This window comes from Strigops habroptila, chromosome Z (genome assembly GCF_004027225.2).
Source record: "Strigops habroptila isolate Jane chromosome Z, bStrHab1.2.pri, whole genome shotgun sequence".
NCBI classification, from domain to species: domain Eukaryota; kingdom Metazoa; phylum Chordata; class Aves; order Psittaciformes; family Psittacidae; genus Strigops; species Strigops habroptila.
In genome coordinates, this window is record NC_044302.2 from 83,825,041 (window position 1) to 83,897,129 (window position 72,089).

General features: G+C 37.3%; 1 protein-coding gene across 2 annotated transcripts; it reads right to left on the reverse strand.

The window, feature by feature from the left end:
- Positions 1-1,979: 1,979 nt before the first annotated feature.
- On the reverse strand, positions 1,980-51,093 carry NDUFS4 (NADH:ubiquinone oxidoreductase subunit S4). Of its 2 annotated transcripts, XM_030511776.1 has the most exons (6): positions 50,146-51,093; positions 28,947-29,025; positions 10,341-10,513; positions 6,582-6,655; positions 5,477-5,545; positions 1,980-2,188 (listed from the first exon to the last, which is right to left on the reverse strand). In XM_030511776.1, exons 1-5 carry the CDS (start codon positions 50,646-50,648, stop codon positions 5,517-5,519), a joined length of 858 nt encoding a protein of 285 aa, XP_030367636.1. In that variant the 5' UTR covers positions 50,649-51,093; the 3' UTR covers positions 1,980-2,188; positions 5,477-5,516. The 2 variants fall into 2 exon arrangements, with proteins under 2 accessions (XP_030367636.1, XP_030367635.1); XM_030511775.1 differs by lacking the exon at positions 5,477-5,545.
- Positions 51,094-72,089: the final 20,996 nt, after the last annotated feature.

Genomic DNA, 72,089 nt, shown 5'->3' on the forward strand with positions numbered 1-72,089 from the left:
TAGTATCTAGTATTTTGTCTATAAAATAATTCATACTGGTAATGGTCCTCTGCAAGCTCTTGCACTCAACTTCACTTCTAGGGTTTGAAGACAACAGTGATGATAATCAACACTCTTCCAGTGTCAGCATGCTCATTCATAAGAAGCCATCCAACAGGTGAAAAAAATCCAAGTTCTAGGAAAGCGAAAGAAGGAAAAGAAGGTCTGGGTTCAAACGCTACTTCAAGGTGGGCTGCACAGTGCAGAACCATAATGAACACAGGCATTTTAAAAAAGCGAAAAAAAAGCTTTCTTCCTCAGAGAGGGGACTTACGGAATTCTCCTTTGAATATTCCCATTATCTTAATAACAGAAAAAAATTAAAAGAAACTGTGCTCTAGAACTGATTCTAGTTAAGAGAAGTATAGATTAACATACATCAATTTCATATATTTGGTGTCCAATGATAATGCTATGCATCAGTTTCCCTGGACTACGTAATTTCAAAAACGAAGCTCTGCATCTTTTGCATTAGAAATCCAAACACTTTTAAATTTTAATGTTGACAATCTTATAAAGCTTGAAGACCTTTAAATTAAGATCTTGCTACTTGTAAAAGAAGAAGAAAAAACCCAAACCAATGAATGGCTTTTTTTATTACTGTCTTTTTCATAAGATCAGAATATTGAGCTTAGCTGGAATACAAAGACGCATCAGATTCTGGACTGTTACAATTCCAGTTTGGTGCACTTTGGCATTCTTGGAGGACTTTAGGCTTCACTGCACAATGTATCATTCAAAATTCAATAGGAAGATGAATTGGAATAACAGTTCTTGTCTGTGATACAAAAATAGTGACATCAGCCAAGTGGCTGATTACACTGAAACTGGGTCAAAACCAACGATTTCAACAAATGTTAGCTGGCATATAGGGCAGCTATATTTATATGGAACAAGAGTATAATAAAATCTGGACAATACAAGGTAGTTGCATGCTTTCTTTCAGCTAGAATTAGTGCACAGCACTTACACTATTCTTTAGATCTATGTAGAGAGAGCTGTCTCAACTGCTTCTTTTGTAACAGTTGGAATAAAACTCTTGGTTGCATACAGAAAAGGTGTATCCTCCCTCAGTTCGTAATAGATTTCACTGATCATGCGTTGATATCTCTACTTGTTAAGTCAAAGTGAAAAGTGAATAAATCAAAAGCCAAAGATATGTAACCAAGAATTCCAAACATTGTATTTTGCCTTATTAAAATTAATGATTTGCAAATCATTAATTGAGTTTAGGCTATTAACTGAGTTTAGGCTATATATTTGATGTGAAGGCTGAGATGCTATCACGACATCTCTTGTTAGTCAACAGGAAACCTCAACACAGATAAACGTGTAACTAGCATTAAAAAAACAGAACTATAATTATATAATTAGTATATGCTGATGCTGTGTGAGGCACTCGACACTCTTCTGACTTAATCTGTGAATATTTAACTGTCTGAGTTTCACTTCAGAAGAACATCAAAGATAAAACCTTGCAATCTAAATCTTTTGGACTAAATCTCACCTATATCCAACATAAACCCCAGTGTTCTCTATTTCAGTAACGAATGCTTCTGGAATATTAATCTGGGCAGAGAGGAGGTTATAAAATATACACTTATACATAATAGTCCAAGTTATACTCAAATGTTAAGTTTTATATATCATACTTTGCTCTTCAATTGACAAACATCTCTTGTATAGAAAGAAAAAAAAACAGCTTCTATTGAGAGAATTCATATATGCAAAGCTGGTAAATTCAAGCAAGACAGAATATAAAATTATCATCAAAGATCAACCATAATCTTTAAAGTTGCAGCTGATTTTAAACATTCCTTTTGCTAGATTCCTAGTACAGCAATTTTTTAGAAGTATGAAATCTCTATTTATAGGGAAGTTTGTAACAGGTTCAAGTGGACACATCAAAAACATTTTAAATAGACATCACAAGATGCATCTGTAGTTTAAAGGTCAAATTTATTAGGAGATTAAGAGATGTGTTATACATGGACTATAAATATAGCACAGCTGACTTCATTCACAGTCAGATAGCCAATGCCAACCTATTTTGTAGACACCCTTGTTCTTTTGTTCCAAGAAAAGTTTGCACCATAAGACTTGGATTTAGGTTTTGGAATCTTCTTTTCTTCAACATCATAGCTCCAGCCTGGAGGTTACATGGGAAGGGGGGGGGGGGGGGCGGGGAAGAGAAGAAACAAAGAGAATTCTAAATACTTTTAGCATACAATATATAACGAATACAGTGTAAACCTTTTAACTTTAATCTTTTTCTCCATGTTGGCATTCACTACTTTATTCCTTTCTAGCTGGCAGCAGAGAATACTGAAATGCCATAGATGTAACATATGCCCGTTCTCTCAGTTGATGAGAGTTCACCATACTACATACTTCCATGTTCTTTACTCCTGCAAAAAACTTGACAGTCATCAGTGAAAAGCTCAAGAGCGAACACTGACTGTCCTGCCAGTTCATGGTTCCACAAGTCCATAGCATCATGGAGGCACTAAAGCTCTGTGTATGCTTGGACAGGAAATGAAAATAAAGACAAGGAAACATGGAAAAAACATAGAATCATAGAATGGTTTGGGTTGGAAAGAACCTTAAGATCATCTAGTTCCAAACCCCTGCCATTGGCAGGGATGCCTCATACTAGACAATGTCATCCAAGGCTCTGTCCAGCCTGGCCTTGAACACTGCCAGGGATGGAGCATTTACCACTTCTTTGGGCAACCTGTGCCAGCACCTCACCATCCTCACCGTAAGGCTGGGAGAGAATGGAGACCTTGGAAAGCTAGAGAAAATATAAGGGTGGGAGGACCAAAGAAAGGAAGTGCAAATTAAAAACTTCAGCATTAGAAAGGAGTTTAATACTTAACATTTTTATAAGAACATGAAAGATTAGGAGTAAAAGGAAAGAGAATGAAGTGATAGAAGACAAGTAAATTACGTGATAGTTAAGCAAGAGAAATGCTAAAAAATGTCAGAAAGGAGGAGGTGGAGACATTAGTGTTTATGTAAATCAAAATGCAAATTGGTTGCAGCCTCCAGGTGCCTGGAAAGGTGCCAGGGCAGCACTCAGTATTCCAAAGTTTGGTCTCTTTAGCTGCAACATTTCACTCAAAGTTGAGATACTTGAGTTGAAGCTAGAAGTGGTTAAGTATGCAGTTTTAACTGGTACTGATGATACTTTTCTTCCCTAGTTTTAAAACAAGAACTTGGTAAGTCCTAAACGGTTTAACACATATCTGAATTTTTACATTTAAAATGTTCACAGAAAATACTCAAGATACAGCTACACCTTAAAACATGTTTCGTAAGATACACAATTTTGTGCCACAATTTTGTGTATTCACATGTCACACAAACATCATGTTTATTAGGCTGAACCAACATTAATTTACAAGTTAACTATTGTCCGTAAAAAATACTGGAACAGAGGTTTTAAAAACATATTCTTTCCATCTGTGAGAGCACTGGCTTTTGCCTCCTGTTCTGATTAAAAATGTAAGCTTGAGTAAACAGCCAGAACTAGATCCTGGGACAGACTTTGGTATTGCAACATTCAGTATTATAACACCTAACACCGAGGCGTTTGGCTGCTGGAATGGAATCTACAGCCCCAAGTTATTGCTTCATCTTTTTATATACTAGATCAAGAGGAGCTGAGTGCCTCCAAAAGAGATTCACAACTGCCAGCACAATGACTTGGGCTGCAATACCTATCCAAAATCCACAAAGTTAGTTACATCTAACTTTGTACTGCAAGAGGTCACCATATGTGACAGGAACAGTCTACTACAGTGAGGCACCTTAGCTTGTTCATGACAGAGAGCAGAGGTCACTTTTATAAAAATACGACAACAGTGAGGGAGGTTATTCTTGCCAGAACCCTGTCATACAAACCAAGTACATAGAAAGCAGATTTCATCGTCTCTGGAAGAACAACCTCATCACCAGACTGAAAGGCAAGTATTAAACCTCTCCATCCTTGTTACTAAAGCAGCATGTTTTTAAAAACTGCCTTAGTGATATCAGACAGCGCAAAAAAGAATTTAGGTTGACAGGCTCTCAAGTTCATCCAGTTACAAGAGCTTCCTCCTTGCCTTGACTTCAGGCCATCCTCAGCTGTCATATTTTGGACAGAGATCTCTCCCTTTACAGTATTCAGTGCTGTTAACCCAACATTTGAAAACACATCAGATGGGGCAGGCAGAAAGATAGCTTGCCTCAGGTTCCTGAAATTCTTACGCGAGAAAGAAGCCTTGGGTTTTCCAATCGTAGCAGAACACTTGCAATATCTGGGATTTGCAGAAACTAAATTTCAGGTTCTCAAAGAATTTTGTAATGGAAAACTTAGGTGATTCATATGGGAAGGACTGAGAGGCAAGAATTTGTGTTCCTAGACTTAGACATGTTTCAGTAACACCTCAGTTTAGAAGTTCCAATGTAAATGTGTAGCTAACCTTCTCATTCCTCTCTAACTGCAGAGCTAAATATTGAGAAATTGTATTTCCAGCTACATCTGATCCTGAAGCTTTTACTACAGAAAATACTATGCACATATCATACACATAAAACCACGCCACCTTAAATAAAATAGAATAATAAGCCTTAAGTTCAGATGGTAGAATTTCTTTGTAGTTTTCCTGCTCAATGGAGATTCATTACTACCTAAACTTTCCACACTGAACAAATCAAGTATTTTACTTGAATCTTCATTTCAAAAGGACAAAATACAACATGTTCAAAGAGATGACGTAACTAGCTCGTTAATATAGTGCTATATAAGCCAGGATTCAGGTTTTTTCCCCTTTTAGGCTGAATTTCCCAAGAAAAGTAAAGCAACATTAGATTCTTCTAAATTTCGTATCTGTTTGTAAAACATTACAGACTACTAGTAAAATTGCACAGTAATTGGTGCAATTTTGTTATTAATCAAATATCAATCATATATGCATTAATATCAATGCATATATGATGATTCTATTAATTTACAAAATTGAATACAATTTATTTTTCAATAAAATTAAGATTATAAAATTAAAAAAAGATCCAAAGAGGAATAGAGGAATTCAATTCTAGCCTTTACCATTAAAAAGTGCACATAAATTGCACATTAAATGGTTTAGCTTCTTATTTGTATAAGTTAATGGACTCCCCCTGTTTTTTGAGTGTACAACATAAGCCATATAAGAACTTTACACAATTTGGTCTGATCAGGAATCTACTATCTAGCAGTTGAAAGCTGCAGACCACAGGGAAGGCTTCTGAAGAAGCTTACATTCCATGTGCATTATTTCTGGCTTTAACTCAGTGCAATTAATCTTCCTCACATCCACAAGCACTAAACATCAGGCCTAGGCCTTTAAGGAAAATATTACTGATTTAAAAAAACCCAAAACAAAACCCCAAAAATGCAGAGAAAAATTCATACCGTCACATAAAAGGACTGATGAATATTCAAAAGGCTGAAATTATGGATACTGCTTGTGGTACCATAATTCTGTGAGAAAATACAAGTCTAAATAACCAAACATGTTTACAGATAAAGTTCTAATACATCATTAGCATTAAAGATATTAAGTAATTACACTGGCCACCTTTTTCTACCACCTTTTTCTCAAATATGAACGACCATCAAGTGTAAGTGCTTAGACTTTAGTAATGTACGTGGGAAGAGTTAGATATAACTTCCTCAATCTACAGCTTCTGCAAGGGGGCATTGGAGGAGGAAGTGCTGATCTTCTCCTTCTGGTGACCAGTGGCAGGACACAAGGAAGTGGAATGAAGCTGCATCAGAGGAAGTTCAGACTGGATATTTGGAAAAGTTTCTTCACTGAGAGGGTGGTCGGTCCCTGGAAAAGGCTCCCCAGGGAAGCAGCCACAGCACCAACACTATCAGAGTTCAAGAAGTGTCTGGATGATGCTCTTAGTCATACAATTTAGTTTTAGGTAGTCCTAAGCACTGCAAGCAGCAGTGAGTTGGACTTGATGGTCCTTATGGGCCCCTTCCAACCTGAAGTCCAACTAAAACTGAAGTCCAACATGCTTACTTGGTAGTCACCTAATTTTACTTTTTCTGATTATCACTCATTAGTATTCACAAGGGTTCTGACAGTCTTTCCTTAACTAGAATCCAGATGCTCATGTTAAGCCTTCAGACAGAAATCCCTCTGGCATGTAGCCAGGACCCCTAGCCTAGGATACTCCTAAAAATACAGGATTAATATCAATTTTTCTCCAAGACCTGAGCAGGCTCAGTTCTCATTCAAATCACAGATACTGGCAAAAGCATCGCAACAGGAATGCCAAGAAGCTGGAACATTTTTCCAGAAAGTAGAAAGCCTAGACTCAATGCCTTTAGCACCCAAGGAAACATCCTCCTCACCCTTACTTTTCCACCTCTTCAAGCAGAGCACTAATGGTCTGCCAATATTGTGGATAGAGGAAAGCTGCCTTATTCTGTACTTCTTCTGTTGTTAGATAAAGATTGTCTACAGAAAGATGAATACCTCATACCCAATATGTACAATACGTACCATTTTTTTCAGCAAAGGCAATGGCATCTTCTTTAGTAGAGAAAGTAAGAACCATGTTGGATAAAGGATCAGCTCTGTAAGAAATCGGATGACAAATTTTAAGCACATCTGAAATAAAAAATAATTATATCTGTATCTCAAAAGCTAGTCAAATGCTTTATTACACCACTTTTTGTAATACACCACCTCACAAGCCATTCATTATTTCCAGGATTAACACTTACACTCTGCAGAGTACTGTTTCAGTCTTTCAGTCTGTTAAACTTTTCTCCCAGTTCCTTGCAGAAATTAATGTTTTAAGTTTTTTATTAGACAAACATGTCTAACCACCTGCTAAGGTTATTGTAAGTGCTCTGCAATAATTTTTTTATTTTAAAGTTGTCTCTTTTTGGAAGACCAGGAGGCTTAAGGTAATTTTGAAGATTTCAAGGAGACCTGGAGTCTGTAGAGCCGCTAGGGGAAGAACAGTCTTAAACAGAAAAGACCAGAATATCCAAGTGATCAGAGCAGGAATTAATCAGAGACTGAAAAGTACATAAAAAGCCTCAAGAGTCCAGCTTTGTCTGAGGTCACATGACCTCCACAGATCATTCCAGTACAGCAAGCAGATCGAAGGCCACTACTGAAAATGAAGCTCAGAAATGAAAACTGCTAACTAACTACATACACAGTGGTCAGTTTTAGATGATTAGTTATTCCTCAACTGCATTTTGAATGGAATCAAAGAACTCTGTGGGGAAAAAAAAATAAATTAAAATCTCAGTTAAAAAAACAAACTGCTGTTTTTGCTGCTATAAAGGCTCAATTTAAGAACAATGACAAAGGATGGAAAAAAAAGGGTTTCTAAAAATTAATCTACAAAACTTTCAGAGAAATAAAGATACTGGTTGTAGCAGCACAATGATTAGGTAATGCTTTCCTGAGATAACACTGCACATGAGTCTCGGAGACAACCAGGATGACAAGACCAAATTGCAACAAACTATTGAAGGAGCTGCCTCTCAACTGTTCTCTCTTTGAAGCTAGAAGGGTAAATGAAGAGAAAAAGCAACCAAAGATACACTGAACTCTCTACAATAAAGGACAAAGCTTGTGGCTGGCGAAGGGGGAGGGGAAGAGGGGGAATCTAGCTTCCAGCAAAGACAATGTAATTTTGTCTGACGTACAATGGAAAAATGGAGTTTGCTCTATATCCAATATATTCCCCAACAAACCAGAAAAATAACAAAAGGATAAAGGCAGAAATTACACTTTCACAAGCCACTAAGATGTCTCATAGACATTTAAAGATCTCTCTTATAAAGGCAGTAAGGAGAATTAGAAACTAAGAATTACTCCATGATGCAATCATTGGAGAAGCAAGTGACCCAAATATATTGCAATACTGTGACAACTTTTGCTTCTCATTCTTCTCTTTCATGATTGGGGTTGGAAAAATCTTTTCAACACTACTAAGAGGGAACTAAGAAGTTTAAGTCTGAAGTGTACTGAGGGATGAGTGCCTGTTCAGTACTGCAAGTTTGGCGAAAACTTCCCAGGACAGAGGCAGTCTGGAAACGAGGACTGTGCAGAAATTATTTGTTCTGCTTTCATGTGGGATCATCTCTCATGCAATCTAAATGCAGCTTTCTTTTTGTTTTTTTAATTTCTTCCCATAAATGAGCTATCCATGTGTTTAAATTTGTGATAATCTGTGAGCAGACTTGAGCTCAGGATGGGCAGCATGATGTCCCAATAGTGTCAGCAATAGCAGTGCTGCAGGATTTCCTATGCCTGCCCTAAACTTTCTCAGTCACTACAAACTCGGATTCCCCATTTTGTTCTCTTATGAGATCTTGTACAATGGAAACCATGCATTTCCCATGTTTCTTTGTTCACAGCTTTATAGTAAAAGACGTGCTCAAGAACTATCCATAGGCATTCCTGTAATGAAACTTCCACATTACAAAAAAAAAACAAAACAACCCAGCAAACCAAACCAAAACCAAACAAACCACAGGTCCATTTTATTTAGATCTTCAACTGAATAATTTTCACTGGGAAAAAAATATATACAAGAAACAGCAAATGCAAAAGAACAAAAAAAAAAAAAGTCAAGAAGACTCTAAAATGACAGAAATATAGCAAAGACCTAGAGGTAAATAAGTATATTGAGTTCAGAGGAAAAGAACTCTAATCCCTAGACTCTAAAGGGCTCTAATCCACTAATCCCATTACATTATTCAAAAGTAAATGGGAAAACTTCTAAGTTAGAATTGTTCTTTGCAGAAATTAATTCTGAAAAGAAGAAACTCTTCTTAGGCATTTCTGGATGTTGAATGAGAATTTGAAATTACCAGAATGTACACTAATAGTTTTTGTGAGAATTCCTCAAAAAATGAACAAACTAGTTTACAAAACCCTTTACCTAGCAGTGTCAATTTTCAACACAGCACTTGCTTTTGGCCTACCTGGAGCTTGCTTACACAGGAAATATCCTTTTTCCACCCCAAAATAAAAACACATGCGGAGATGGAGTCATTCAAAACAGCTATTCATTTTTAAATTCCCACAGTAAACTCACTCCGGGACAATTTAACATACAGGTAAGCCCTTAATACCATGGTTCATTTTTCTGGATGGTTTATTTAGCACAAATGGTTTTAACTGTTAGAAAGGTTAAAAGCCATTGTTTTGATTGAGATAATGCAAAATCCCACCCAGAAAGTAATTTGTCTGGGGAGGTTAAAGTCAGCTAAAAAGGAAAGCGGGATTAGAAAAAATGTTAAATTCAACCTGGACTAAAGCAGGTGTTACCAGCACCTGCTACACTGTGATAATCTGTGCAGAGGTATAAACAGATTTCAGTGACTAGACACTTGGGGGGCACACAAGACAGGAGGGAAAGGTGTATTGCTGGTCAACAGTCTATCACTTAATTAATCTAGGTGCTGTGAAACAACCTCATTATTACTTGCTAAATAGAGTAGCTGCTTGCAGTAGGTGAGTCATCCAAGGCATACATTTATTAAGTCACTGACATCTTACTCTCTCAACAAGAATTTAAATATGCTTAAGATGAAATGGTGAAAAACTGCAGGATATGCTTAAGATGAGGCCATTGTTATACACAGGCTTAAGATTTTAAAACAGCTATTTTAACATACTATTTTAGTAAAATTAGTACTTTAATTCATATTTAATACTTTTTCTCATCTAATGATAGTTGAGCTTGGCTTCTCTAATGCTTTGCAATACCAATACAACCGAGATGTTATAGGTGGTGAGCCTCCTCAACTTTTATGGGAAACCAAGACATAGGAAGACACGATTTCAGAGTTATTCTGAATTAGTACTTCTGGATACACGTATTTTATAAATCAAAAAAAATAAAAAAGTCCAGAAGCTAAGTATTGTTGTATTATGCTTAACCAAATTTAAAAGATGCAACTTACACCCGAGCAGCATTTACTGCTTCAGGTAACTAACAACCTTCTTTCCCTGATGCTGCCATACAATAACATCACCACAAATGTAATCCTTGAAATTTGTGGTTGTTAATGCTTTTTTCAAACTCTTCCAGATGATGTTGTGAACTAAAATCTGCTTTTAAATGTAACAAATCATTAATCATATGACTAACAAACTCAACCATTTACTGTAAGTACTGTTTAAACACAGTAGGTTTACGGTAAAAAGGATATTTCAAACTTAAAATTTACATGATTAGTAAGAGCCAAATACAGAAGAAAAATATTTCCAAATTCAGTAACTACTCACGTAGATGCCCAGCCCATTAAAGGGTTCTCCCAGCGCTCCCTGTTATCAAATTCCATCTTCCATTTCTTTGTATTGTTAACTCCTGACTGCATTGCATTACGTGCTGGAACAAAAATGTGCACTTTCCTGGTTTTGATATGCTCATCTGGAACACCAGTTAAAGCAGTGATATCCTGTGAAAAACACAGTGGAACTTGTTAAAAAAGAGTTTACATAAAAGGCTTGTAAAATAATATTGCTTATGTATTTTTACATAATTTCATGCTTTATTTTTACTTTTTAAGCAAAAAAGATAAAGAAAAAGAAAAAGAAAAAGAGAAAGAGAAAGAGAAAGAGAAAGAGAAAGAGAAAGAGAAAGAGAAAGAGAAAGAGAGAAAGAGAAAGAGAAAGAGAAAAGAGAAAGAGAAAGAGAAAGAGAAAGAGAAAGACAAAAAAAGAGAAAGAGAAAGAGAAAAAGAGAAAGAGAAAGAGAAAGAGAAAAGAGAAAAGAGAAAAGAGAAAAGAGAAAAGAGAAAGAAAAGGAAAAGGAAAAGGAAAAGGAAAAGGAAAAGGAAAAGGAAAAGGAAAAGGAAAAGGAAAAGGAAAAGGAAAAAGAAAAAGAAAAAGAAAAAGAAAAGGAAAAAGAAAAAGAAAAGGAAAAAGAAAAAGAAAAAGAAAAAGAAAAAGAAAAAGGAAAAAGGAAAAAAAAGCAGAAAAATACGTTATGAGTCCAGTTATATAAAAGTGAAGCTGATACATGCTGGGGCTGCTGTCATCCTGCCTTCCCTGGCTGAAGTAGGTTTTGCATAGATCATTTACCTGAACTTGCTCATCTCCAGGCTACACAACTTGCTAGTGCCAGAGGACAGACAGGACATTCCCTCCCATCCTCTCACTCCAGCTGCAAAGACAAGACTGCTCCAACCTGCACCAGCTAAAGAAAATGTGGAAATATATATACTCTTCTTTCTCCCTTAAAGAAAATATTAGAGCATGAAATATCACCAAATCGCCAATTTTTTATTTTACCATTAGCAATCTAAACTTTATACGAACAGGTCTATTCACCAAGCTCTTAGCCAGCCAACTATGTGCTGCAGTGTAAGGGCTTTCACTTGGGCTTAAGTCTGTAGATAATTAAGAGGCACCAACATCCACACTGACGCAAGAAACTATGCTTAGCATGAAGGAAGAGGCAATAGGTTATCTTTCACACAATGTTCTAATAAGAGTGCAGAGCAGGTGCTAGAAATCAGCTTTCTTATTTCTCTGTTAGTACATAAAATTGACCCCCTCGTGTTTCAAGCTACGAATATCGGTTTTTGAGAGTAAATTTTTCTGATGTTCAAGAGAGGAACATTTGGTACTGGTAACATTCTTCAGTATTTCTGTGAAGGACAAAAGGACTCAGGAGATCTCAAACTTCAAAGGAAAAAAAAAAACCAAACCCAAAACAAAAAACACAGGCATTGTAACATTGTATACAGTCAGTAGTAGGATGCCCTCCTCTACTAAGGTTTGGCTTGTGAGTCCTCACAAATAAACCTAACAAAGATAAAAACTGAAGGATCACAAAACCAGCCTAAAAATATTAACTCACTTTAACAAAGAATAAGATAGGGAAAAAACCTCACAAGAATTGCTGTGAAAAATTACCCTGAGCAGCATCTGATATAATCAAGGTGAACTTTCTCGCTAAAAACTAAACAGTAATTACATAAAATTAACCTGTCAGTTCACCCTAGGAAAGAGTGAAATCAAACATCAAATCCATCTCTAAGGATGCTAAACTACTCCTGTTCCTTTCACACTTAAAAGGCCAGTGGGAGCTCCTTGGTCTCCCTCCTTGCCTCCCCACTCCTTCACTCCACTCTCCAGGAACAAATAGTAAACTGGTAAAAGTCCAAAAAAGTGCAGCAAAACTTTGGGCATATTGAACTCATCTCACCAGTACTGCCATGACTTGAATTAAAAGGCAAACAAGTTTAAATAAAACACTGTGGCTTTGCATGTCTGTAGCTACTAACTTCATGGGATTTTGTTTTGTGGCAAACTTAAAAGCTCTTGGTGCTGTCACCAGATTATCTTTCAAAATGAGGCAAGTCTCATTTTTCATTTTACTTCAAAAAATAAATTTTGGGAGGTCAGTCCCTCAAAACTACACAAGGAAGCAAGTTTAAAGCATTTGACTTGTATTCGCAATTAGAACAGCAGGGGAAACAAACAAGCATGCACACTAATTTTCCAACTTCTGACACTTCTACCCAGACTACCAAAAGAAACTGTCAAAATATCTTAACAGTTCCATTATAAATGCTTTCATCAGGACCAAGTAATGTTTATTTTTAATATGAGTCTAGCAGTGCTATGAAAAAGAACCACTACCAGCCACTGGAACGTTGCAACATGTATGTAAAATACGTCCTGCCAGACTGGCATTTCTGAACTGCTGAAGCTTAAACCACAGTGTTAGAAGGCAATAGCTTAAAGTTTTTTTACTTGAATTGTCAAAGTGCTTTGTTTAACGAAAAGATTTTTACCTGCAGTAAAGTTTGGTGCAGCTTCAATGTTTCAGCTTGCCTGTTAATATGAACAGGCTATTACATTAGCCTTTACTTCTGTATTTAATAAACATGCTTATTTCGAAAATGTAAGCACATTCACAAAAAATTATTTTTCCCCTTTGAAATTATTTGCTACATGCAAAAATTCTGTACTTGTTATCATCAAATACCTCAAAATATGCAGGCTTCAAAATAGCTCAAAATTATGATTTTTTTTTTTATTATTATTACTATTCCCAGTAACTTGTACATTCATTACGAATTTTAGGCTTCAGATTTAGAGGGTTTTTAATTGTTCCAGAATTACTCGTAATTATTAAAATAAGATACTATGTTAAATACCATATGGACATATACAGTTTCCTCTTTGGAAGTCTCCACATCAGAGAACCATAAAAATACTACACACCAGTACACACGGAACACAATCTAAAAACCAGCAAATACTCTACTTATGAAGTAACTGTAGTAAAGAAATGCCTAGACTTGTTCATCTGGATGAAAATACAACCAAAACTGCAGACAAACCGTAAGTCCCTTCAAGCCATGGTTTTTTGGGCACTCAGTTGGCTCCAAATCAAAGTTATTTCACTAATAACGTAAGATTCATCCTATAAAAATCTTTTCAGTGTGAAAACTAAAACCTGCCTACTTTCTAAAACTCAAATATCTACATGGTGTTGCTAGCTCTTCATACTTTGATTCATTATAGCTAAAGTTTCCGTGCCTTCTGGGAATCTAGCAATCATTTATTGATATCTTCCCCATTTTGAGTCTGGCAATTGAACAGACAGTTGTTAGGACAATGAGTTTCTGGTTTCTGAAGCCCAAGTTGTCCTGACATAAAATCACTGGTTTTGCTTGCTGTACACATGTAAGATACTGTAGCATAGCTGAGCTGTTGCCAAAGATATGGAATAAAAAGGCTTGGCATTTATCACATACTTGACACCTAAAGAGCACAGAAGCTCTAAAATTCCTATTCCCTGTAGGCGCACTCTTAGTCTAGACAAACTGATTTCTCACACTTTTAAAATGCATTACAACACTCTATTGTGATCATTTCATCCACACAGCTCCAGCTAGTGACAGAAGAACCTGTCCTTTAAGCGACATTTCAATGGGCTAAAGCTCCCGCTCTAAGATGCCATTAAAACAATATAATACTTGAAAAGAACTATGCTGCACTGGGTTGAACTCTTTACTGGGTCTTCAGTTCTTTGTTCTGAGTTCAAGTTCTCATTGAAACTACCTGTGAACCAACTTTCCAAAACAAAGATGTTTTTGACAGCTAGTTTCACATTACTATCTCTTTTTTTCAAGTGTTCCATACTTGAATTTTGCAATATTAGCATATTAAAATATTAGTGAAGTGTTCAGCATTCACAAGTCTAAATAATAAGGTGACATTATGAAAGGCTGGAGATTTGAACTGTATAGGTTTGCTTTACTAGAAATTAACAACCTGCTTCACATTTTTAACACAAGCTATCATCTAAAAGCTGCATTTTGACATTCCGTTTTTCTTAATATACAGAAGGGGGGATATTTTAACAGCAGTCTCTTATTTTTATTTTTAATTAAAATACTTATTTTGAGGCACTTTGACTCTTCTTGGAATAAGCTAAGAGGGTCAAACCACTTATTTTTTAAGTAGCAGAAATCACATCAAATTGCTTACAAAAGAAGAGGAGGTTTTGTCTTTATTATAACTTACACTATTTAAGAACACTTGTCATAGTAGAAAGCTTTGTAAAGCTGTTCTGGAAAGAGTAATACGATGCACGTGCTATCCAGCAGGGAAAAAACTGGTTCATAGAGGCCGTGTCAATGAAAGCATGACTTTTAAAGGAATCAAGAATTTCCTTCTTTTAAGTACTCCACTAACAGCCCAAATTCCAAATGGGACAAGAAATGGAACTCTGTAATTCAAGCGAAAAGACAAACTAATGAAAGTATCTCTGAAAATAAGTGTTTTTGAATAGATTGGTCAGGTGCGCATAAAGGACTCATATTTCTCCTATGACATTTCTTTCCATGCATAGACTAAAACTGTATATAACCACTATCAACTATCTACTGTTAAGCACCCCCCACCCCTTTTTTTTTTTTTAATAAAGGAAACAGGGAACAAGCAATGGGAAGTTGATGTCAAAACACAGAAAAACCTCCCAGCAAGCTTCCAGCAACCACCCAGGATTTAGAGTCTTGCTAGCCGCTCTCTTTTCAATACCAGAATTTCACACATTTCAATGACCATTATGACTTCAAAGAATCAAATTTTCATCATTGTCCGTCATCTGCCGGTTGATTTGTATAAAGGAGTTCTTCTGCATGCACTCCAGACAAAGGGCTCCTTACTTTCGTGGCTATATATCAAGTTTAAAAGTTCTGTTTGTGACAGTTGTGTCTGTGGTAAATTAGGGTAACACTGAAGGAGTGCAGCTGCTGTGCAGGAACCTCCTTTTTGGCATCATTTCACTTAAATAAAAACTGAATAATTAGCCTCTGCCTTTATTAAACCGCAAAAATGCCACTGGCCTTAGTAATTACTTCCGGTTGCCCCACCTACTTAACCTCAATAGTTTACACTTGTTAGAAAGGAGGGAAAGCAGAAGTTTTCTGTACTTTATAGGAGTTTCCAACAGCTTGCTGTCTTCCCCACCCCCAGCATGTTTTACCAGACTAAGTGCATAAAGTTTTGGTATAAATTCATGTTGCAATACACTTTCTTTAGGAGCTGTTATATCAAAGCACAGAACATCTTGCATAATACCCACAAAAGAGCTGCTGTGAAAGGAGTTTTTTACTTAGTGTGCTCAGCTGCTTAGGCTGAAACTCAGGATGAGAACATTTACGTTTCTACACTTCAATACGGTATTTTTGAAACAACAAATGTAAGAGAACAGAATCTACTATGCAAATTTAAAGTGGAAAAATGGAGCAGAATGAACTAAACATGGTCAGGCAACATTTATCTAACAGCTACAGACAACGAGGAGAAAAAAGCATATCTGCCCTTAGGAAACTCTCTATCATACAGAACACCGTTTTCTTTCAGGCTTCATAATAACCTTGCATTACCACAGTAATCTGTGAACAACATGGTGTTAACGCATAATGTGTTCTCCTATCTAACCATTCTGCAGAACTATTAATAAAGTTGAGAAAAGGAGAGAAAGAACCGTACTTTAAAGAAGCAGCAAACATTGTAAACAGGAAACAGGATATAATAATAATAATGGCTGCATGAAACCGTCTATTTAAAAAAAAAATCTCTTTTCATAGGAAGTTTAATGGAAAACACTAAAAAAAAAACTAGTCATGAAGAAAAGTATACAAAGTGGGTCTAACTGCAGCAGAAATTGTCACATTACTGGAATCAACCTAAGTCCATTATAATACTTTTTATACTGACTGGCATTATGCAAAGGAAGACTCAGCATCCAAAACAGTCCAACATACACAAATGCTGTTGGCTTCAGCAAACTCTTTTCACCAGTTTGTATTTCACTGCTGAGGTGATACTACTTGTAACAGCCACAATGGCTAAGTATTCACTGTTCTCACAAAACCTTGAGAACTTCCATGTCGTCATGTCTTTTGCTTCCACACACACAAGTGGCTGGGTTTTTAATTACCTGTGAGGCACTTAAAAATACAGTTTTCTACAGCATACAACTTTCAAGCATTCTGCAAGAACCTCACAATCCTCAGGGTAAAAAAAGTGCAAAAAAACCCAATTAGCTAAGAATAAGACTACAGCAAAGTTTTTAGACCATAAACTTTCAAATAAAATGAAAGTCTTAGTTTACCTGTATTTAGAAAAACGATGATAGCTGAACAATTGAAATAACCTGATTCCTCTTAGAATAATTTACAGTTATGGCAATACTCTACTACTTCACTACCATAAGCAACTGTGTCTTAATTGGAAAACACAAAAAAAAAAACAAACCACAGGCAGAAAGTTTTAAAGAAGATGGAAGTAACAGCAGCTAGAGCTCACCTGCAATAGAAGAATAGAAAGTTTTGTATTGAATCCCCTGATTAGTTCAATTTTGTATATACTGTTAAATAAAAGTATACTGTAGTTCACTTGTAGTTCAGTGATCGTATATTCTTTCAAACAAAATGGATTCAGTTTGCAGTTCTGACTATTTATGCTAAAATTTCTAGCGTAAGTCACAATAAGCAGATTGACTTGTAAAGCTAAACATAATACTTCAAGAATATCCTGATGAATTATTCACTAAAGATAACTCTTGAACTTACAGTCTATAAAATGTAGTTTTGATCATGGACATGCAAAACCCCAACCAACAGCTCAGGGTGGTGTCTTTCATATCTTAAGTGAGAGCCAAAATCAAGGCTACTCCTGCACACTGGAAATAATTTCTATATTTTTTGTGCGTTTCTGATGCCACTTTTAGTTAAGTCCTTATTTTTAACATTCATTAAACTTACCTGTATTTATAAAATAAATCGTAAGCATATGAGTTAAGTGAATTTCATAAGTTACTGTTTTTTCAGGAATTCTGTCAGAAAGAAGAAAATTAACAGTTCTGACCATCTTTATGCCCATCTGCAAACCTTACAAAGCTTCATTTAAATTACCCATTAAGAAATTTTCCAAATAAGGTCCAGGTAGAGTTCCCAAATATAAGCACCACTTAATTCATCATCTTTACAGTCCAATCTGTGTTAAATATGTGGCTGGGTTGAGTTTTGTAGAAAGGTCTCTTACCAGTTCAAGCTGCAAAAGATCAAGGGAGCAGGATGTCCAGAGCCTAGCAGTGAACTGGGACACTACTTACACATAAGCAGTGCAACTGCTGCTGTGAAGCAGTTACACCCTGGCCAATTCATACTCTAATCTGTGGACAGCCAATATCCTAAAGTCTGAGTTGTTGAGTTCAAATTTGGATGTTCAGCAAAGTCTAAAGACTTGATAACTCTAGTAAGATTTCCTATGATGAAGTCATGAGAGATTATCACTACACTATACGAAGCATCCATTTTCAACTCACTTTTAACTAGCTAACATTATCCCTGGGCCAGCAGCTAGAGTAAAGAATACTAACTTTTTTTTTTTTTTTTTTTTTTATTTCATTATTGTGCATTTGGGTGTTCCTTTCCTCTCACCTCCCAACCACCTATTAACTCCCTATTTCATAGTAGCCATGGAACACCATTTAAGGGTTAAAATTTAACAAATTATTTAGTCTTTATTGAAAAAAAAATACAGTCATCAAAGGTGGGGGTGAAAAAAAGGCAAAAAGTAGTGTTTTAAAGACTAATTTCACAATACTGTCACACTAGTGCATGGTCTGCTACTAAGAACAATATTGAGAAATCCTGAGTTCATGTGAATCAATGCCTGCCTTCACTGTGATGCATGTATCTATTCTTTACATCTCCTTTATAAAGAAAGTGATTTCTTATAAAGAAAGATCTTTGCCACATAGTAACACGTGGTGTGAGACATAAGGGAGAAAATCAGAAGCAAATCCCCAATCAAGAAATGCAAATTTAGAGCAAAATCCCTGTTGGTACATGCTTTTTAGAAGAAAAGTTGCATTTAAGAAATTACAAAGAAGCCAGACCTGTTAAAAGCTGTTCCTTACCCTAATGCAAGATGTAATGCTTCTATGTAATATGCATGGACTTTAAAAATGGAAAGCAAGTGCTAAATAGTGTACATAATTTCCATACACAGCAGGTAGTGAAGCAAGAAAAGAACTGACACAGTTACCCTCGCTAAAGAGATGAACAATAGAGAACTGTTATGCAGTGTTAGCATACTGAAGGTCTATGCATCAGGGATGTTGCGGCTATTAAAAGCTTAAATGTTCACTGTATTTTCTCAATTAGTGCATACAGCTTTTAAGCCTTAAATGTGTTTTAGAAGGTTCTTTTCTAACAGTAACACAGTCATTATTTCCTGGTGGGGATGCGAAGAGTTGATTAGGTTTCAACTGTTTCAACATCATCAATAACATACACAGCTTAATACCAGACAAAACCAGTTTCTTTTAAAATTTTTCTATACTGTTAGTTAAAATGAAGCTTTCTAAAATCTCTAAAAAGCTGAATCATAACTAGAATATATTAATGTTACTTCACAAACTGTTTTTAGCTTGTTCTATCTAAAGGTCTGTCCCTGTAATTTGTGCTTTGGCCTTTATATGCTTGGCCTTTAAGGTTATTTATAGGACAAATAATGCTCTTACACTTCCTGATGCAACAGAGAAGAACCCATCACCAACAAAATTCAGCAATTCAACTTGATACACTACATCTTTCAGTTGGATATTACTGTGTGGAAAAAAAATAATCAAAGGAGAGTACAAGATATAATTGTGTTTACTAAATGGTGATAAAAAGGTAAGAATTTGTATTGGAAACAGACTTTACAGAAAAAGATACTCAGCTTCCAACTTAGAGAACCAGAATCAATTGACCCAAGAATGCTTTCAAATGGAGCAGACATGGCAACAAAAATGTGGTCCTAAGAAAATGCACGTTAAAAAAATACAAACCAGAAGAGTAAGAATAAAACACTAGTGCAAACTACAATTTTAATCTTAAAATAAGCTTCTGCCTGGTTAAGATACTACTCAGTGAAAACTTTAAAAGATATGATGCACGACAATGATGTTGGCCTATACAGAAAAATACTGCCCTTTACTTTTATGAATGTATGTGCACATCTACAAAATCACTCTGTAAGGGAAAACTATCCAGTTATTCAGATGTTTGTAATCAGAATTACATACCATAGTCTTAATTTTTTAAAACATCTGCCACAGAATTATGACATCGCCAGCATTTTGTAGAAATTCCTAATAGTTATAGCTCAGCTGCTTCTCATTTGTTAACTCAGTTTTCACACTAACAGGTAATAGGATAAAATTTATTTCCTCATCAAGCAAAGATTTTCTTTTGCACTAAACATAAGCCAATTGGCTTTATAGGCTGAATAGAACAGAGTATGGCAAAAAGATACTTAAGAGTTTCAGCAATTTTCCTAGAATGGATGCTTTACAATCCAAGAACTAAAGTGTGTATTACAACTCTGTATCTGAATATCAGATGCTCTTTCCACGGTTCATGTCCCAAATTAACACAGGTTAATGTTTCTAATTTGAGAAAGCAGCCATGAAAGTAGTTCAAAGATACCTCATAAACAAGACACCACAAACTAGAAGAGTATCTGGTTCCATTTCATCATCGATCTTCTAAGTGGAAAGAGGCAGTACTGAAAAAGCACCAAGCTCTCCTGCAGCATGATCGAGATGTTAAAGTATTTCCACAGGATTACTGGCCTTCCAGACAAGGAAAACTTTTCCTTTCTGACTTGATAAAATGATTCGGCTAGAACTTCATGACTAGAAACAACTTTCCAGTCTGTATGTAGAACTTGGTTAGATATGGTAAGATTTGTGTCTTAAATCTGTAATAGATACATTACAAAAATGCTGAAAGACACATTTGACTGAACAGAAAAGCAAGCACTCTACAATGATTTTTTTTATTCACTTTCCAGACAGGACAAGAAGAATTCATTTCATCTACAGATATATTTCATAAGGGGGGATACTAACTTAGGTGTTACAGGAAAGGTTCAGATAATGTACTGTTTTATGAGAACATGAAAATACTCACTATCTAGTCTTTAAAAAGCACAACTACCGAATAAACAGCTCCAAAAATAAAGTTCTTGCTCCTGTTGACTGATATACTGTATTTTTAATTTTTTTCTAGCTGATTAGAAACATTGCTTGCACATTTAGACTTACAAAACCAAACAAGTATTTGCATGTTGAATAACCCTTTGGAAGCCAGACAAACTAAACACAGCACAATGATACTGCTTTAATTTGTTCTGAGCAGCCATCGTAGCAAGCTCTTCAAAACAGTATTCTCTGACAGAAAACTAAATACTATGTAATGGGAAAAAAAAAAAAATCGTCTGCATACCCTTCAAAGAAACATATTCTTTGACTCAGTGCTCCAGACTAAAGCCTTGAAATTTTTGCACAAGAATGCTGCATGAAGGAAGCCCAGACAAAAGAGACACTCGAGATGTTGGAAGGTTGTGTAACCCCAATCTCAGACACTCCTTCCAATACTCAGCAAGATAGAACTACCACGCACCAAAAGAAAAGGCTCTCAGACAAAGAAATACAAATCCTTTACCCATTTCTAAAACCAAAATAAACTTACATGGGGATGAGAGTGCAACTGCTCTCATTGATAAAACTGTGTATCATTTTATATGGGGTTCTGGTCTATTTGCAAAATGCGTAGTTTTCTAAACAAAACCAAAATTAACTCAAGCTGAAGTTTAGTAATATAGCAATATTTATTGCTCTTAAAAGACAGCTAAAGGTGATGGCAATTTCTTTTACTTGCACCATGAGAGCTGTAGGAAACTTCTTTATCATGGGGAGAAACTTGTTGCCTGCAGACATTCTTAAAGAAAGCTCTTTATCAGTATCCAGCCAACCGGGTTTTCTAAACCACTGCAAGCTTCATCAAACTACAATTGCTTACAAAAACAAGTTGCAGCAAGCAGTATAGGCTAAACTGAGGTAAAATATTCCAAGTGAAGAGGGATTTAATTGCTAAACAGCATAATATAGTGAATTTGCTGTACTGAAAATGTGTACATAGCTAGATAAGCTGGAAAAAACACAAACACACCTTCACCTGAGCTTGTACTGTATTGAAGACCATATGCAATTGTCAGAAGAAACTGTAAAGAAGAAACTGCCAAATTATTTCAATAAAAAACAAAATAATCACTGTTTAGAAATTAATATATGCTTTGGCAGACTACTGGTGTACATAAAGTGAAAGGGATTATTGCTATCCCCAAAATCATCAAAACCTTTCAATATCAAATTTCACATCAGCTACTTGACAAAATTATCCAAGACAGTCTTCCATCCCTAGAGCAGTATTTCTTAGTCTTCACTGGGGGAGAGGTAGGGAGGAGGGAGAAAACAAAACAACAACAACAACAAAACCCCAGCCTTTTTAATAATTGTTTAGCAGCAAAAATGCATATTCACAAATAAACTATCAGTGACCACAAAAAATAAAGGCCTTTAAGTATTTAACTCTATGCAAGTATACTCTTAGACATTTTTATTAAAGTAGATATACATGTATTGTTACTTGTAAAAAGTTTTCTCTTTTGAATATTTCTCCTTTAATGACAGAATGCCTTTAATTTTGAAATAATTCTAGAATGGGGTTTTAAACTTTAAACACCGTCTATAGTAGAAACTATCACTCAACTGTCAAACATTACAAACGCAGGTGACCAAATGCAAACCAAACACTAAGTATTGCATATGAAGTGAAAGGAGAGGACAAGACACTGTATTAGATATTTTATAAACCACCAGCAAACTACTTTCATTTTATCTTGAACTCCAAGTACAACACAGTTCAAACAAACTGCTCATCTCCTTACTTGGCACAACTGTGATGGAGGAAAGTGCTTCTCCAAAACACAGACTTCATATACAAGGCCATTCTGGCCAAAGCTGAAAACTGTTTCTTAAAACATATCTGCAAAGTAAAGGGTTGAAAAAATACTTAACCTTATTTTACATTAATATGTTTATTAACCGTTATTCAGTTTTCATCATTCTGAAGGAAAATACAAGCTGCTGATCTAATTGGGGGAAGGAGGGGGGGGGAGAGAAGAAATACAACCTTATATATAACCCCCAATATTTGAGACTGTAGGGTAGAATGGGTAACTGTCTGAAGCCCCACACAGACTTCCATCTTGGTACGCTGTACCCTTTGAATATGATGACTCCCTGCCACAGAGCCATACATACAAGGCACACAAAAATTTGTAAGTTACATTCCTCATCTGAAGAAGAATGCTGTCCTGAACTGAATCCTTTATCATAACCACTTGAATAAATACTGCAACTAGAGTGGATTAAACGAAGAAAAGATTATTCTAAATTTTTTTATCCCATTTAGTTACTTAAGGAACATCTTGAACTCACCCTCAAGGAATAACCCACAAGGGGTTAACAGCATTTTGACAAACCAGAACACAGAACATCCACTATATCCTTATTATCTAACACAGTGGTAATGCTTGGAGAATTCTTGGCTGTATAGTAGTTTCAAGAAAAGGAAATCTAGTAAGCCTGTCTTTAATAAATGCATTCTTTGCCAAGTGTTTCTCTTCACCAAATTACAAAAACAGCTCCTATACACAGTCTTTAAAATGCAATGTCACACTGTCTCACACGTAATTTTGTGACACATTACTGCTTTGGTTTTCAGAGTAAAAGTAAATTACATACTCTCAGTTCTTGGGAAAGGCCATTAGGAATGATGACACTTTAAAAAACATGTTAAAACTTCATTTGTGATGTCCTTTGTTTCAGAGCACTGTAGACTATCAGATAGAGATTTGAGGAAGTTTCATCATTCCAGGCTATTTTTCACTTGTTTGTGTATTTTATTTTGAGCTGCAGTATTATCACTGTTTATTATAGTAAAGTTTATGCTTCTCTAATCAAACAAAGATTATACAATTTCACTGATTTCTAAGCCTAGCCAAAGTTGAGATTTGGATAGTGAACAAATTATGACTCAATCCTGAAAACACCGTGTGATGTTTGCTAATAATGCAGTCTTCTAGAAAAAATGGACTGGAATGTTTCTGCAACCTTTTTGCTGGAGGTTCACATTCTGAGAATCCTAATACACACTGATATTCCTGAATTATCTAGTAATAAATACAACAGACATTAACTACTACTTCTGAAGAGCCAAGAGGAAGCTGCTAAGATTCCAATACCAATTTCGCAGTAGTTGTAAGAATCACAGAATCATTTCGGTTGGAAAAGACCTTTAACATCAAGTCTACCTTTAACATCATTGAGTCTACCTAGCACTTCCAAGTCCACCACTAAATCATGTTCCTAAGCGTTATGTCTACACATCTTTTAAATACTTCCGGAGATGGCGACTTCCCTGGGCAGCCTGGTCCAATTCTTGACAACCTTTCCGGTGAAAATTTTTTCCTAATATGCAACCCATTTCCTTTCACCCTATCACTTGTTACTTGGGTGAAGAGTCCGACACCCATCTTGCTACAACCTCCTTCCAGATAGAGAGCAAAAAGTTCCCCCCTCAGCCTCCTTTTTGCCAGACTGAACAACCCCAGGTCCCTCAGCCGTTCCTCATCACAGTTGTGCTCGAGACCCCTCACCAGCTCCATTGCCCTTCTCTGGCCCTGCTCCAGCACCTCAATGTCTCTCCTGTAGTGAGGGGCCCAGAACTGAACACAGGATTCGAGGTGCGGCCTCACCAGTGCCCAGTACAGGGGGATGATCACTGCCCTGGCCCTGCTGCCACACTATTGCTGATACAGGCGAGGATGCTGTTGGCCTTCTTGGTTGCCTGCTCATGTTCAGCTCCATCAATCAGCACCCCCCGGTCCTTTTCTGCTGAGCAACTTTCCAGCCACTCTGCCCCAAGCCTGTAGCGCTGCATGGGGTTGTTATGGCCCAAGTACAGGACCCAGCACTTTGTCTTGTTGAACCTCATGCAACTGGCCACAGCCCATCGATCCAGCCTGTCCAGATCCCTCTGCAGAGCCTTCCTACCCTCCAGCACATCAGTGCTACCACCCAACTTTGCATCATCTGCAAACTTACAGAGGGTTCACTTGATTCCCTCATCCAAGTCATTGATAAAGACACTAAACAGAAGTGGCCCAATAATGAGCCCTGGGGAAGACCACTTGTGACCAGCTGCCAACTGGATTTAACTCCATTCACCAGAACTCTTTGGGCCTGCCCATTCACCCAGGTTTTTACCCAGCAAATAGTGACACCCATGGAGGCCAACTGGCTGCCGCCAGTTTCTCCAGGAGAATGCTGTAAGAAATGGTATCAAAGGCTTTACTACAGTTAAGGTAAACAACATCCACAGCCTTTCTCACAACCACTCAGTCCACTTATTCTGCTTTGGCCTAGTCTGCTGCAGTATACAGTATTTATTCCTCCTCTTGAACATTATCTGAAAAGTATGAGCTGCTCATCCTCAAAAAGGGGTTCAGATCTCGTGCGCTCAGTCTGGTCTATGCCAGTTACCTTTATTGAGTTATACAGAGCTTGTCTACAATCAGAAGGAAACTGGCCCTCTGCTGAGGTTCAGTATAGGGACTTCTGAACCATTACTGAAAAAAAAAGAGGGTTAATTAACAGTATAGACAAAACAGTTTCAGGACAGGCGCTGAAATGTCAATAGCATCTTTGTAGTTAGTCTGTCATGCCTGTAATAAGAGTCCATCCACACATGTTCTCATAATGCTGCAAAAACTACTTTAATACTATTTCAATTGCACTTGATAGCGCTGCTCTTAAATGCATAATTCTGTGTAGCAACTTACCCTATTTTATCTTGGCCTGACACAGAATAAAAACATCTGTGAGATGGCTGCAACTAATAGCTGATCCTTAACCACAGTTCCACAATGTTTCTAGCATCTCCCCAGTGACCAAACCCTACGACGACTCTTGCAATAATTTTTGCTTTGAGCTACAGCATATACATTATCAGTGGAATATTCTGCTTTAGAGATACAAAGGCTATTTTCTGGCAGTTATTTTAATTTTGAAACACGCTACCATTTAATCACTACAAAAGCCCTTTTACTGGCAAATTCTTGGAGGTACCTTCCAACTGCAGACAGCAACTTTCACAAAAGCACCTAGCCAGTAGGAACTCCAGGCTAGACACCCACAATGTAGTGTCACCAGCACTGTCCGGGAAGCCTGCTTAAAGCAGACATGCTGAACTGGACAACTTTTAGCTACAACAAACAGTATTGATGCAGCCTACTTAAAAAAAACGAAACAAATCGCAGTCGTTTAAGACAGTTCAAAGCCCATTTTAGGCAAAGACACTAAAGCTTTATATAATGATGATGGAAGATATGTTATTCAACACACACAAACAGTTAAATAATTTGGAACATTACCTGAGGGAGATTTGCTGCCGACAACCTTTGTCCTCTATAGCCCAAATTTCCTAATGCAACCAGAGTCTTGAGAGACTACTTTTCACACAGCTATTTGTCCAGACTCTTGGAATATGACCTAATTGGTGGCCAGAGATTCAAAATGTGATGCAAGAACTAAATTTCTGTTCAGCTTTGTTCATTTTGTATGTTATTTTCTTCTTAACTGTTTCTTAAAAGTTGTTTTATTCATTATTCACTGAAAACAGCTAGTAACTGAGGCAAAGATAATTTACTGGATGTGCTCTATAGAAGCTGAGCATTTAACTCCTTTTACATTTAAGAGTCCCACTTTTTTCTAATATGAAAAATGAATGTAGTCTAAACTACCGTATTTTCTACTATTTCTTTAGAACTCATTTTTCTGTGGTATTCAACACATGCTGGCCTGCAGTAAGAAGGTGACCCGACTACTGCTTAATAATTCACTGGCAGGATGCTTTTCCCTCTTCTATTTCATCTGTGTTTTCCAAGACCAGGAACAATTCAGTACTTACAGAATCAAATGGGATTCCAAATAATTCCAAGGAATCCCTGTTGATCAACTTCTAGCATATGCAAGTACACACAGGAATACAAGGTCAACAAAAGCACTGGAAATGGACAGATTAATTTGACTACAGTATACAGTTAAAAGTTTTCAAGAACCACAGTGGTACTCTACTAGCCTTGTAGACTACATCAACTCACAAGAATTCAAATTCAAAGTAAGTTAAATGAGGAGTAAGGCAAACAAAAATAACCACATCCCATTTTCCGCCCGTTCTTGATTCTTTCTCACAGGCACGTAAAAACTATCAAGCTTTTCAACTAAAAAAACAAAAAACAAAAACAAGACAAAAAAAAAAGTATGATAAAACCAACAAATACATCAAAATACGATTTAAAGATTTCTAACAATAATATGTATATATTTGGCGGTAACATGAGAGGAGGGGTCTTTTTTAATGAAAAGCATCAACTTCTGGAATACAGTTTGAATAAAATTTGCATGGAAATAATAATTTCATTATGCTTAGCAAAATTATTTAAAACCCAGAAGATTCGTGTAATGTGTTAAGTTAGTTTTAATGGGTTGTACATAATCCTACTTAAAATTAGGAAATATACTGCAATAATCTACAATAAATTAATACAGTACCCTACTTTTCCATGAGGTTTAACAGGTGTCTAGAGAACTTCTTCTGACCCTGAAAGAGTTGACAACCACATCAGATCCCTTTGTGAAGGTTTTCCTTGGTAATGCAATAGAAATTTTTGTCCATTAGAACATTTTGTCCAACAGAACATCAATTACTGGATATTTTACGGCATTATGGAAACTTCTCCTAAAACTTAAATAAATCTACAAAAGAAAATTTAAAAAAAATATTCTATTTTTTCATAATTTTGTTTCAGGCCCTACAACAATCTTGAAAAAAAAGAAAAAAAAATGTGCATCTAGAATGTACACCTACAACGCAATATCACAGGAAAATACTTTTCAGTCTGACATTTAACCTAATGCTTTACAAGGACTGAGGACAAAATAATCATCTAGATACATTATCTAGTGTATCAAAATTAAACAAAATTATTCAATGGCTGCTACTATGAGATGTCAAAAAAACAAAAACCCAGCCACTATGATATGAGCATCTTCAACACGATGAGAACATATAATGACACTAGAAATAACCCCTTCACTTACAATTACCTTACACTAACATTAAGAGAATAGAATAAATAGCTGTACTTCAAATTAATACCATTTTCATTCAACTGGAAGTATAAACACTCATAGACACACAGGCTAATGCATAACCCTAACTTAGGATAATGTCTATTTAAATACAAAATGGAAGATAGAAGAGTACTTATTCTGTGGGTATGTCTCTGCACTGCAGTCTCTTTCAGAGCTACGTATCCATCACCTGAGGTCACAATAGGCCAATGTGATACTGTAAATTCAGGCATTATAAAAACTCTATTTAGATTTTTTTTTTTTAATGTTAAAGAACAGTGCTACAATAATCAAACACAATTCATAACTTATTTAGGAAAATGAAAGTCTATTAACCTGGTGAATCTTATTCACATAGCGATTCATGAACTCCAGTACATGAAATAAAATTTCAGGAATCCCAAGTTATGCAACTAGATTAGCAAGATAATAATGTTTGCCAGAATACAGTATTAATTTTTTCCCTAATACAAACTCCAAGTATGTCTTAAGTAGTTACTATAGCTTCAGGGATACAAGAAAGTATACACAATACAAAGTGTCTGGTACGTATGATGGGAATTTTTTTTCATGAAGATTCAAAAGCGATATGAAAACCAATGAAAAGCATGTTTCTGCTGTGACGCATCCCCCCCAGAAGTCTACAAAAATTATACTATTGAATAATGTAAACATAAGTGTCAGGTTGCATTTAGAGTAACAGACCACACATTATGGAAGAACTTACAAGAAAAGATTGCCAAATTTCTGATCTGCTACTGATTAGCAGAAGAATGTCATGCATTTGTTCCTAGCTGTAATCTAACCTTCATGCATATTCAAAAGCTAGAGTATATGTGCACAGTAACAGTAATCTTGCATGATGCTTCTTTACACAGTTTCTTTAGTAATATGGGTCCTAATGAAGATAATTTCAGGAAGCTGGCAAACTGTGTAATTTCACTGCAATGAAAATACACCCAGATTTCAAAAAGAATAAGCCTGTTATAAATTACAGTTTATACTGGTCCTTGGCCATAATATAATAATAATAATAAACAAGGTACTCATCATTTTATATGGCTTAACACTTTGAATGCCACATTTCCTTCACATACTTATGTTTTACTAATGTTCCCCTTTCAAAAACGTATGAAGGATTGTTGCTTTGTAGTTCACATTTATACAGCTTTCCTAGAAGAACGCAGAATACCAGACTGACTGCCTGTTGTGCAGAAATAACCCTGAAGGCTGTATCATAGCAATATGCGGTAGAAAACCCTTACCAATTTTTCATCAACTGTGATGAGTTGCGTGTCTCGAGTTTGGTCCTGTGCCAGCCGCCATGTGGAAGTGCTCAGTGACCTGCGGTGCGAGACTTGAAGTTAAAAAATGATTCATGCAATGAGAAAATAGAGGCAGACAAATCTTACATAAACAAGTTACTTTAACAATATCTGTCTTGTAAAAAAAATTGAAGAGGGAGAGATGAAGGCACAAAAATCCTTTTTCTCCCCAATTAGTTCTGTCTGCTGAGTTTTTGGCAGGCTCCCACTTAGCAGTTCACAACAGGCTGCACTTTATGTCAGCCTACAGGCTCTCTGTCACAGAGAGACTGCCAGTGGCAAGGACTGTACTGCTCTATATGAATGTACAGTAGCTGGTTTGTCACGAACAGACAGAAAAATACAAGGCTGCTGCAAGCATTCTGGAACTCTGATCCTTAAAATGATGGCATCAGAGGAAAAAAATCATAAAACCATTTGCAATAGTAAAGCACCAGTACTACAATTTAACAATGGAATATTAACAAATTTAAAACAAATAAACCAACCCAACAAAAAACAACTAAACAAACCCTAAGCAGATAATTAAAACTAAATTTTCTTATTTCGAGTGGGCAAAGCTCACAACTGTTTTGCCTCATTTCTAAATTGGTATGGGTCAGCTTATTTACGCTGCAGAAATATGATTAATCTTCTTGCATAAGTACTAAACCTGTAAGATTCAGATGGAAATATAGAACCTAATTCCACATCACTGAATTGAGAAGTAAAATTTGCCCTTAATTTGCATTATGTCACTAATGTCAGGATTGGGCCCTTTTAGTACAAATTATCTTTTGGCAAAATAATGCAACAGCAACTGAAACAAGCCAAAAAGCCCAATTCTCTGAGCTAATAATGTGCTTCACATTTAATTAAGGTCATTTTAAACAAACAAGGCACAAAAATGCACGAATATAGGCAACTGAACAGGAAGAGGGACTAAGCCACTTTTGTTTCAACTGTTCTTCAGGAGATTACTGAAGTTGGGAAGCCCGACATGCTTGCAAATACAAATGAACTTCAAGAATTTTGCCTATGGGATACTTAGACCCATATTTCTAGTAACTTAATGCTACTGGTAACAATTACCTAATTTTTGAGGAAACCATCCATAGGTGCCTCTAAAAACACCACATCTTTTAAAGCAAAATTCCAAGACTTTCTGAAAATCTGTAGTACTATGCAAACTAACCCTTCCCCACTTAAACTATAACTGTTAAAAAATCAAGAGTGTGAAAGGTGTTTCAGGACCAGATAACCTGCACACAATCATTCAAAACATGTAAATTAAAAGAGCGTACTTTCTACTGCATTCTACACGCATGGAAACATAGAAGACCTGACTGGAGAAAGTCTCCACAACAAATGCATCTACTATGTCTTCTAACCTCCAATCCCTCCCTAATTTTTGTTGATTCTGATGAGAATGCATTTGAAGATATGAACTTGATCATTTAATTAATCTAGCCGCATTGGATTTAACATATTAACTAAACAAGCATTCAATTTTCAGACAATATTAGCATGCTAAAGTTTTTAGGAGGCAAAACCTATACTATAAAGGAATTTGAAATTAGCTACAAGAATCTTACAAAACTACACAACTGGAACAAAGTTCAGTTCAGTGATATTTCAAATGCAGATTCCCACAAATCTGTGTTTCTAATACAAATTACACTCTACTAAATTACCTTCCATCTGCCAATAACAACTTCAAAAAACCTCCACATCATGAAAAACAAACTCAAAGCACGAAGTTTATAGAATCATCCGACTTTTTGACATGGACAGACACATCTATTCCTATTTAAAATGACAAAATCTGTCTGGAAGGCTGCTCTGAAAAAGAAGATGAAGTTTTTAAGTTCAAGGGAGCACAGGAATTTTATAAACATCCAAATGATAACTACTCACTCTGTTAGCTCAAAATCATTGTCCCGGACAGCTTCTGGCTCAACACAGTTGTCATTTTTTTTTTAACTTGTACATGTAAAACAATACATCATAAAAACAGACTAGACAGATATTGCAGTATGCTACAAGAAATGGCTCCTATATGTTCCTCATTCAAAAACACACCAAGAGAGAAGTTATGCTAAAAGCCTTCAGAACAACAGCATTACACTTGAGTTCCTGTGGTAAGTAGTTGAAGCCACAAAATTTCCAAACTTAAACAAGGCAAAAACATTGTGATAGGAAAATTAGTTTCTCTCCCATTCCAGTAATTTTAATATCAACAGTTGTATTCTGCAGGTATTTTCGAACTTCATGTGATACAGTGTTCACTACACTACTTAATATATGGCCAAAGAAAGACATTGGATTATGCAATCAAATTGGTCCTTTCTGGGTAGAAAATAATCTAAAGTATGAATGAAGAATTCCTCTGAATCTTGTTCTGTCTGATGAATATGTAAAGATTTGAGCATGCCAGAATTTAAGTAATAATGCTGATCAGAATCCTACTTTTTCATGTAATATACATACAACTTGGAACAAAATTTAGCACAATTCAGTTTTAATTTGGTTGTTTGGGTGGGGGATTTTGCATTCATCAGCTTCAAAAAGTATAAAAGCCATTCCTTTCCAAAATGAATTCTACTCATAGGGTAACCTATATTTGCAGGGGGAAAAGGAAAAAAAACAAAAACCAACAATTCCATTCCATTATAGTTAATAGGGAAGAGCAGGGTAAAATTCTACCAGATTAAGGGTGGGCAGAATCTCTCTCTGTGATGCCTCTACAATGCATACAAAGGGAGATGATTTTTTTTTTTCCCCCCCTTTTTCACAAGATGTCTCTGTCAACTGGGATAAATTGCAAGGTATCACACCTCACAGCTTTCATGATGTTTTAGCTCTTCTACTACAAAAGCAAGCAGGTGGTTTAATAAACCTAACTTTTGCCTCTATTAATCATTTTTCAAAGCCATTTCTCTTGACTACCTCACTCTGGAAAAAAACCCAACTGTTACTGGAATTTGCAATGTGTTCATTTCCTAAATGCTCAGCCTTCTGTCCATCCCTGGTTGCAATGAATTGGCAAGAACATACTATCCTTAAGAATTTCTGATTTGAAAAGTGGTTGAAAACTGGACTAGACTAGGAATGTGAACCCTAAGTCCACGGAGGCCTTTCTGCATAAAAATACATAAACCACAAGTTTTGCTTTAAAGATGACAGGCTCTTGATATTTATATTTGTTGCATCTCTCACAGCTAAGTAACCTGGAGCCTAGAAACACCAGCAGCTCTGAAATATCATGTGATCTGAAATACTACTATTTAGAAGTTAACAGAAAGTGTTACTTGATTCCCAGAGTGCTTGTTTAATTTTCAACAGGTTTCATTGCACGTTTGTCCCTAATGTCAGGCACTTAACTGAGGAGATAACCAGGAAACACCTCTTTCACGGTCCCACAAGGACAACTATCATTTCATCACTGTTTCCCCTTAAAAATTGTATAAACTTTACAACATTTATTTTACCTTCAAATTAAATGAATATGCAATCTAAATCACTGAAGTGACCATTCAATTTAAGCCTTTTATTCTGTCCTCAACAGTAAAGTAATTCTCACAAAATTCCTAATACTTACTTGCCTCTGTCCATATCCACCTCCATCTTTACCTAGCTTTTGTAACAGAAAAACATGCAGAAGTATAAAACATACATCCTCTGGCTCCATCTCAAAAGATTCTTTTCCTTTCTTCAACTACTGACCTCCAGAAAGGTAATCTGTCTTCTTGCTTTCTCTTTGTAACCAATAGGGTCCACATCCTGTTTTGCCTCTTTTTGACTGCTTTTGCATTTGTTTTTTTTCCTGTCAAAACATCTTGGGAGGAGGCCTTAAGAGCAGGAATTTCAAATTCTTACCCTGTTCCAGGACTAATCAAACTGATTTAAAATTACTGTACACAGAATACTTTAATAATAACTAGACCAGCAATATAATTCTAAAGCTCAGAAACTATACAGAAATTTTTAAACGTAATAGCTAGCAACAACAAACCCCACTACCTTCTAGGCTCATTATTGTCCCATTCAAAACAGATCAGACAAACTTCCTTCACAGTTACTATCTAACAAACAAAGTGTGACGAGACTCCAAGCTGGCCACAGCTCTGCTGTGGATCTGCTCAAGCATTTTTCTTTTAGTGAGCTCCCTCATGGTGAGGAAACAAGCTTTTAAGTGTAAAAGCCTTTTAAAACAAAAATCCTTCAAAATTATGTAGACAAAAGTAAAATTAAGGTTTAAAAAGTCACCCTTTATGTCCTTTATGATCTTGCAGATACTTTTCCACATTAACGTAAGGCTAATCCAATCTGCAGCTTCTCGGATTATAACCAACCCTTCACAAGGTCTTCTAGTCCATAAAAAGTTTTTCTTTCACTGAGGCATGGCTATATGGCTGGTGAAGATGTCACACTTAGCCTACAGGGGCTCACACAGCAAAATTCTGCTCTTGCTGAAGTTTGTCTTTCTGGACTTCTTCCTTCATATGCATCTGGAGTAACACTCCTCCGTCCCAAGCATACTCCCTCTCTCAAACCCCTTAGTCATTCTCTTAATGGAGGATTCCTTCTTTGCTCTCTGCTAGTCTGTCATGCAAATACAGGGGTGTCTTTGTGATTCCACAAACATGGATAACTTGGCATGAATGTACAGCAGCTCCTCTGGCTACAGAGACCACCGCTCAAACTATCATTTGGTTTGCAATTACGGAGGTGGTATTTTCTCCCCACTTGATGCCATTGTGTTGGGCATTTAAATCCTTTAAACTTGATCTCTATGATCCTGTATCATAATTTTCTCCTATTACCATTTAATAATTTCTATCATTTATTATGATTTCATTATACTAATTTCTGTGGTTCACGTAAAATGTAACTTTGTACAACACAATTTTGTCTTTACCATCAATATGACTGATTATAGTCCATCTTCAGGATGAACTCTGCTTTAGTATCTGCTTTATACCCTTTAATGATCTTTTTTGGTTTCAGTGTTCAGAATCTTAAAAAGGTGAAGGTTCCTTTTCTTCCACAGTACACAGTTCTTTAGAGAGGCATTATAGACCTGAACATAGCATCTACACCAGGTTCTGGCTACAATCTGTTATTTTAAGACTCTCACAGTAAGTCTAAATGTCTTTTATACTGTGTAGAGAGGCAGAAGCAGAAATTTGGCAAAGACTACATTACATGGTCTTATGGTCTTATTAAATACTTGTAAAAAAACTCTTATATTAACTCAGTAATACAGAACGAATTACTGATGACTACTAGTGAAAATGTGAATTTGTAGAGTTGAAAAATTTCTACAGGTATCACGTATCCTGGAAAAACAAATGCTGTGATCATCTAATCACGTTTCTTTCAAGGGAAGCGTGCACTCCCCCTCCAACATCATCTGCTATTCCAGGAAAGTCACAAATGGGTTCCACATCTCTGCTACACAAATTGAGGGAGCAGCCATTCTCCAGTCTTCACTATGATATTGACACTCCTGACCATGTTATCGCACTGTGGGATAAGGACATTGCAAAGCTCCTTGGTGCAGGGGACATACTTACATCTTCTCTTCCCTTCTTACATTAGCAGCCCTAGCTCTGCTGACACCATTAACCAGTCCTATTAGGGAAACCAACTGTGAAAAAATGGACAACAAAGTCTTCTCTGGTATCACGATGAAGAATATTAAGGTATTATCTTCGTATTTTTGGATATCAGTATTCAATCTCTAAAATTCAACATATTTGAACTTCTTGAATATCTGCTAAATAACCTGTGGTTAACCGCCATATACTTTTGCTTTTTAACTGCATGAACAGAAAAATAAATGGAAGTCTTACAAAAGAGAATGCCTGCCATAAAGCCTTTGGAAATGTCATGAAGAATCCCCACGAGCCCAGTGGAAGATGAGAAGCAGCCATATTTACAAGGCATGAATTTGCTTTTCACGAAGAGCAATGCTGTAATTGGCATCTTACACAACACCCAGATGCGAAAACTTGTATTTACGTGATCTAATTCAGTAGCTGAAATTTAATTCATTGCACACAAAAAAAGGCTCCTTAACCTCTTTATGTAACGTATCTGACTGTTTGATCTATTAGCACCCCCTTTTGGTCAACTGTTGGAGATATGTTAAAGAAAACCAGTTATCACAGCCCAGGTAATCAGGTAACAATATAGAGATGAACCCAAGTCTTAAAGAAAACCTCATGTACCTCACGAAAAATGAAGGCAGTCATTAAGAAGTAAGTCTCAATGGTGTTTTAAGTATTCTGATACTGAATGACCAGGGCACCAGTAGATATGAATATACATATATATACACATACATATATATATATATGCAGAAGCCATGATGAACCATTCAATACATTGAACAGATAATCATTCTTAGAAAACCAACCTTTTTTAATATTATGGCACTTATCAGATATAAGGTTCACAGCATACAGCCACCATAAAGACATTAAATTTTAAACTAAAAGAACATGGAAACACTGCCAGCTCAGAACTTCCACAGCATTCAACCTAGTCTCACACTGCAATTAAGCAGACAAGAAACAAATCAGTATAATGTTCTCTCATTTAAAATACAGACATTAATGACTGCCTGTTACACGATGTCAAATACAGTACAGATCACAGTATTCAGCTCCAATATAATGCATTTTTATAAAGACAGCTTGTAAAGTTGAACTTGTTAAGAGATCAACTTAGATAGAGTGGTATAATACTTCACTGATATTAGATTCACTATTGCAATTAAAGTGATAAAGACTTAACAGAGTCAATGGTGTTTTATTTTTACCAGGATACATTTACTACTATAATGCCAAACATTGCCTGTGGAGACCATGTAGTTCTATTCTGTGGTATGAACTGCATGAGTAACTTTTGGGTTTGGAGGAAAAGCAACTTCCCCATTCTCAGACAATAATGGCACATCATGATTTTTCTTATCCCTACAAAATGATGTTAAATTGTGAACACAGTAAATTGTGTTTCTGAATGGATGAAAGGAATACCAATTTATTTAATCTAAACCATTGAAATTTCTTAATTAAGCAGCAAAACCCAAATGAAATAGAAATACATAAACACTGTTTCTACTTGCTGAAAAGTTTACATGCAAAAAAATTCTTTTTTTCCAGGTGTGTGTTTGGAAAACAGGGTAGGAACTGATAGTGCTTTTCTGTTAGGCAAATCTGCATTATGAAAAGAAGCAATGGTCATACAAATGTACTGAATAACCATGAAAATAATTTTAAGCATTTGACTTGTGGCTTGCAACTTAGAGCACATCTTCAAAGCTAGATGTTGAATTTACCTGCCTTTAGAAATATTAAACGAGTTAAATTTTCAAGTAGTAAATACCTTATTAAGTAGAAAACAGTTATTTTAGATTTCACTTTAATTATCCCACAGATAAGAAAACGCTACTGACATATCTACACCCAGCGAAGGAATCAGCTTAGCCACAGCAGTATGTAAACACAGTCATAGTCCTTCTAGAACTACGGTAGGACCGCAGCACTACACCCACTCCCATCACTCCAGCCAAGTCCCCAGTCAGCTCTGTTAAGACACACTTTGTCTCGCCTGCCATCAGTTTCCCTCATTTGAACAGCTTTCTCAGGGCCAACAAGGAATAAGGAAGATCAGCTCTGACCTACTGCCAAGCCCACACTGTCCCTGTCTCAAGTAGGGCCCGTCTGAGCTGCTCTCTAGACAGCTAGAGCTACCACCAGGCCCACAACAGAGACCAGCACAATCCTTCAGAAAGCTCTGCAACGGCCAGACAGTAAGAACAGGCAGGTTCAACCCACTCCTCCAGAGCTACACAGGTGACTCCACCATGCTTTTGAGCACTATGCCTTGTAGGACCATTAATTAGGTGGGTATGTGCATGGCACAAGCATATACACAACGAAAAGAGCTTGAGCTGAGGAACAGTTCAGGCAAAAATCCACAGAGCTAGCTTGGGTTCAAGTCAGCACAACGCAAGCGAGGGCTGCACATCCCGAAACAGTTCTCTAAATGTCCCAGGCTGATACCAGGCTGTTTCTCCATGTGCTTGGACATAAACTCAGTCATTATTTGCAACTAAACTTCTGAAAAAAAGTCTTTCTTCAGTGCTTCTAGACCCCCATATGCATGTGAGTCAAAGTATACCAGTCGTCTCTCCCAGATTACAGCAAACACAGTAGAAACTCTTCTGAGAGAGGGGCTTAACATGTTAGGAATAAAATGACCCAAAATTATTTAAGTATTTTTGTAGCAGAAATCATACAACTCACTGTGAAAGGAGATCTGGTATACTACTTTTACAGCAATAGAATACATAATTTATAACATGTCCAACTGCTGACGGGTGACAGGAGCTCTGAACTGCTGCCTGTACAGATGCTGATCAGCAATTTCATTACATGCTTCTCTCCAAACCAGAAGACCTAGTATTAAGAAATTAACCTCAGATCACAATCTGAGAACAGCAGGTTCTCTGAGAACCAGTGGAAAAGTCTTGTAGACAAGTCAGACAAAAGGCAAATAATACCAGAAATGCTGCACAGCCCCTATCAGCTATCAACTGAATTTTACATTATCTAGTTAGAAAGCCTAATAAAGTTAAAAAGGAAGAGGGAAAAGTAATGTAGGCAGTAAAGACAAAATACACAGGTGACATATTTGCTCTGTTTGTGCTTTCTAAATGTCAAACTTCTCCCCACACATACACATTCAGGCATTCATACAACTAGACAATAACTATGCTCTCTTTATAGTAAGAACAACGAAAGTCAAAAGGGTTTAATTCCAAAACTGTGAGGAATGAAACTAATGTTCTACAACCCACCTCTGTCTTAGGGAAGTTTATGCATTTTGAACAAGAGCCTTTGAAAAATGTAAAATTTAACAAAAAGATTAGTAAAGATTCCTCTGTGTTTGCAAACTGGTTTATGGCATAGTACAGTCCTGTATTTCATCCCTACCCTTTCCTCTTGATTTAGTCTATTTGACTGTACTTACAGGCTTAAGTAATACTCACTCTAATCACCTAAGGCAATAGGAAGGTCTGTAAAACATGGCATATAAAGAAAGACAACTTCTTTCTTATTTAATGCAAACACTGAACTGTAAACTACTAAACTAGAGTGCAAAAGAAGAACCTTTTGAAGTGTTATCGGAAAACTACATCTTGGTTTATAATGGTTCACAGAATTCAAGGAAGCTGTTCGGCTAGTAAGCTTCACTTGTGGGGCAGCTATGAAAAAACGTATGTAAGAACCATCTATTAATTTCTGTTTGTAGTATTTCATAAAAGCCATTTAGGAGACAGCCAAATGCCTCACAAATGGCATAGGAAGCAGGTCACTTTTCAGAACTGTATGCTCTCAGCAGTTTTTGCAGATGAGAATGGGATAATCTAGCTAATATTATTGTGTATGATTTTATTTCATCCTTTGTCAACTTTGCCTTATCTCAGCCTCCTCACTCTTCAATTTCCTTACTGACAACAAGCTTTTGTCCTCAACTCCTCTTTGAACTGTTGCTCTTCCAGTTATCAGGTACCTTAGCTACTCTCCATTACATCACACACCTTAATCACACCACAGCCCATTTCTCAAGTCTTCTGCATGTGCACATCACTTCTTTCCTGACATATTTTCAACTTACTTTTAATACACCTGTGAGTTGAACAACTCCCATGATATTTCAATAAATCTCTGCCTACTGAGTTACAGCAGAGAAGATACACCAATGGTGCCATCTTACATGCAACAATGTAATTTGAGTTTTCAAGTCAGACTATGTTCCAATATCAACAGTCTGAAGACAAACTCTACCCTGTCAAACCATGCAGTAGGACCTAAGGGTACCAACAGGTCTTAATGGCTGTGACCAGCCTCATCCAGGGCATTCATGAACACCCCCCGCCTGCAACCTTGGATCTCCAGTCAAGCTCAGCTCTGGGCCTTCAACCCTTGCCTCAGCAACATCATTAAATGTACCTGCCTCCAGCCCTGGCCCTGGCTCCCATCTCTGAGCCTGGCTAGACCCCCCCCCAAGCTGCAACATGACTCCAGTCCTGTTCAGACCCTGTTGCCTGGACGGACTTTAGACACATGTTGCAGATTGGTCCCAAACCTGCCTTCAGTTTCTTTTGCTCCTGACTGGACTCCCCAGACAGACCCTGGAGGTTGCTCATGACTCTGCTGTGTCAGGGATTGTTGATGAGCCCTACTACTGGAACCCAGCTCTCCTCCCGTATAGATGCTGTGGCTTAATCAATGAGGCCACTGTCTCTGCTGGGATCACCCTCAGCTCCCAGCTTACCTCACCTTCAGGAGCAGCAGCCCTTGCTGCTCCCTGACACTTTGCAAGTCATTAATTCCTATAAATTTTTTTTTTCCCCCAGTGTATGCAGTATATTTACATTTGTTTTCAGCCTCAATACTTTGCAACCAAAGCACAGGACTTAATTTTATGTAGCCTCTCTATAACGACAAATTTTAAACCTTATCTCTTTTAAAAAGATACTAACTACACAGGTTTTTTGTTGTGGGTACCAGTGTGATTAATTAGCTTCTACAATACACATCTGTCTTTAGCTTAAAACAAATGGTTACTGCAATGTAAGCAACCTATGCAAGTGTCTCCAACACAAGTTGAAAAAAAATTATCACATCAAATTCAAGTGCAAGTAACGATTACATGGTACTAGTTTAGAGAAAAAGAAAAAATAAAAGTCCTTTCTTCTAGAGAGTACTCTATCTGCCTCTGCAGTCATTACAATTCTTCAAATCGATGAAAGATGAATTATCGTGTTACAAGAGTAATATAATGAAACTGCCAAGCTACTTAAATGAAGTCTACTTTAAAAAAAAGCTTGAGTGCTCTGTTGTTCCAGTCCTGTTGTTCTTAATTTTCTTCCATTTACCAGTATTTATTAATGTAAACACATCTTAGAAGCATTTTTTGAGAACTCACCTTTGAGAAGAAAAATAACATCAGCTACCCTATTTGTGTGTTTGCTTGTACTCCTACTTACACACAGACTCCTCCACTAGTACTTTTCTCTCCTTTTGCTAGTCTCTTTTTATAAGTGTATACTCTTACTCTGAGCAGCTATTAGCTCTCTGAAAGTAGAATGCTAGCCTTGCTATTGCCCATTCTTTTCTAAAGTGGAATAAACCCTTAAGGCAAAACTTGTGCTTCAAATTCATAGAATCGCAGAATGGTTTGGGTTGGAAAGGGCCTTAAGGTCATCTAGTTCCAACCCCCTGCCATGGGCAGGGATGCCTCACACTGGACCATGTTGCCCAAGGCTCTGTCCAACCTGGCCTTGAACATTGCCAGGGATGGAGCATCTACCACTTCTTTGGGCAACCTGAGCCAGTGCCTCACTACCCTCACAGTAAAGAACTTATTCCTTACATTTGACCTGAACTTCCCCTGTTTTAGTTTGAACCCATTACCCTTTGCCCTATCACTACAGTCCCTGATGAAGAGTCCCTCTCTGGCATCCAAAATAATAATTAATTAATAATTAATACAAGCCAATAAATGCAAACCTTATTCTTGAATTCCATTTCAGACAACATCCCAATTATTTGTCTCTTTCTCTAGTAGGCACAATCAACACTGACACATGACAAAACATCACTGCTGCAGAATTTCCCTTCAGATAACTTGCACAGTAAATACAACTACTGCTTGAAAACATGACAGAATAGTCAAAGCTACTGCATGAAGAGCTCTGCATTTTTTTCTCCATTTAAAATATAGGGGTTCTACTGAAAATGGTAAGCCACTTGTTTATTCTTGTGTCTTTAAATAGCCACAGAATACTTCTCTGGTTTTATAATAAAGATGGTACTTCTGAACATTACTGACATCAGATACAACATCCATTAAAATCTCTACTTAAAACTACTGATATATATAAAAAAGTTGAAAAATTAAACAGTTATCCTCTGCCACAAAATTCTGGTTTAGATTTTAATACACATGGTGTCACTAACATTTAGTAGAACATTACTTCATTAGACTGATAGCAAATGATGACATCTGAAGTATTTACATATCATACGTGCATGAAACAGGTCTCCAAATATTTTATATAAAATACATCAAATCTGATTTTTTTACAATAATGAATAGAAACTGTTTATGAAATCTTCCATGTTAACACTCCAAGAATAAGCAGTTGCAAAATTGTTTGCCCACACACATTCTCTAGCGGCCTACAGTCTGTCCAGTTGAATCAAAACTTACTTCTTCAACATCAGTCACAGGTCAAGGGAAGATTAAGCCAGCCAGAAATTACAGCAGCTAGAAAGTGGCTCGTTAACAAAATGGCACCTAAACATACTGTTATACTGCCGGGACGGAACAACTGTACTTTAAGCTCAGAAATATGCCCTTTGTTTCTTAGGAAATATAGAAATATGCATTATAAAGATGGAAATGTTAACTGTTCAGCTTGCCTGCTGCTCGTTTAACAATATCTTTTATCAAGAAACAGTAAAGACCAGTTCGGAGGTACCCTTTGTAACACATTCAAAATCCAATTCTTACACAAAAATTTAAAAAGCTTATAAAAATCCACTGTATTGTCATGAGAACGAAAACATGCACACGGATAGAACATATAACACAATAAGCTTTTAGGGATTACACAAATTTACTGAAACTATTAGTATAAAAAAGGTTTTTTTAAATCTAAGGAGGTTTTTTTTTGAACTATTTGTGAGTAGGTTCAAGCTTTGCTGCTAACTACATAAGCCTCTCAGCATTTCAATCTCTTACAACAGACAATTTCATCTACGACAGACAATTTGGCCACCAGCAGGCAAATTGATAGCTGCCTGGCAAAATGGGATTATCTTTAATTTCTAGTTTTTCTTAACATACTAAAATTTAATTTCAGGCCCTATGGCAACAACAACAACAAAAAAATAGACATGGCTTACTCGCGAAGAATCAAAAATGCCAAGTTTAAGAACAGGTATTTTCCTGCATCATGAAGAATCGCATACAACATAGTAACTAGCAACAAGACTGTATGTCAATCCCAGACAGAACTAGTCCCTTTTTATGTACAGAAATTTACCTTATTTACCTTCTGCCTAACACTGTTTTCAAGGATGCTAGAAGTTCACAAGTTCCTTAAAATAAATAAACAAATAAAAACTTGAAATAAACAGTCAGAAGGTTGGGGATGATAAGACATTATTACCATACTATGTAGGTAATTTGTCATAGAATAAATTATACCAAGACATCAGCACAAATAACATTCAAAATTGAGAATGCAGACAAAAGTTAAAAATATGAACCATATTAACTGTAATTAGTGTTTCCATCTTCATTATTCATCATCATGTGCTTAATAGGCATTTATTTTGTGACAAAAAAAGATATCAGATACTGATTCTGCTTGTGTCTAGTTGTGATTGAAAGACCAAAGCAAGACCAAAGGAGCATGCTATTGAGGTGGTATCAATTAAATTCTCAAGTTACTTTGGGTTTTGGAACTTAACTTCTGCTGAATCTCACTGGCGCATTTTGATAGTGCCTGTTTTTGTGAAGAACAGCTTTGAAAGTGACAGTTCCTATCAGTCAGAAATACAACCCAACCCAACTGTCTTCTGGGCTTTTCCAATCACATATAAATATTGCATCAAGTTGAGCTGTATAATGGAATAACAAGGTTAATTGAATCATAACGCTCAAACCTACATTAAGGCAACATCAAGGTCATTTCTGTAATCAAAAAAGTAGTCTTTTTCCAATATGAGTTAAACCTGCTGAACAGCCTATATTAAACCACCACTACTAAAGCACTAAAGCAAATTCTATTATTTTGTTAACATAGATTTGAAATTCTATCTATTGACAGCTGGCATTCGAATTCTCCATGTATCCATATGGCATTTCGTAATCTTTCTATCAATTCCTTTAGTTATTTGACAAAAAAAAGCACTTGAAGTCACTGTAGTAAATTCTACAAATATATTCCTCTCAAACTTCGAGATACCAAATATTTGGTATTAGGAAATACCAACATGAAAGCCTTGAAAAAAAAGTTTGGGGTTTTGAAAACAAAGTGTCATTTTCAAAGCCAGTGTCAGAACCTATTTTAAATTGTTTAGTTCCTGAAGGAAAATATTACGTCCTTCTGTTTTAGGATACTAGTGGCAACAAACTTCACCTCTACCTTCCAAGGCTTTTTTGTTTTGGTTGTTTAGGGTTTGGGTTTTTTTGGTTTGGTAGGGTTTGGGGGTTTTACTGATATCGCCACTCCTCCTCAAATCTTAAAAGTGGAGAGAAGATTATTAGGTTCTCAGATAAGTAAATTTAGGGGGAAAGTTATTCTAGCATGTAGCAATACTTGTTTTAAAGATATGCCAATTCAGGTATGTGACCTGCAGTTCTGAGCCCATGATGACTAGCTGTCACAGAGCTGGTAAGAGGAGTTTTCAACTGTTCTAGTGCAGAAACAAGCACATCTCTTATTTACTAGTTGTCTTTCAATACAAACATACTGCTTGTCTCCATTAAACCTTCAAGTTTCTAATTCCAAAAGTGAAAGAACCAAATGTAATTAAAGTAACTCGCTCCATGTTATATGCCAAACAATGAACAGCAATTTAAGAAGCCTCATCAGGAACATTTTTCTGCCATAACACCTGCTTGACTTACTTCTCTTTCATTGTATTAGGAAAACAGCTATTTCCAGAACAACACACCTCTCCCTTACCCCCGTTCTCAAACTTTGCCTTTCCTAACCTCTTTTGCCCTTCTGCTCCTCTTACTTTCACATCTTTCTACCCATCCACTTCCTCACTTAGATCAATACTGAAAGTGCTTGAACTTTTAAGAAACATTATGGGAAGCCTATACGACTTTAAGAACAAGAATGATCTTGATCTTAAGTTTATTACAACAAAAGTTGTGCATTAGAAGAAGGCTAAACTACAGTATACATAGTATTTTCACTCTTTCATTTCTCTAATCTGTGATAGAATTCTTCACTTTGACATCAAGGTCCTACTGCTCTGATGTTTCATTAGATCCAACATCGTCATCCCTCCATGGGGGCTTTCCAAAGTTTCCTCTTTCCATTTAAAGGAAACAGGGAGCATGCCTACACCCCGCTTCCCATAATGCCAAACAGAAATGCCAAATGCAGGAAATCTAAAACACCATTGTGATTTACCAGAGCCACTCTGATCTCATAATAAAGGTAAATATCCATGAACAACACACCAGTCATGAATAAAGGACAGAAGCAAGTAGGATGGGTTAGCAACTTTAAGATCATACATAAAGTACTTGCAAAAGGACTCAAGTCATTCTACTTATCAGAAATCTCCTCCTCTCCCTCAAAGCATGCGAACCTTACGGGGAAAGAGGGCCTTCCTTCACAAAAGCCAGACACCAGAGAGTCATCAAAGGACATGCAATTACAAAAAATAACCACCAGTGATGCTTTCAGTCACACTGAATATGCAAGATTTGGCCTCTAGACCCTCTCTTATGCGCACAATCATTATTTGAACAGTGTGGATTGAGTCAAAGGGAATAGGTTTTAAATTAATTACACGCTTAGATGTATGGAACATCTACTTTTCCCAAAATACTGGTTTAGGCTATCTGCAAGATCAGACAAATACTCACTGCTGCCTGGAGTCTTGTTTTTAAAATTAAGCTCATTAACTGTACAAGCTGCAGTGTTTTTAATCTTTTTCTCCCCTCATTATGTCTATTTGTCTCTCCACATCTTTCACCTTGAGTCTGCTCCAAACCTCCACATCACCACAATCTTGAGACCAAAAATCTCTCTGGAGTTTCATTCTGCATTTCAGTTTACAGTTGGGTTGCTGTGTTGCAAAATAGTCTGATGCACAGTACTTTCTCTGATATACATTAAAAACAAAATTGATATTAAAGATAAAATTGTAAAATTCAAGTTCAATATATATTTTAGAAGGTCCTTTTTCCCCTATAAATAATTAAAATAAATCTTTGTACAAACACCAAGCAAGGGCAAGACCTCAAAAAACTTTTTCTCCTGCTCTTATCTTGAAATTTTATTTCAAGTACAGTTTGCAGATGCAGGTAGCCACTGGAATTAATTTTGTCAAAATTAAATGCTGCAGAACTGTTTTTTTATTAATGAAAACCAAAGCTTACAATGTGTCTGAACCCAATAACATCACACATACATTACCCCACGCAGTGCTTGAGAATAAGTAGCAGACACGCATTACAGCTACATGAAATAATAAGTAATACAACTGCTGTAACATGCTACTTGTTCGAAATCTGACAAAAATGTCACACTGGCCAGCACTTAATAGAGCTTCTACTAACTAGATGCAGTCAGAGCTTTGCACATCTTTGTGTAGCTCTCTAGTCTGCCCAGATCTAGATCTGGAAAGTCTTCTAAACCCTATTTTAACATATGGCTTAGTATGAACAGGCACTAAAAAAGCCAACATTATTTTGAAGAAAAAGGGAGGGAAAAAAACCTGAAACAACAAAAAAAACCCCAAACACATAACACAAGCTAGTTAAAAAAAAACCCAAACCAACCCCCCCTCAAAAACCAAAACCCCAACTTTTTTCAGAAGTTAATAAACATTATTCACGAAAGAGCAAGACAGAAAATAAAACAGGTTTCTTCTATGTAAGTCCTACTTTCCCCCCCCCAAATAGCTTTCCCTTTTTTCTGCTGAGAACCTTTGCTTATGTATATAATAACTGAATAATAAGATCTAAATGGTGTCCCAGGTTTCCTCATTCTCTTGAGCATATAGCACGAATTGAGTAACAGGCTTTCTACTACACGAATGCCCATAATTCTTTGCTTTCATAACCTCAGGTACCCACTTATGATGAACCTTTATGATGATCAGAGTCTTTACAACATAATTATAAGAGGAAGGTAATAAATTTTGAAGAACCATCATCTGTCACTGAAAAGTGACAAGAACAATCCATTAACATAAAATGTACGGACTGTGGTATTGGCCAGGTGTTACACCTGCGCAAATAAAATACTTTGCTTCTGCAACAGAAGTTAGTATCTTTGTGTCCTGACTACAATAGCTTGTGAAATAAAGGGACTCTGAAATAAACAGTTTTGGACCAGACAGCTGATCCCAGTTAAGCAGAAATTAGTTTCATGTTTTCTTTTCCCAGCTCACCCATATTTTCTAATGCAAGGAGACACTGCAATCTTTCCCAAGACAAAGACATTTGAAAATCCCTCCTCTGCTTTCCTCCAATTCAAAAGAAATGTAATTATGTTACTTAAATCACACTACTTCATCAAGTTTTGGCTGCAGATAACTCAGACATAAAACTTGAAGTAATTTGGTAAGACAGGCAAACAAGGTACAACTTTCCTCCTGAAGAGGTCAAACTGAGAAGAGCATGTTTCACATAATTTCAAGCTCCTGAAACCTAGACAGATCTTACAGTGTGAAAGCTTCAAAACTGTGATCTCAGCCAAGGAGGCACTTCTTTCTGTATCAGCTCTAGCCATCTGCTGATGGTCTATTAGGCTCGCCACCAGACAGAATAATGACAAACTCAGTAACCACTGCTTTAGTGATTTAAACTAGGCACACCGAACGTCATAAAGTTGTGAGGAATGTTGCTGCATGTTCCCTTAACTTCAGACCAAACAATTCCTTCTTGTGTTACCAGTAACCAGTTCAGAATAATCAAGCAGCTTGAAGTTGCATATTTTAAAGTGCTTAAACATGTACTTGTAATTCCAATCTTTGCATTAGAGAATGTCATAATATTGGTAAGTACCAAATATAAGTCATAGAAATCAGAATAGAACCTTTCTTGTGACTATTGGAAAGTGATCTTGGGAATTGTTTTCAAAATCAGAGGGCAGCCATATTATTCTGTAATTAAAATTCTGAAAAATGGAGAACTATCAGAAGTTTCACATGCAAGTATCGGCAAAAAACACCTCAAATAAAACTACTGTTTTAAGGTTTTAACTTTAATCCTACATTGCTCAACCAATAAGCTATACTACTGCCATAATCAAATTTTGGCAAATAACATGAAACTGTAATTTAAGCAAGATGTACCAAACTTGACCAAAACTTACTACGAAACTCAGTAAACAAAAGCATAGCGATGAAGTGATGAAAGAATTATAGAAAACAACTAGGCTGGAAGAGACCTTTAAGATCACTGAGTTCAACTTTTACCCCAGGAATGCCAAGTCCACCACTAAACCAGGTCACTAAGGGCATCAGCTACATGTTTTCTGAACACTTCCTGGGGCAGTGATTCCACCACTTCTCTGGGCAACCTGTTACAATGCCTGACTGCCCTTTTGGTGAAAAAATTTTTCTTAAAGTCCAATATAAACCTCCCTTGGTGCTGCTTGAGGCTGTTATCTCTTGTCCTATCACTTGTTAGAGTATTAGCTTTTATTGCTAGTAATTCTAACACCTATATTTACTTTAAGACATACATCTAGCAAACTGGCATAGTACATTCTTTCTACAGATTGAAAAATACACCAATTACTCCAGTAAAAAATTAGACAGACAAATACTTTAAATATACTCTGAATTTGACGTAACCAAGAATCTATCTGTACCAGACTGTATCTGTCAAAATACTTTTCTGAAAGAAAACCAGTACTGCAGGATCTGTATATCCAATTGCAAGATATCCTGCAAACCACTAGATTCTCAAAGAAATAGGTTTTTTGATAGTAGCTGATAACTGTAAGTGGAAAATAAGCTTAAGTGGTTTGTACTGTAAGACCATTCAAAATTCCATGAGGTAGGGAAGCTCCTTTATCCCCTTTTTAGAAAATGAGATGTGAGATGCTAAAGCTAGAAATGAGACTTGTATACTGCCAAGCTTTGAAGAATGTACCTGTCTACTGAAATTTATCATATTGGAGTCATCTAGATTTTTGGTAAAACACAAATAGTATATAAGAAAGGTATCCACAAAGGAAAACAAACCAAACTGCGGCTTTCAGGAAGCAATAGAAAGTACAGAAGCAAAAGCAAATGACACACTTTCTCCCATGCACCTCTATCTACATTTATTACCTCACTATAAGCTGCAAGAAGATAATTTGAGTTTAAAATTTAGAACCCTGGATCCATTTTTGTCATTACATACTTTGATTCTCCCTTCCAAGTAGGGAGACCACAGAGGCAGCTTAACAGTATTTTTTGTATAAAACCAAAACTGAGAAGGGGAAAGATGTAAGTTTCAGTGCCTACCTCACCAAGAAAGTAATTAATTACTTTACAAAAACTATGCAATGAATGACAGCCTTAACCGTTCCTTCATGTTGCCAAGACTGTCTTATTCTGAAACATCTCCTCCTTGTTCCAACGAAAATTTTATTCTCACTCTTCCAACATAAAACAATCGCAAAGATGTGTAAAACTTTAAATAAGAAAAACTCATAGTGCTCTTCCCTGCCTCTTCTCCAGGAAACCCTAAGAATTACTACCAGGCCACTCTCCTATGGGATTTGAAGTGTAAGTTCCAGTCCCCTTCAGGCAAAGATCTTCAACCTCCCTCTTAGTGAAAATATTGAGACACATTAATTCTTCCGTCTCCCTCTGTGGCAGGGAAGGAACCTAAGCCAGTATTTCAAAGAAGAAATTTCTTGGACAAAATGCCAACTTCAGACTCCCTACCTCACATATCCATGCTGTTCATTCCCACCTCTGCTACATTCTGCTATTTGTTCTGGAATAACTGCTCAAAAGGTAGAGTGTTTAAAACAAATAAACAAAATGATTTTTAACCTGAATCAGTTGACTGATCCAATTTACCACATGGCACAGGCAACAGTTGTGTCAACACCACAGAGGACTAAAAGAAGGGCAGAAACAAGCCATCAAACATAGAATCATAGAGTGGTTTGGTTTGGAAGGGACCATAAAGATCACCTAGTACCAACACCCCTTCCACAGGCAGGGACATCTTCCACATGAACACTAAGTTTCTGCATTAGCATAGAGGAACTTCTAAATTCATATTCCCAAATTCCAAAGCATTTTTATGACACAGGATTAATCTTCAGCACCATAAAACAGGTGCCAATTTTAAGAGGGAGGAAGGAGCAGTAACCAGTGGGGCAGTCAGAGCATAAAAAGTGGGAAAAAATAGTATGCCCATAGTCCTTCTTTCTGTTTTATTACGTGTACATATATAGCTTTCTCTGTGTGTTTATATACGTGTGTATAGATACATGCGTACATATGTATGAAGACCCCGCAAACTTTTAAAAATTATTGGACCTAACTTGTATGTATGTTTATATGTAAAGATTTAAGTAGCATGGAAAAGCAAACCTTCCAGATCATAGCTAACAGCATTAAACTGTATTTTGAATCCTGACTAGAATGGAGTCCTACAAAAACTTAAGTCCTGTGACATGCACAGAAGTAAGCATACGCGCACATCTTCTGCTAGAGGTTGGATCACATACTGGACTTTCAATACAGGTCTCTGTATTAAAGACACAAACAGCAAAGTGCCACCAAAAATTATAAAGCAATTTCCAGCATTATTTCGACGAATCAGTGAGAGCTGCTACGTACTCCCTGAAAAAAAAAAAAAAAGAACGGATCTTGGGGAGGGGACAGAGAGGAAAAACTACAGGGTACAAAACAGGGCAAAGGGGTGAAAACTTCTGCGAAGACCGTGCTGGCGATGGTTGCAGCCATCGTCCTCTCCGGCTCCGTGGCAGCGAGGCAAACGCTGCCTGCTACGCCAGGCACGGCAAGGCTCCTCTGCCGCTTCAACCAGCTCTCGACCTCCGGGAAGGACACCGGGCGGGCGCTCACAGCGGGAAAGACAGCAAGGGCAGACGCGGACAAGCACGCACAGCCCGGCAGGAAGGCCCCAGCCCGGAGCTCGCAGGCGGCCCGGGCGACCCCCGCTCGCGGCGGAACCCTGCGCGGCCCTCCCGGCCCAGCGCCCGAGGCGGCCGCGGCGAAACCCCAGGCCCGGGCCGGCCCTCCACGGGAGCGCAGCCGCCTTCCGCGGGCCGCCGCCAGCGGGCCCCTGGCAGCGGCGGTGCTGCCGGTGCGGCCGGCGGAGCGCCCGCGGTGCCCGTTACCTGGCCGGCGACAGGCGGGCCGCGGCGACCCCGCTCCTCGCGACAAAGTGCCTCAGCGCCGCTGACATTGAGAGAGTCGCCGCCATGACGCTCGCCGCAGCCGCTGGGAGACGGCGCCGCCGCAGGGCCAAATCTCCTCCGCCCAGACAGGAAACGCGAAGGCGAGGGCGGAAAGAGGGAGCCCGAGGGAGGGGGGCAGGTTGCGAGAGAGGGAGAGCTGGGGAAGGGTAGAAGGAAAGGGTTGGGGGGCTGCTGGTACACCATCGCCGGCACTGCGGAAAGTCAAGCCTTATGCCGGAGCCCTGTGGAGGAGCCAGGCATGCGTTCAGAAACGTTTTCTGGGAGCTTCGGGCCTGACGCCATCTTCTCGGTGGCAAGGGATGAGTCCCCGGGAGGAAAGGCACAGGCCTTCGGGGCCAGTGGGCTCCCTCCACCCAGCAGGGTGGCTGGGCTGGCCGGTGTGTGTCTCTGTCCCGGTTGGGCTGGCAAGGCAGGGAGGGCATGGTGGTTTCCAAGCCTTGGTGTCCCTAACACCTGGAGCCCCTTCAGGTTGGGCACAAAACCTGTAGTGTTCGTATTTTTGGCCTCATTCTTTCCCGTTGTGTTCCACAGACACAATTGTGCACTCCAGTCAAAGACATCAATGCCTTGATACATCTTGCACCTGTTTTTAAACATAATTCTTAGTTTCACTATCTAAAATGGATCCATATTCTTGGTTCACTAGTAAGATAATCAAGTCTAACATACTGTGGTACTTTCAGGAGCTCTGTTTTGTTTTTCAGACAGTTCCAACTTTATTTGAGCAAGGAAGGCTGGCAAGGGCCCTGTTCTCTCAGAGGGAAGTGAACAACAGTACTTATGCCCTGGAAGCACTATAGTTCTGTGTTCATGGTGAGAGAAGACATATTGCTATAAATTAAGAGCTAAATACAATTGTATTCAGTGGCAAAAGCTACAGTGACATAGTTCCCAAAAATGCGTGGTACAAAAGCACAATGTTATAGTAGGATCTGTAATACTGTGAAAGACTGAAAAGTTTGTGCTTCTGGGCGGGAAAAAAAGACCACATTATTAAAATTATTCTGATTATTTTTATATTAAAAACCTGTTGACATTTTGTAAAAAGCTTAACTAAAGTTTCAGCTTCAATTTTGGTGAAAAATTGAAAAAATGCTTAGGAGTTTGTTAAACAGAAAAGTGATGAAATTCCTACCTCAGATGTTGGGTTTGACTGTTTCTGCATTGCTCCAGAAGCCAGCCAAGAACACTTGATTTTGACAGCATAGTTTGACAGGATCATACACAAAAATTCTACACAAGCAAGTAAATTCAGCATTTTCCTGCCCCAAATAAATAAAGTTGGAAGAAGAATAGCTCTGATGGAAAGTTAAACTTTCAATGAATGTTGTCTGTAGGTATCAAATAAACAGAGCACCAATTTCCAAGGGAACAAACAAGCAATACCTTTGCATTATATAATCCTAATTAACTGTCAGACCTAGAGCAATTATTTCATAGTCTTTGTATTAAGCAAAGGTTGCAAAATACCTTCTGTTGTAAATAATTGTTTTAGAACTTCCCACTCTCAAATATGTAAGTTTCTATGCTTTTTTCCTGTCAAATATTTCTGAATTGTGAGGAAATGAAAATTGATAATGTTGTTCAAAACAGCAACAATGCTGCAGAAAAAAATAGCATAAAATTTTTCTGGGCAGAATAATACAGAGACACAATAAGGACAGTGATTTAGAAATTTGGTGGGTTTAGGAGTATTTAATTTTTCAATCATCAGTGAATGTGTTCAAAGTTAGATGTAGTAAGGCAGACAGCAGGAGTAATTTTGTAGCAAAGATGAAATGGCTTATATGGGGAGGTCATATCCTTCGTTCAATGCAGGTGGGGAATAGCCCAAACTTTTGAACTTGCGAGTTTTTCTTTGGGGATTTTGAGAGAAAGATGAAACACTGTTTCCCAAAGTTGCTTTGTTTTGTTTTGTTTTGTTTTTCCAACTGCATCAGTTATCAGCCTAATGATGCACCAAACATGCAGATAGACATAGTAAGAATATCTGCATGCGAGGAAATTAATAAACTTCTCTCTCTCTTCCAAAATCTTCTTCCAATACATATGTGCTGGTAAGTTAGAGGAGACATTCACACCAAGTCAGATTTAATTCAGCTAACCTAAACTCATCCCTTTCGTATTGCTTCAGCTGGGAAAAATGTTCTGTCATTTCTGGAGGTAGAGAAAGATTTTACAGCTGTTCAAAGGCTCCAGTGCTTTGGTGAGGCCACTTGCCCTTGAGGCCTCCATTGTAAACTGAGGCAATTTTTTTGAGTCTGTCGGCTTTGCATCAGCTGGCAGATCGTCATAGCTCAGCCAAAGACCTTTGGGGTAGGTCCAGCTTTGTGTCTGGTGTTTTCTTTCCCTGTTAGAGATGGAACCGGTGGTTTGGGCAGCATGTGACAGCTCCTGTGTTTCATGCAGCCCAGTTCTTTGAACTCTTGCTCTCCCTGCTGCCTCTTCTTTGGGTAGGGGAAGGACAGAGGTGGGTAGCACATGGCAGCAGGAATTTGGAGCTGCCACCTTATTAACTGAATCTGTCAAAGAGGGTGCCAAATTCAGGAAGTGCCTTTCGCAGTTGCGGAGGCATGACCTGTGCTAGATCACAGCAACTGATGGGCTTGAGCATGTGCACAAATGAACGTGCTGCTAATTGCTAGCACAGTCCGTGGAATTGTTTTGGCCCTGGCCAATTAGCACCATCCCAAACAGTGTCTGAGCACAGTCTGGGAACTAGCGTGGGCCTGGGCCTGTTCCTAATAAGCGGTGTGGATGAGGCCATTCTGGGTTTCGGATAGTTTTTTTGGAGCAGGGGAGGAGAGCGGAAAGAGTGTAGCTCCATGGGTGCGAGCTGTGCCACGTAAGCTGAGCTGCATCAGGAGTATGAAAGGGTCCTTGGACTGTTTATTTACTAATATAAATGTAACCATAGCATTTGTTGCTGAAGTATTGTATAGTAGTCACAAACACAGGAGAGACTATTTCAAGACAAGTAACCATAGCTCTCTAGAGACAGCATGTGTGGCAATTCTAAGTACACAGTTTACCATGACATTAATATGCACCAACAGTCCCCTTGCAGTCTGGTGCCTGAGAAAGGGAGAGATATGAATTTTTCTGTCTCCCACTACTCCCCGAGGTTTAGAAGTAGACCTGTAAAATACTCCTACATAGGTTTGAGTTTAATGTTTACTGTTTTACCTGATTGGCTTAAATTTGTGTGAATGTATTCACACACATAATACAACACCTTCTTAAATGACTATTCTATGATTCTGTATCTTAGGTTAAACTAATGACTTTTTGTGTGAATAGTCTTAATAAATGAAGTGTTAAATGCTGTATTTCCCCCAAATAATTCAATACATCAATTTTTGAGATGACTGCAGAAGTATCATTCTAAGTCCATACTTTCATGAAGGCTTAAAACTTTTCATTCGTAATTCCGGCTGCAAGCTGGTCTTCTGTCACTGATATACTGTGAAACACTGTCCCTCAAGACTGGAACAGTTCATGTGCCAGCACTTATTGTGCTGTACAGTATGCTCACAGTTCCTATTGTCTCACTCTATGAGAAAGCTTATTAGCTTAACTATGCAGAGTTAGAGTCATATTTTTTCTTCACATATGTAAGCTGCACACATTGTGAGAATTGGAGAGGAAATGTTAACCTTTTACTTTTTTCCTGAAAGACTGAGGTGCACAGCTTTATTCCATGTCCAAATCAGTTCTGGTACAAATAATTTCAGTCTCAAGTAAACCACAGTTAGCAGTTAAAAGAAGATTTCAAGAACTATTCCTTAATGTATTGTTGCTTTGAATTGGTTTGCTTTCTTCTGGGTGGCATAGAGGAACTATGTAGGAAACAATAGCATCAGTCTCAATGATCTCAACAGTCTAATGTGGCAAAGAACTGGTGGAAGAGGGGTACAACATACAAGCAAACTGATTATACTGGCTATAGCAGCGTGTATTCCTAGTTCCATTTTGTTTGTTGGTTGTATTGCTTTTACATACAGAAGCTATGATTTCAGTGTTGGATAACTTTCAGATTCTGACCCTTCAGATATCTAAGCATGGCAGCTTAACATACACTAAGTAATTCATGTTAATTAACTTTTATAGGACTGGAAGTTAGTTTTTAAAATACTAATTTTTAGTGTGAATGTTTTAGTTTGAAAATTTTGTCTTTGTAAGGATTTACTCTGTAAGAAGGGACTCTTTTGGCTCCATTCTGTCCAAAATAAATTCTTTTGCTGATGAAATATCAGCTGCAGTTATGCTTGCAGGTTTTTTGAGTATTTGCAGTGAGACAAAGATTATTCCTCTTATACAGTCATTGCAAACTTTATCATGCTTTAGGTGTCAGGATAAATTTAATGGGAGAATTTGTCCCAAATGTCAGTTTTGCATTAAAAGATGAGTTAGCATAAGAACATGATGTTTTGGGATTTTAGTATTTATTTACATTCTCTATATGGCAGCCAGGTTGGTAAGGAAGCTGACAATATTCTCAAAGTCTGTTTGATTGCATATGAAATTTAAAGTGCAGTTGGAGCTGTCTGGATTTAATTTTTCCCCCCCTTTGGTATGCAGGAATAAAATATCTCAGCTCATATGGGAGAAAAAAATTAAAACCAGGCAGAGCCAGCCCCATTGTAAGCTTCACATGCAATCAAACGGCCTCGCAGGGAAACTCTCCTTCCTGGCTGCACTGCTGCCACTGGTGAACCACAATTAAAAAAAAAAAAAAAAATCACTTTTTATACTCGCTGCTTTCAAGCTAGACATTGACATGTGAACCAAAATCTTCTTTTTAGCTATTGCCCGGGAGGCCACCAAAGAATCCCAGCTGACCCCCTGCCATCAGAGTGAGTGATGGTCGGCTGCTGGTGTTGCAGCTCACTTCCCCCAGGCTGCCACCCTGAGAGATCCCACCATCCACCGTCGGTGTGAGTGACATTAGCCCACTGGGCTTTGAAAGCACTTTTCAGGTCGGTCATCGAGGAGAGATAGCTTCCTTCACACACACCATCAGGGTGAGTGACGTCAGGCCACTGGGGTTTAAAATACAGACCCTCAGGCTTGCTAAGCTGACACTGCTGAGAAAACTGCTTTTATTGTTTTACATCAGCAGGGACCTCTTTGTCTTTTTTTGCATTGTTTACTTAGAAGCCAGCCTCCCCCTTCCCCACTCCCACCCCAGACAATTATTAACATCTGTAGGGTAATTTCTACTTATTCTCCCCCCGCCCTTTTACTTTTTTTTTTTTTTTTTTTAAACTGGAGGTAAAGCAGACTTTAGTCGTTGAATTTTTATAGCCATCTGCTTTCTCATGATTTTTGAAAGATCCTGGGTGTGCCTGGGTATTTGTTAGAGGGAGAGTCTTAGAATAATAAAAGGAAGGCAGTTCTCAGAGATTCTAGTCCTTTTAGCTTTCCAGGTCAGACACTCTTTGGTCGATAATGCTAATGATAGTCATTCTTCCTTCTTAGCTTTTTCTGAGGTTCCTGAAAAATTAAGACTTCAAGAAATGTTTCTCTTCAGCCTTGACAGAGTATGACTCTGTCTGGTGCTCATGCTGCAAAAATTAAAAGGCTCCTCTCCAGGCAACCGGTATAGAATTCTATACCTGACATTTTGGATGGGATTTGAACCCTAAGTTCAGATGATGAAATTTTAGAAGCTTTGTGAAATAATGCATAGGATTTAGGATAAAAAAGCTTGAACCAATTAATATGGAATAAAAAGCTTTAGAATTGTCATTCTATAATATTGCTGAAAACGTTGTATCATACAGTATTAACTAGTGCAATAGAAGTATCATTTCTCTGAACTCTCTTTCCCTTTCATTCAAAATTAGGAAATGTTTCTTGATATATTATGGAAAACCAGTGATTTATTTTTTTTTTTTTAAATACTTCAGGGATTCTAATTCCTTATGAAAACTGCAAACATAGGTATGCTAAAAAAATATATGCATTTAAGATTTGGGGAAGATAAATGCTGAGAAAGATTACTTGGTTAATTGTTAATGTATTCAAACATTTAGAATAGTATTGAAACCAACTTTTTTTTTTGTCTGATTTGCTACTTATTTTCTTTTTCTTTGCTCTGTGCAATTTGAAGCTCTTCTCTCAGTGATCTGATCTTCATTTGGATGCATAAATTCATTTTGGATTCAGATTTCACAAGAGGTACTGTGCAGAGTACCATTGCTCTTTAAGAGAAATTTGATTGCTTAAAATAGTCTCTCACTTCTTCTTTAGCCTGTCTATTTTTTGAATGGCATCAGCCACAGATGGATACTGAATAGCACCAGTTTCATTGAAAGAAGAGGCTTTTTAATGTTTTTGAGAGATTAGCAGGAAGTTATTGAAAATCCATCGTAAAAATGTATTTTGATGTAGCAGCTGGGCTGTCCAGCGAAACACATTTGAAAAGAATTTGCTTTAGCCTTATAAAAACTGAAGTATAAACCAGAAATATATTAACAGTGCAATAGTAGATCAGACTGAGGTCCTTTTATGTTACTATGAAAGTAGCCCCTAGTAGTTACCATTAGATGCTTCTGAGGACACTGAAGAAAGGATGGCTGTCTTCCACACTGAAGTTCTTGCCCTAAGTAATATCCTTAAACCTCTAGGTTTTTCCTACTCATAAAAATTCTTTTAAGGATGCATTTTTAATGAGCTCGAGAGTATTATGTAATATTGAACACCCGAAGCCAGTTATATATTCTGTGGGGTTTTTTAAATTATTGTCCTAAGTTTTGAATTATTCCCACCTCACCTTTGTATAAATGAGACTTTGAAGGCCAACTGCTTGTTTCTGCCCTAAACTGAAGCAAGAACTGGACCCCAGACTTTTGCAGTTCAGAAGCACAGACAAGATTGGTATTCTAGCTAACTGCTGTGCCATAAAATTTGCAAGAGGCTTTAATGAGAGCTTTTGCTTTTTTCTCCTTGCTGCAGCAATCTGTATGTGATTTGCAGTTGTGCTCCCGTTTTCTTGGCCAAACTGAAAAAAACACTACTTCTAGCTCTCTTTGTGCTATTCGCAGGGGTTCACATGTGGCTGTGACAACACTGGTGCGCGGGCTTTCATGGTAGCAGCACACCTCAAACAGCTTGTGTGTCTAGTGTGATCTAGGAAAGCGCAATGTATGTTCAGTGCTGTGCAGTTTTGGGATTCCCCTGCCATGGAAATCCCCAGGTCTCCATCTGGTCAAAAGGCTGACCATAGTATACATTGTGTAGGATTGATTCATTTGTCACAGGCCTACCATTGCAAAACGTGTCTGTTCAGAAATAAGAAGTTGTCCCCCGATGTAATGATTTTGTTAAAAAATTTAAAAAAAAAAAAAAAAGAAAAGACAGTTGCCTCCAGACATTTGGACCTTTCTGGTTTACTCAGTTTGCATATTCAAATTATCTTACAGAACCATGAACATTATTTTGGATCTTTGTGTAAAATGAAAATTAAGTTTTCTCTTAAGTGCACAGCTTGAGAGTCTAAGATTCATGAGAGCTGCCAAAAAGTCTGCAGTATCTGTGACTGGCCATATAGAAATGAAAGATGGATGTCCCTATAGCAACTGGAATCTGAAATCAAGAGATTGTAAAAAGGAAGGTAACAACCCATTTGGGTTATGCTTGCTTTGGCTCTGACTCCTTTGGATAAGGAGTTACAAGTTCTGTATGTCTGCCTTATGCACTGGCATTCTGGATCTGGAAGAGACCACACGTGTTCCTGCACCTTCTGTATTTGGATGGAAGACGTCAAAATCTTCTACTAAAATGCAGCATACTATATGGTACTTCAAATTGTGATTGTGACCATCACTGTATTAACTGCAATAGGAATGTTTGTTCTGGTGACACAGTTATTTTCTACAAAAAGGATTGTGGTGCCAGGAAAATAATACCATTTCTATAAAGCAACTGTTGCAATTCCTGGGGATTAATGATTCAGTTTCCATGGAAGTAAATGACTGAAATATATATTGTCAGAATATTTTCTAAATAGAGTATTCAGTGAATATCCAGGAAAAATAAACCCCAACAAACCAACCAAAAAAAAAAAAAGCCCCCAAAAAACAAAACACAAGACAAAACAAAGCAAACAAACAAACAAACAAAAAAAAAAAAAACCCAAAAAGAAAAACAAAAAACCCAAAAAAAACCTCTAAATCCAGAACAAAACTAAGTCATTTATAAGAGAAGATGTTGAAGATTGTGCTAGTTTTACTCAATACACTGGTGAAGGAACACTATGCCCTCCTCAAAATAACCCCAAGTCAGGTTATGTACTGTAAGAATACACATTTTTTAATACAAATGCTTGGCAATGGCAGCTTTAGCCTGCCCACCACATCTTTCCCAGAATGTGCTGGGGTTTTTTTGTTTTTTGTTTTTTTTTAATTAAGGCACGTGATTGCTTATTCACAATAATTCTCCTTTTTTTTTTCTTTAAATGACTTTCTAAAAAAAAATTTTTTTTTTTTTTAACTGGTTAAATCACAATGAGACCTCTGATGCACATTATTTTTCTGCTTGCTAAAATACTATAGCCTGTATTAAACCAATCACAAAAATGAAGTTCTGAAAAAGGCTGTCTACTTACGTGTGCTTTTTGGTATGGTTTTGCTCTAGAGGCCTGGGCTCTGCTTTGTCGTTAGTAGTGTACACAGTGAATTACAAGATTATCATTCTGGTAGTCATGTGGTTCATATTGCATACCATAATTCATCTTGACAATTTTAAAAAGTGCTATAAACTAGTAATTTTACTCCATTTGCATGGTCTAATAAGCTTAGGACTACAAATGCCACAAGATTACTACTTACAATAAATAGTTCTGGGTTTAATTTTGGACAGTGCAGCTTGATCTGTTACCAAGTCAAACGTCAGGGTCTTAAAATTAGATGATAAGTTGTAGGCCTGTTTCAACACCTGAGGAGAAGGGGATGGTTCTGCCCTGTGCCACTAAAAGGCTTAGCATATTAGTATGCTTGCCACTATTAGCCATTCAGCTGCCAGACACTGTCATACTGACAAACAGATGACTTACATCCAACAAGAAAGTAGCACAGCAAGAGTGATACTAATTCTGTGTCAAACAAAAATGAACTATTATTTTGCAATAAACAATTAAATTTAAACAACTACCTAAACATATAATTAAAATATAATAGAAAATAGTTTATACAGTCCTCGTCTAGTTTGCGGTCACTTTTTATTCAATTTTCTATGACATTTTCTGTATTATTTTGTTGTTTGTCTAGATGCATATCAGATTTAATTTTCACCTAAAGTAGTTGTATTGCAACACAACAAAAACCCACAGAAATAAATTTATATTTGTTCTGAAACAGAAACTCCTAGACAGGTCTTTTCCACACAGTTCAGGGTTCATGGTGAGTTTAATTCTAGCTAATACAAATAGTAAAGTTATTCATACTTCTGCCATTCAACTCCAATATTAACATGTCAGGATTAAATCGGGGACAATCTAGCTCATCCATGTGTTGTGAAAGCAAGGCTCTTTCATACAAAAAGCTGTGTGATCATTGCTTGCTTTGTTCCTGCTCTTCTGTGGAAAAGTTAAGCATTTGCTAGATTAATTGGCTTGTGAAATTACCTCATCTTGGTCCTTTTCTAATTTTATCTATGTATTATTCCTCTCCTTACCTCTCTTCCCACATTTGTTCTGACCTCTAAGCCTTACATTAGCAATTACCTTTCTTTGAGTCATTTAAAATAAAAAACACTCACTTTGGAGAGATTATCTCATTCCATGAAGAAAGCAGAAACAAGTTTATATGAGAGAGACTGCCTCGAAGAGACTCACAGTCCCTGATGTGTCTGTGTGTTATTCTTGTTGATTTGGAAAATATTATTTAAAAAAACCCTTCTCTGAGACTACTTTTCGCATATATTTTCAATTTTATACCATTGGAAGTGCAGCGGAAAAACAGAAAACTAATTTAAGTTACATTCTCTCCCACCCCCCATTTCATAAACAGGCTAAATATTACTATAGCTCTCATATTTCTTTCCTTGTACTTTATTTGCCATGTGAGACTTTGGAGACCCTTCCTCTTTCTCATTTTCCATTTTCCTCATAAGAAGGTGAAGGGTAGTAATATTACAAGAGAGCATTAAATTCTCTGTACACGTGTACATGTCAGTGGTCACAGAAATTGTGACTAAAATGACAGACACTATAAGTATTCTTCAGGGTCTTTTGTTATTTTAGATTTAGGTCACAAAGTGTATTTCCCAGGCTGTCATTCGAAGATGAGCAAGTCTGACAGCATAAATGTTCTTTTAGCTTTTTCAGAGCATTGGCTTTGTAGCAGCATTGAATTAAGAGTTTTCAGAACTTTTGCAGTGTTCCTGACAATCCACATGAAAACATAAAGACTAATTTTCAAAACAGTACTTTTCCTGCTCAGATCTTCTGCCCATGTTTCCATATGGTTTCATTTTAATGTCCATGAATCCATACTTTTATTCTTGTTTGCCCGCTTTTACTGGAACTCACTAGAGGAAAGTTCTATAGGAAAAGTGCTATAGAACAAGTGCTACTCTGTATATAGGGGTTTTCCTTTTTGCAGAAGGGGATAGTTATTCTGAAAAGAGAGCCCAAGATTAAATAAAAATTAATGTTCATCATTATGAACAAAATGAGCATAATGATCAGGGGTTTCTACTGAATCTTTGTGGTCTAGAGAGGATGACCGGCATCGTGAATGAGAACACGGCTGTAAAAAAAAATAATAATAAATTAGCAACATCTTCTGGAATATTAAATTTCCTGTTATGCCTCATGTCTCTTTCTAATTTTGATGAATCTTAGAAATGGAAAATAATTTATATGTATTCACAAAGATTAATTTTTGTTAATGTATTTAACAACTGTATAAGTGGCATCTGACAGGTTCAGACAATTTAAAGGGAACTCTTTAGCCTCCTGTTTAGATATTTAATGTATTTCTAATTTATATTTCCTAATTAGAAATGCGTATGCAAAACCACATGCATTTTGAGTGCATTTTAACCTGAAATACTTTATAAGGTCTCCTCGTATGTATTTAAAACCCAGCTCTATTTCTCACATTCATGTAATGTGGAGTCCTTCATGCGTTCAGTGGAAATATTCATGGCCCTAAAGAAATTTGGAAATTTGGAATATATTTTGTTGAATTGAGGCCTCAAATTCCAATGAACTGAAAAAAACCCCCTAATCCTCAAATAACTAGAAAGCAACTGCAAAAAAATACAGCTTTCAGAAGAAGCTTTAAGAAAAGCTTATCACATTTTTCTTCTTGGGTAAAAACAAATGCAAAGTTTGAAATACCCTCTTTATGCACAAGAATATTGGAATTTGCACTTCAGAACATCTAGAATCATATAGTATTTTTATATATAGCATTTTATATAAAAATATAAAATTCGTTATAGTAAATTGTGCCTTTTGTTCGTTTTCTGTCTTTAAGAACACATACAACAGTGTTGAAACCTGTTTTTACATGTTTCTGAATTTCAGTTTCTAGGGATATTTCTTGAAAAATGTCCAAGTTATGAAGTCCATATACAACATTCACAATTTCTGTAGTTGTATAATGGGCAGTGTTTAATTTGACAATTGGAAAATTATATATTCAAAAAAACCCCCCAGATTATTCAACATGGATATTAAACTTTGATCAATTGCTACTGATTTGCTACAAAATGAAGGGGAATATCAGGAATGCTTATATAAATTCTTTTGAACTTTCCCTTGGATAATGATCTTTATGATTTTCTCCATCACCAGAGCCTTCAGTCTTACAGATCTCCTTACAGAGTCAAAACCCATGGTTTCTCTCCTATATTTTTATGGTTTGATTGTTGTCTCATCAGCTTCAAAGTTTTGCATCACAACTTGGATTTCTGTATTGAGATTCTTTCGTTGAATGCTTAGAGGATTTTGCAGTGATAGCATGAAGAACTGGAACAAGAAAATTAATTTTAACAGGCAAATTGTTGAATGCAGGTTGTTGTGTTCTTGAGTCACATTTATAGAAATGTGATATAGAAAATTGATAAAGTTCTCTCTTACAATAATCTGAACTAATTTTGCCCCATTTTTGCTTCTGAAGACTGTTCAAGAGCTTCGTTGCTCTTTCTATCCTGTCTTGGGATGTTTAAGGAGCACTCTGGTCTGATACTCCATTTCTCAGGGCTACTCTGATCATCTCCTTTTCCTTCTTTTTGGCCATTTTTTTAGCTGCCTTACCATTCTTCCAGTAATCCCCACATTCTTCTAGCATAACTAAGGATTTCCTTTATGGTGTCATAACACATTTTTTGCTGATGCCCAAGTGGGTTATCTGTTGCATTTGCTTTGTCTGAAAATATGTTATCTGATCAAAGAATGTCAGCATCTGACCACAAAATGTCAGTATGGCAAAATTTATGTCTGGCATTTTACTCATCACTTCTTGGCTTCCGTGTTTTTTGTTGTTTTTTTTTTTGCCCCCATTTATTCTTGCCTTCTGCTGTGAACTTTTGCACATCCTTAGGGTCATTCTAGCAAGCCCATAGCTGTTTGTATCACTTTACTGTCCCTTCTCAAAAATATATGCTATGTATTCTCTGATCAGAGGGTGTCATTATAGATAATAATCTTACCTATAGAGCAGCCTCATAGAACCTGAAGCTTTTTCTATGAGGTCTTTAAGAACTAAGAATTACGAGCTGGAGGTTTTCCATTCACTTCTGCTTTTTGCTATGTCAATCAGCTGAAATACATAAAACAGAAACTAAACTTTGCTTTCTAACGGAAAAAGACACTGTTCAGTGTTGGGATGTCTGCAACTGTAAATATCAGTGAAAGTTTAAACACTTTCAGGCAAAAATAAGCTCCAAACTCAGACTTCCTAGGAAATGTTTTTATTGGAAGTTGATTATAGCCTAGGCCAATTTTATTCTTGTTTTGTATTATTCATTCCCTTTTTGACAACTCACGAAGTCATGCTTTTTCCTGGCATAGGTCAGCCTCCTTTTTATAACAAAAGTAGGTAGAGAGGAGTCACCAGAAAGAAATCAGAAAAGGTCCTTTATATTTCCTTTATATTATGATATTTATGTATCATTCTACCTAAATATTTGGAGAATGGTTGTATTTCTTTGCAGTACCCTAGGCACCTGATGTCCTTATCACCAGTTCCTGACAACAGGTTTCAAGAATTAGAGTGCAGTTACCATGTGGCCTGCCCAAAGATGACTTGAAGACCTCTTTCAGATTTAATGACTCATTTCCCAGTAGCTAAAACCCCATAGCTTTATGGATTTGGATTGAAAACTGCTACAAATGAAGATCACTATTAATTTGCAGGATTGTTGTAGTAATCTTTCAGAACTTCCATCTTTTTCGTCTTATTTTTTGTAGAGAAAAAAAACAGTTTTTTGAAATATGGGTGATATTTTTTCTTATTTAATGAGGATAATTTCTAAGGGTGCATGTGACTTCTCTGGTAAAGGACTTCTTGATTGTATCTTTTATGGGTGTACAAGCAATGTGGATGCATTGATGGAAATGGTGACAAGAAAGGCAAGTGGCCCACAAATCCTCATGTCAATAGAAAAATAGAACAGTCTCTTCTTCCTCCATGCATGGACCAAGTAAGTTAGATCAAGACTTTATAATCAGATGATAACAAGATAATTTCATGACAGATGTCTTTAGTTCCTGGTAGGTCTGCTGGATTAATGAATCTTAGCAAATCATACTACAAAAATTTGCCTCAGAAATGCAAGAGTCACTATTTTGTAGTTTTCTTGTGCCTTTCTTACTGCTTATTTTTATGCTGCTAGAACCTGGATTTTGCTTTTACCAAGGCTGATTGTGCATTTCCTTTGCAGTCAAAATTTAAGCTAAAATTATTAAAGTGTTACTGGCTATTTGAGACCCTTTGAATTCTACCCAAGACAGAAAGTTTCTCCAATGGAAAAGTTAAAGAACAGCTCATCTTATTGCAAGGGAAAAAGAAGGGGATCTTCTGAAGAATGCCAAACATTGCACGCACAGAGGAAGTACAGCTTCTCACTAGTGGAGGAGCAATACTGCACCGAGCTCCTGCGCTGATCCGCGTGCTCAAACAAGGTTTCTCCAGCTGGCATTGCAGTGAAGGCTCAGAAGCTGTGGTTTCATTGCTTTTTCACTTGGAGTTCTCCTCCCCTCCCCCCCCCCCCCGCTCAGTGGATCAACCAGTACCTGCTAAGTCTGTAAACTCCTGATGGAGACAAGGCAATTATTCTACTGCTCTGAAGTATGAAGGTAATAGCATTGACTCTGCGTAGTTACTTTTGGAAAACTAGAGTGCGTTCTCTCTACTGGGTTGCTAAAAGCAGGTAGCTTTTAGTACCTGCTGTAAAATCAACTTTCTGGAATAAAAACAAAGGCACATAAGCATCTGTTATTTAACTCCTCCTACTCGCTTGCTAAGGCTAGTAGTTCATCTGGCTATTTTAATATAATTTATTGTCATGCATTCTTCCCTTTTTTCTGTCTTTTACTGATGTATTCTGGTATTTGCTTTAACCTTGTAAAAAATTTTGTTATCATTTCTAAAACAGAGCTTCGTGATTTATTTTTGTTTAGTAGGTCAGATAACTTGTTCTCATGGAGACAGATCAGTGACATACAAGAAAGGAAATGTGAATTATCTGCCCACATCCCATAGTTTAGATAGCATCTCAGACAGAGCTATGCACCTGGGATATTCCTAGTGATACCAGGAACCCACGAGGTGTATCCAATAGCACTTCATTCCTTCTCATTTCTTCTCATTCCTTGCTTCAATCTGCCTAGCTATCTTTATACAGACAGCAGCTTTTTAATTTAAGCATGAAAGAAATTATTCTGAGCAATTTTTTTACTGAGTGTCTCCTCTCTTGAAGTAACATGTTGATTCCACGTACCATTGAGACTGTATTATGTAGTTCATTACTCAGAATATCAAGACAGAATTGCCTAATAAGAGAAGCATAAGACAAGTTGATTTGCATAGCTCAGTTGAACTTCAGAGTTTGCATTTCTGAGCAGGAGAAAACGCCAAGATTCCATAAGGCAACTACTTATTCCAAATCTGGCATTTTTCCTATTCAGAAACACAGATTGTGAAGTTCACTCGAGATACTCAAATCAATCAATTTTTTTCCCGAGTATTTTAATAATAGGAACATTTTCTGTTATTAGTGATTTACTTGTACACTATTTGCATATTAAGATACTAATTGAGTATATTCACTAACCTGCTGTCTCTCTTTCCTGATTCTTCAAGTAAAATCTCTGTAGTACATTTAAAGGAGTAAGGAACATAGACAGGTTGATACATGTGTGCCTTTGCAAGAAAATGAAGATGAGTATCATGCACAGCTCATTTGTGGCTTTGTCTTATGTCATTCCATCACTTGCAAGTTATACAAGCAATTCCTAAACTGTATAAATAAGGGGTTCCACACATACAGCATGTCAGTCTGACTGGAAGGCTGTGTCTGTATTAGTGAATAAAATGGTCCAAGGACTATTTTTTGATCCTGAAGCTAACTGATATTGCAAGTCAAGTCCTGTGTCCACAGAGTAGCTCTTTTTCCCTTCTGACTATATTAACTGTATTCTTGTTGGGGAGGATCCTTGGCCTGTGCAAATCCCTAAAATGCAACCTTGAATTGCAGGAGAGAGGTAGTTGGCCTGAGCCAAAACTGTGCCAAGAACCTTGATAACAATTTCACACTACACTCGCACACCCACGCTATGGCCCTGCTGAGCTTATCAGTGCAGTGTTATCAGAAGACTTTGTTGTATCCCTGCCTGCCTTGGGATACCTTTCAGGGTCCCTTTCTAGCTCAGTAACCTAAGCCCAGCCCAGCTCTCTATAGCAAACCCAGTGGCTTAGGACTACTTGCCTTCGTGGAAGGGCAAAAAACTCCACCTCCTTCCTCAGCCTAGGTTTATTTATTGGCAGCAGTGCTGCTGTCTAACTTGGGGAGAAGGGGAAAAAAATGCATGTTACAGTGGGCCTGTCTAACCTTCCTCATGAAAATAAGAAACAGTTATTACACTCCCTCTACACTGTTGAACCACCGTCACCCATGGAGGATTTAAACAAAGATATCATCTATGATCTGCAGTTTCTTTGAAACCCAAGGAAGCTTTGAGGATTTGGTGCACATAACAGTGCAGCCAATCTACCCAAGACAGATAGCACATTAAGTTATTGTATTTGCAAGTAATGACACTTATGTGGTTTGAATATCCAAATAGTGTGTGCATTTTTCCCATGAGTTGTTGAAAATTTGAATTTAAATATTTTGCTTTTCATTAGAAAATATGAAGATTTCACAATGACAGACATATTCAACTCCTCCTCTTATGTGGACCAAATATGTCAAAGTTTTATGTTTGTTTTGGTTTTGTTTCTTTTTTTTCTCGATTAGCATCATCAGAGCAGAGTGAGAACATAGGTTCTTGACTTGGTACACGCAGTTGAATATTTTACAAGATTATAATAAAAGCTTATTTGATATGCTCTTATATGATTTGCTACTGTAGTGAAAAACATAGCTATTAAAACTTTATAAGCAGCTGTGGCTACTTGCTCCTCTGAAAAGCGAATCCCAAATGTCAACTTGGTTTCTGTGGTTCTTCAGAAAATAGTGTATTCAAGTCTGGTCTATACTTGGTAAGTTTTACTGACATGATTATGTTTGCTAGCAGTGCATTTTTTTTCACCATCATAATCGTGCTTCACACTGCCCTGCCACAAATCATTGAATCATAGAATGGTTTGGGTTGGAAGAATCCCATGGAGCAGGGACGCTGGCACTCTTGCTGAAGATATGACTCTTGCTTCACTGACCAGAAGGAGGATATATCTTTAAAACATGTTTAAGCTAGAATTACCATTTCTAGATGAGGAGAATGATTGCCCTATGAGGGGCTAATAAAAAGAGACGTTCTTAAGTGCAGACAAGGCTTCAGTTTCATAGACAACAGTTCTGAATAAATAAAGTCCTCTCTGCTTGGCAGTCAGCCTTGCTGACTCTTACAACTTTATCATGATTTCAGTGTTTTTTGTTTTCTTTCTTAAAATTGTCAAGTTCTTATATAACGTGAATGCATAGAAGTCTGTGCTTCAAATTAGACTATATTTCTAGCATTTGTAGCTGTAGAGAAAAAGATTGAAAATGCTCTTACAGTCCCCACTGCTAACACAGCAAATAGGAGGATCTGGAATGTGCAGTATGTTATAATATTGTAAGATTTAAATTGAGTTCCTTCTTTCTGAGACTTCCCCTTTTTATCATTTTGATAATAATGATTTCTGTAAATTTCATTTGCCTGAGATGATTTGAAACGTGTTGGATCGCATGTGCTGAAATGTTCAGGCAAAAATGAAAAGTAAGATGTACTTTTTAATAGGATTGCATACATTAGAAAAGTATGTTTTTCAGATTCAGGGGCTTCTGCTCAAAATGGTGGCTGTTTTATTTTTGGAAATATATTACAGTAGGTACACTTATCTTTTTTAGATGTGTTTGATGAACTAAAATTTAGCAGTTGAGCTCTATGCAGAGTACTGGTTATTAACTTTCCAAAATGAGTAGATTTTTAACAGATTTCAGAAGCACAAGATATCCCGTTATTTTGTTAAAATAAACAGTGCCCATGAGCCTCCTCTGGTGTGGTATCAAGAAGGAGCTTTTTGCCTTATGTGACTGTACACATCTGTTAATTCAGAGATCTAAATGTGAAATCCAGCACTCAGGGACACCAGGTGGATATCTGATACTCTCTGAGGAATTTGGGGTTCATAAACCATTGTATGGATTATTCACAGCCATTCATTATTTTGCCTGCTTGTGACAGAAAAAATATGGGTGAAATATTTGCATCAATAATTAATCCTGGTATAAATCAATACAAGTTACTAATAAATGAGAAACAGAGACATGTCACTGCCAAAAATCAGCTGTTAATCCCTCTGTCTCTGCATATCACAAATGTTTTAATACTAACTACAAAATATTTCTCTAAGTAAAAGTCAGGAATATTCTCCAGCTCTAATGTGAAAGCTGCAGGCATAGCACAGTATAATTTGAGACTGGAATAAATGTGCATAGAGCATGAGAAATAAGGAGATACAACTCTTCATGTCTACTTTTCATGACTATTCAGAAGTACTTGCATGATTTAGAACCTAAGGCCTCAATTCACTTGTCCACACATAGGGATCTTGTTCCATTTAAAACTCACTAGGGTATCACAAGCTTCATCGTGGGGCTGTCAGATAGGACACAGGAGCTATGGAAGAACTGTCTCCTTTGGGAACAGCAGCTGGAGAGCAAAAAGGATAACCTAGGGTGCCTGAAGTGGCCCTAGATAAGCGTGTACTGCCAGCTGAACCTTAAACCTTCGAAGTCCAGTCTGAATTCAAGCTTAGGATCTGTTCTTGAAGATGGTGTCTGTGCCACTTCTGAAGAATGTGAAAGACAATCTTCTCACAGTGGCTATCCCTTTCTATTCAGTACGCTTGTTCAACATACGACTCTTTCCTTAACCAAACATACTTGTTTTTTGCCCAAAAATCACGCATGTAGTGAGGGACAACCCCCACCTCCCCTGGTACCACTGAAAAGTTGGGCAAAAATCATAAACTTGGCTCCATCCCACGATGATGTCCTGGTGGTAAGATCACACTCCTGAAAAACGGCAGGGGTGGGTGTGATTTCTTCAGGCCAAGGGTTGTCAGTGAAGTGCTCTCATCAGTAGATGGCAGCCACCAATGGGTGTTTTAAATAAAATGGTGGATGTGTCTTCACTACATGATGTGCCTGATCTTTTCAAGATGTAGTACTCACAATTCTGAACTGAATTCTCAAATTTCTTTTTATGTACCTGAGACCTTTACTTGAATCTGGCAGTAAATCAGTCAGAAACGAGACTTAATTCTCTGAGAAATATAGGCACTGTTAAAAACTTTATCCCTCAGCAGAGATTGAACTCAGCATCCATGTAGGGGTCCCACCTAGTAGCACAACATCAGTGCTTCCCGAAGTTTTCCCTTAGCAACCCTACTTCCAGGGTCACAACCCCACTTTCATTTTCACTTCCAGGCTTGCGGGCCCCAAGTGGGGTTATGACCCTAACTTGGGAACTGCTCCATAACACATTGAAAAAATTAACATACCAGCCAGTAAATACATCAGCAAAACAAACCCATCCAGTCTACCCAAGACTGTGCACAGTCTGCCATCCCTAAAGGCCTTACCTATTAAACATGGGATTACAAAACCATGTATCTACTTGTGAGCTCACATACTGTTTGGGTATGTGTTACCATTGTCTTGTAATCTTCCTTTGTGTGATTTAGCCGAGTTTGGTGTTGACAAATACATGCTAGCACTTTAAAAAATATGACCCTCTTTTTCTTGCTTATTCATATGTTGGAGGTGCTGCTTAGATTTATTATTTGCACATAATAGAGTTCACAGTTACTGTGTGTCAGAAACAAGATCTGGAGAGTCTGCTGTTCCCACAGCTGGAGCAACACATACACATCTGCTAAAAATGCAGCGTAAATTGTGTTGTCCTTAGCAATTAATCACTTACACTGTATTCTATCAACTCTCCTCCTCCTTAACTCCTACTGGTCTTTACCCTCTTCTCCCTTCTTCTTCCTCCACTGTCTTCTGTTCTTTTTTTCTTCTGTGTTTCCCACTTAATATTTTAGCATCTTCTCCAGAAGTGTGGAGTTTGGACATGGAGATGCTATTGCAACAGTTCCTAGTTCTCTTGCAGGACGTTCTACCACTACATCTCAAAGAGCTTTGCACAGGTTATGAAAGCACACAAGTTATGAAATCTTAATATCTTCATTTTACAGTGGGACGATTGTAACACTCTTCTGGCAAGGTCTGTTACTCTCAGTCACCAAAAAGTCAGTGGCAGTGGAAAAGATGAATCTCCCGTTTCATGTGTCCCATGGTGGACTCCAAGTAACATGGTTAGTTAGCACAAGATATACCAGTAGGTGGCACTTCAGCATTCATAGCATTGCTTATACATATGAGGGTCTGATAAAAATGGGTTTCTTGTATGTATTTCTTCACATACAACTTTTAGCATAATTTTACTTCCTCCTGGTCCTGTACTGTTTTCCTAGGATCTTTACTTCTCTTTTTTAATTTTCCTTGCTGTGACACTTTTCTGTTGCTTCTCCATTTCTCCATTTTCCATATGCTATGTCTCATTTTTCAAAGAAAGCAGAGGAGGGGGGGAGGAAACCGGAGGAAAAAAATAAAAAATAAAAAATAAAAAAACTCTTACGAAGTGGAATCCCTCACTGATATTTTTCAGAAAAGAGAGTGATCTACATCCTGACTAACTCATTACTGAGGAGAACTGGGGTGCTGGTGAGCAGGAGCAGTAAGGTACACTCCCAAATGTTCTTAAGGTCCTAAGCATGTATCTGAATGTGTGGCTCCAAAAGCACACTGTGGTGACCTACCTGCATGTACAAATAAAATGGTATTAATACCAAGAACAGAGTATGCTAAGCCTCGCCATGTGTTTTTTGCAGTGTGAGATAAATAGCTATTTACTAACTTGCACTATATGTGTGAAACACATCAGAGCAAAGACACTGCATGCCCTCAAGTCTGTATTTTACAATACCTTTGCTGTACACAGGCTGCAGCTAACATGTCAGATACTGGTTTTTCTTCCAGATAAGAAACGAAGGTTTTGATTGGGCTTCTGCTGTGGGCTCTGGCTGGATTTTGCCCTGTCAGTGCGTATGGTGCTGCTTGCTAGGTTGCTGGCAGTGGCAAGTGCCTTTCAATTAAGGCTGAAGTTCCATCAAAGCCGGGAGAATGCCGGGGAGATTAATAAATGAATGGTCACAGTTTCCAGGCATGCTGGGTTGGGAAGTGCAACTCTTGAGTTTGTGGGCTGTGTAAATTTGGAGCTCCGGGTCTGTATCTTTATAGAGATAGACTCAGTGCCATTTTTCTTTCTCATAAAAAGAATAATTAATTTCTCTAAAGTTGAAGTCCAAATGTGGAAATGCTCAATATTTGCATATCTTTTATGCCAAGCATTTTAGGCTTTTTACAGTTTTGGTGGAGTCACCAATTGAAACAAGGATTTGAATTGCTCTGCCTAAGCCATCTGTATGTGGGAAAAGATTATGGGAAACACCTCTGCAGGGCTCTTTTTAGTTGCTCTAGTGGGCATTACCCATTATTTTTCCAAGTGTCTTGCCTTGGGTTTTTTTCCTACTATCCTTGCTGTCTTGACCAATCTACCTGAAAAAATCTGAACAATACAATAAACCGCATTTTAACTGCTTCACACTTTCATCTTATTTACTTGTTTTGACTTAAAAATAGAGACAGAAACTTTTGTTCATTTGCTTGCATTTTCTCCAATTCACATTCTACTCAGCACAGAATGAATATTGCAGTGATCAGATATTGCATTCCTTGAATAGCAAAAGATTTCACTAAAATCAATGGGAAAATAGCATTAATGGGAAATTTTAGATCACTTCAGAATCAGGGAAGGAAAAGACATACTAGAGAAGGAACATCTTATATTCCTGATGGCAATTGCATCCAACAGCTCTGGTGGTACAGTTGTTCCTTCAATGTTTCTTGAGGGAATTGTTTCTTTTTAACTGGACATTCCTTTCTGATTTTGGACACTTTCTTAAAAGTGGGTAGACATATCTCTTCATAGGATCACAGGATAATGCAGCTTGGTAGGGATGTCAGGATCTGCTGGATTGTCCTCATGGGGAAAAATGTTTCCCTTATACCCA

Bases quoted from the DNA above. Each gene is read 5' to 3' on its own strand.
- NDUFS4 (XM_030511775.1), bottom strand. From the start codon at position 50,648: ATGCCCTCCCTGCCTTGCCAGCCCAACCGGGACAGAGACACACACCGG. The intron at 29,026-50,145 runs GTAACGGGCACC...CTCGCACCGCAG, and splicing joins GCCCGCCTGTCGCCGGCCAG to GTCACTGAGCACTTCCACAT. The intron at 10,514-28,946 runs GTAAGGGTTTTC...TGTTTTTCACAG, and splicing joins TCACAGTTGATGAAAAATTG to GATATCACTGCTTTAACTGG.